Below are 72,089 nucleotides of genomic sequence, written 5' to 3' on the forward strand. Positions count from 1 at the left end.
TTCAAAGTCTTTGGTTTCTCAAATTCCAAGGAAAGAAGACAAATTGTAAGGCTCTCCAAGAAAATGAAGACTCAATTGAAAGCGATTGGGAAAATCAAAGTGAAGACTCAAATGATGAAGAAATGTCCTTTATCTAAAAAAAAATCCAGCGTATGTGGAACAACAAATAGAAAATCCTTCCCAAAAGAGATTTCAGATAGTTCCATAATAGAAGAGAAATAATTGAAAACTAGACAAAAAGAAGCTCGTCTGTTATGAATACAAGGAACAGGTGTAACACCTTTTATTTTGATTAATTAATTTAAAACTCTTAGTTTTGTTTATTCTGTTTGATTAATTTAGTGTGACGATAATAAGATAATTATTTCTTGGATGTTTAATTATTTGATGAAGTATTTTGATATTAATTAATTAATTGTTGGGATTTTTATTATTAACTAATTAAAACTCGTAAGAATATTTGTCTTAGAGTGAACAATGACCAAGTCAACTTTGACTAAGTCAAAATTAAATCACCCACACTACTACTCTTGATAACTATATTATATTTTTAATAGCATTTAGTTTATAGAACCGTGCGTTTTCTCCCCCTTCGTCCATTCAAATGTGTAACTAGCAAGAATAAGTACATGAGTGTCAATTAACTCCTAATAGTTGGTCATTGAATGATATCATTCCAATTGAATTCTTTATTCATGCATGCAATTAACCTTAATGAAGAGAATTATTCATTCTCTCTGATAAGCTCCACGCATCATTTATTAGTCGCATACACATGTCCTTCGTAGAACATGATTAAACTTGCAATAGAGCAAAAAGAAGTCCTAATCACCCACACGCCATTACCAACATTATATTTGGTTTATCTCAAATATTTTCTAAGCAACTCGTAAAACCATCCCCACATTCCCTCGCATTTTGGTCGAAGTTCTAAACTTTCGTTCCTTCATCTTGGTGAGATTTTTTAGGGCTATATAGTGTCACCTGGAAGGAAATCACCCAAGGCAAGAGCTTTTCCCCATGCAGAGTTAGGCTAGATATTAAATTAGCGGTTCGTAAAATATTGATATGATGTCTGGATGTATTAAAAGAAAAAGTTTAATTTTATTTTTGTTGTAAATAATTCAACTATAATGTTTTGATTGTTTCTTTTGAGTAATACATCTATCTTGATGAACTTAATTATAGAGTTCTATTTTTATTACTATACCTTGATAAATATGCTTGTAGTGAAAATGTTTAACGTATTACGTGTTTTAGAGTACTTAATTATAAATTTATAATTTTTATGTTCATTGATGTAACAATGTCAAATTAAAAATTGAGGTACCCCATTTTATGATAAACTTAATTTGAATTATAATTGCCCATTTTAAAAATTCCTATTAAAAGCTGAAAGTTTTAACTCAAGATTGATCTTGGTTATAAACAAAAAATGTTCTTGGTTAGTGGAAAAACAACAATATCAATTTATCAATATAAAAACTGAATGTACGACAAATAATAAATAGAGATAAGGATAGAGAGATCACACAAACATATATCCTGGTTCACCCAACAAGGGCTATGTCCAGTCCTCACAAATGTGAGATTTTCCACTATGTGCTTCAAAGCAAGATCGTTCTTGGTTTTCAAACTGTTTCCAAAAACCAGTCTTGATCTATTACAAGGTTATACTTTTCTACCTAGAAAGGATTTCCATATGTTACCTTGCACTATTTCAGAAAGAATTTTACAAATTACCTTTTAATCATAAAAGGATTTCAACTACTCAAGCTATGTTAACAAGTATAGCCTTGAGTTACAAAATAATGATTTTGAGAATGTTAGAATCTGGATATTGCTCAACTCTTGTTTGAGAAATAGATTCTATATGTTAAGACTCAGTAATCATTGATTCTAATATCACACTAATAAATGGAGCGGGAACTTAGAATGATTTGAGAAGCTCGAGTATGATTGAATTAGTGATATTTTACTTAGCACTTTGAGTTCTGATTTGTTCTTCACCGTGAAGCTTTATTTATAGGCTTAAAGAGAGCTTATGACAACTCATTTAACCGTTGTAAGTATGCCAATTGTCACAAGTAAGTGAATGGATAAGATCAACCATAAAGCAGGATTGTTCATGCTGAAACAGGGAATGTTCTTGAGATCCAAGAACGTTCTTCGAATTGGTTTGAGATGAGTTGACTTGTATTTGTGATCCTGTCAGTTGTCTGAAATGATTACTAGCTATTAAGTCACGTGTGCTGGTCTGTTTGAATTTACAACATCAGTGTCCTTTACAGCCTGTTAATTGTATTTGCATTTGTTTAACTTGGAGAATGATCTTGCTTTATGCTTTTTATGAAGCAAGGTGTTGAGTCCTCGAATTCTGGAATGATTCTTGCTTAGATTAATCCTCTTATATTTCTGATGAAGATATGGAATGGATAACACTTTATGGATATGATCTTTTACATAGAAATTTGATCATTCTTGTTTATGGCAGATGTGGAGAACGTTCTTCATTTTCAAGAATTCTGTCAAGAATGTTTTTCGTTTTGCTGATTTTGCTTTCTTGATTTTAATACGATTTGCTTTGTAATGCTTGATACCTATCTTGTTTTAACACACTTAAATATACATGTTAAATACCACAACACTTAGAATCATAATTAGAAGTCTTAGTTAACTTTTTGTTTAATTATCATCAAAACATTAATTTGGGATTTTGTCTTAACAATGATATCATTAGTAATATATTTGTTATAATGTATTTTATTTTAAGCCTTGACTTTTTGAGTATTTTAAATTTAAAATTTGACTTTTATGAACAATACACATGTCTTTTGGAAATTGATGAGAATTTTATATTTTTAATTTTGACAATATGAAAAAATTGATTATTGAAAAGTATTAATGTATAGTTCAATTTTATAATGGAGAAATTTTTATAGTGAAAGGAATACATGAGAAATTGATTATTGAAAAATTGATTATTGAAAAGTATTAATGTATAGTTCAATTTTTGTGATGAGTTTTAATTTTTATCAATAACATGTAGCCAAATCGAATCTTATTGATTATTAAAATGATAGTGGTGATTTTGAGATATTTGTTCACGTGCATATTTAAGGTGTTGAAGTTATTGAGTTCTAACTATGAACATCCATGAGAATATAAATTGATGTCTTATGTGCTTAAAAAAAATTAATCTAAAATATTTGGCTCTTGTGGTTACCTAATTGGCTGATTATTTGTGTTATGACCCTTTTTCTTTGTGATTGTCTAAGTGACTAGTGATTTGTACATTTCAAGCATCATTATCATTGTCATGACATACCATATGCATCTTTGTGGACACCTTAGTGGCTAGTTTAATTTTTTTTATTGATATGAGTGACTTCTTTGTAGATGCCTTAATGGCTAGGGATGACAATTAGACCCAGACCCAATGGGTACCCGCAAAAAAAAAACTCACAATGGATAGGGTAAAAACCCGCATAATGGGTATGGGCATGGGGACGAGTAATTACCCGTAAAATTAAGCGGGTATGGGTGCGGGTATGAGAACTATAATATCCACCCCGCCTCACATCAGCACTTATATAAATATATTATTTATTTAGTTAGTTATTTATTAATTTATTATATTAGTGTTTAGTTTAGTTAATTATTTTCTTGTATGTTTTAACATCTATTAATATCATTTGACCAGTACAATATTTATAATTGAAACATAAACGTTTGCAAATTTTTTAAGAATCTGATTATGATAAATAAGTAAATAATTGTGATTTTATAACTAATAGTTATATCTTATTAATCATGACTTTATAATTATACTGACAACTTTGTATCAATTATCTTAGATAATATTATCGTATGACTTGCAACTTCATAAAAAATTATTATGGATATTTAAATATGTATTGTAACGAGTGTTCATTTGAAATGTTTTGAGTTAAAAAATATTTTGATTTGTAATATTTTATGATTGGAGTTAAGATATTTGAATAATTTTTAAATTTAATCATAACAATATCATTTATTTATCGATTTTTTAGTTAAAGCGTGGGTAATGGGTATGAGTACGAGCACTTAAGTACCCAGAGGGTAAGAGTACGGGTATTAAAGTTGATACCCAAGAGGGTACGAACATGGATATGAGTATTTTTTAAAATCGCGGGTATGGCGACGAGTACTATAGTACCCTACCCAAACCCTACTCATTATCATCCCTATTAATGACTGACTATATCCGGATCATATATGTTTAGGAGCATGCAACATAACTTGTAAATATTTTATTGTTATTTTTATTTCGGTCTAATTATTTGCTCTAATGTGAGTTGCTACTTGATTTACTCGGTACATTTTATAACTTGGGCAAATTATTTAGAAGAAAAAAGAATCATTTTTTCTAAATCTTTTATTACAAAAAGATTTTATATTTACATTTTATGGTTGTTAACTTATTATTTGGTTAAATTTTTACCGTGAGATGAACTGACTCCTTGCACCAACATTTAGGTATTAACGATCTTGAAGAGTTGCATGAACGACGTTTGCTTGGCGCACGCGTGTAGGAAAAAGGGATACTTTAACTTAAAAATAATACTTGTAGTGATAAGACTAATGAGATACATTTTTAGTGTTTATTTACTTTTCATCGTCAATTTTAAATAGAAATGCGGATGTGAGGTCCTTCCGCTAGGAAAAATCTAAATCAGTCAACTTTGTTTTTTTATTTTACTTAAGGATAATTTATTCTATTTTGGGATGTAAGTGACCATTTTCTAACAATTAGCAAATTATCTTTGCAAAATATAATAACAATAATATCCAGCAAATTGTGTTGTGTTATTTTATAAAATGAAATCAAACTATTTTCTAGTGAAATTTTTATTGATTACATGATAAACTACTTCTAAAAAAGAAAGAAAAAAATTATGTCGTTTTTGAAAGAAAACAAATATTTTTAAGCAATGTATTGGATCAAAATCCAGGGCGTTAGACCAGGTCATTTCAAATCGGAATGTCCTAAACTTGAGAAAGAAAATTTTAGAGGAAAGACTTCAAGATTAAGAAGAAAAGTCTTATGGCTACTTGGGATTGATAATTCATCTGATGAAGATGAGAAGCATGCAAACATGACTCTAATAGAAGATACTCACTAAATATCACTCAGACGTATTCTTTAACCTATCTCGTAGTGAACTCACATAGATGTTAAAGATATGTTAAATGATATGTGGTTGTTTATAATATTTAAAAACCCTATTATGAAATATTTTTTAAATTTATTTGATAAAATTATGATATCTTTATGACACTTGTTTAATTTTTAGTTCATATTATTATTTTGTTATTTTCTTAATAATATGTTTATTTTAATTAAAACTAAAATTTTATCTTTTCTTATTAAAAGCATTTTTGCTTAAATTTTTAAAATACTCTTATCATGTACATATTTATTTTTACTATATTTTTCGTAAAAAAATAATATATTATGTTTTAATATAAAAATACAAATGTATTATTCTTTTTTTAGGAAGACAGATATATTCTTCATCAAATAAATTATGTTTATTTTAATGAAAGAACATATGACATATACCACGTAAATTTATTTAATATAATCATATAATTTGAATTTTATATAAACATTTAAAGAAATATAATAAAACATATAACTTTTTCTGGTAGTTGATGTTTATAAAAAAATGATAAATAAAACATATACATGAAAAGTTGTAACTGATCAATATAAATAAATGTTAAATTAAAAGGAATCATAAACATTTTAAATGTAGATGAGAATAATATGACACATGATACATTTAATACATCTCTACTTAAAGATAATGCCAACAAAATTTCTTACTTATATTTTGACCAAAAAGTTTGCTGTTTTTTTAGAAAATATTATTTAATAAATGTATATCTTTCTTGATTTTGAATAGTATTTGATATTGTAATAATGTGAATGAAATAAATTTGATATATTACATTATAGTTTACAAATAAATAACAATTTAGTTTTGATATGGTATTAAATTTTTTAAAATAACTATTTTTTAGAATAAACCAGCTTTTAGAATGTGTATGATATTAAATGTTATTAATACATAATTAGATATTTGTATTTATATAAATATATTAGTTTATAACTTATTATAAATGACGGTGTGTTAAAAAATAGTCAAAAAAAATAAAGAGATAGTTTTTTTTTTTTAAGTTAAAGAATAAAATATTAGTTGAATGATAGGAATTAAAATATTAATTTGAATTTTTGCTAAAATTTAACTATCACTATTATTTTGTCAAAAAAAAAAAAATTATTACTCAATTATAGGCGCTGTTTTTAATAATAACCTTTTTAAGCAATCTCCCTCTACTTATAAATAAGTACAGATTGCATTAACATTCCAATGCAAGTTAATCATTTGTATTATTTTTTTAAAACTTTATAAAAATTATAATGGAAAGTTCTTTGAAGATGGTTTTGAAGTTAGTGATATTGCTCTTTGCTATTGCAAGTACTTTGGTGACAATGGTAGAAAGCAATGAGCATGATCCCGCTGGTAATGGTTATAACCTACATAGTCCATGTTGCAACAAATATATCGGATGGTGCTGCAAACCACCAATATAAATATCTAATATGTTGCTCTTTCTCACAATTTCTAATAATAATATATTCATCTACGGATGAAGGTGAATTCAATAAATGTACTCATTAAATAAGATTGAATGAAAATTTATGTTTAATTTTGCTCTATTATTAGTAGTGTGTTCATTTTTATATTTCTCATTTACTAAGCACACAAATTCTTCTACCTTAATACGGCAACAACTTTAAATTGTTGCTTTGCAATAATATGTTGTAGTACTTCTATCTCTTTTATTTTTTGATTTAAATATATATTTGATCTTTATAATTATAATTATAATTGTTTTTTATTATGGTCTTTGTAATTTTTTTTGTTTGATTTACATCCTGCAAGTATAATTTCATTTTAAAATAGTCATTTCATCCGATTTCCGTTACAAAAATAGTAACACCATTAAATATAATATAATTAAAACATAACTTTTTTTAACCTAAAAATAAATCCTCAATTTTTAACCTAAAATGAACACCACATGTTTCATTCTTCTTTCCTAAAAAACATAAAATTAATCACAAATGTTTCATTATTCTCTCCCAAATATTTCATTCTTCTTCCCTAAAAAACTACAATCCTACGTAAATTAGGGTTAGGGTGCCAAATACAATATTAGTACAAAATTACAAATGTCTGTTTCTTTTTTTGATTGATTTCCTTCAATTTTCTTTGTGTCCAATGATAGAAAACATGAAATTGAAGCTAGCGATTGGAAATTGGTTCAAAACAATGGACTGATTGTTTACATTATCAATGAATTGGATTTTAATTCATCAATTATCAAATCAGATCATTTTTCAATTCCGACTAACATTTCCAATTCGATTTCCAATAGTTCCGGTTCCACCAAGAATCTGATCAACGAATTGAAAAATTAGATCAATCAAGAAAGCTCCAAAGCGGATTTCACCTTGAAACAAATATAATAGAAGGTAAAAACTATAAAAAAAAATGTTGAACCAACAATTTAAAAAGAAACCCACCGATATTATCTTAATATCTTCGCTTTCTTTGATAATATAATACATATTGCTATCTTGCAATTATCCTATCATTGTTGATGTTCTAAACTTGAACCAACAATTTCAAAAGAAACCATTTTGAAGTTGTTAATTTTAGGTTTTTTTAGGGAAGAAGAATCAAATATTTGGAGTTAATTTTAGGTTTAAAAAGGTTATAATTTGATTATATTGGTGGTTGATTTTTAGGTTAAAAAAATTATATTTTAATTATATTAGGTTTAACGGTGTTACCATTTTTGTAACGGAAGTTGGATAGAAAGACTATTTTAAAATGAAACTATATTTGCAGGGATGTGAACCAAACAAAAAAACATACGAGGACCAAAATAAATAAAAATAATCGTAAGGACCAAAGACATATTTAAACCTTATTTTTTTATCTACCGTATCATCAACTTTCCCAATTCTCTTATTATCACTGGGTCTTTTCTTGATCTCTTTTCTTTTTATTTATGTTGTTGTGGCATAGTAAAGGAAATTGTATGACCTTAACAAGAAGCTTCAAATGTTAGGGATTAATCGGGGGAGAGACGAGAGGAGATGTTGGTCAAATATCTCTAATAAACATTGACACCGCATCTTCATCTAACACTTTAATGCAATGGGTATATGGATCACCTCTATTAGATATCCAACATTTTCTCCATTCATAGTCGATGAAGGACTCAACCTTAAACCCTCAACTCTAAATCATCAACCGTTAATCATAAACCTGAAGTAACTAAAATATCACTAGAAGGGGGTTGAATAGAGACATTGTAGCTTTTAAAATTTTCTTTTAACTTTGTATCCTCTACGAGAGGATAAAAGTCAGAGGATAGAAATTTGAAAATTTAAGTGATAGTTAACTAAATAAAGAGGAGATAGTATAGAAAATGACACACTCAAAATTTATACTGATTCACTCAATGTAGGCTACGTCCAGTGGTCCATCCTCAGATCTGGTATGTATGGGGATAAGGCTTTCATTAATTTTGATGTGACTTGTCCTTTCTGGATTTTTCTTTTCACAATACCTATAATGTCGTGCCTCATAAGTCAAAGACAACACTTTTTGTACTTTTACTCTTTTTCCATGGGTGAGGATGGATAGAAAACATAAGTTCATCCTCTCTTCTGCATTGTTTATCCTCTAATGGTAGAGGTTATAATTTCATCCATGAGAAAAAGTATTAAGTGACCATTAGAGACTTGATTAAATGTCCATCGATATTAATCTGATTTACCAAAGTGCCATTCAGCCGTTGTTGTAATACATGAGCTTAGGAGGATGAGTTTGTAGTCCATCCTTGGATATGAGGTTTATTCTTCCTTGAAGTTTGGACATGAGTTGTATTTTTCCCTTTTGCTTTTCCAAGAATCTTAGGGTCCTCCTTTCCAGATTAGGTACAACATTTAGTGTCCTTCTTTTCAGGTTAGGTACAATTTTTTCCTTTTTGCCTATTCCTTATGTAAGAGGATGAATAAGATCAGAATATTATCCATTTATCCTTCAACCTCTGATAGAAGGATAAAACTTCCATAAATTAGGACAAGACTTATACTTTTGACTTTTTATTTTCCAAGAACTGTAGAGTCTTGCTTTTCAACACTTTTTCGTACTATGGTACTTTTGGATATATTTTTTTCATGTGCGAGGATGAATATTTTACATGAGTTCATCATCTGCCGTACCTTCATCCTATTTTCTGTTTTGTTCATCCTATGTCGTACCTTCATCCTCTTTTCTGTTTTGTTCATCGTCTTTTCTGTTTTGATTATCCTCTAACATAGAGGTCATAAAATCATCCTTATACTTTAGCATTTCTTGTCTCCTGACAAAGATTCATCTTCTTTTAATTTATGACGTATATTCATCCTCTGAGTGTCTATCCTCCAGTTCATAGAACATGTTGGATTAAGTCAAATTGTTCTCATTTTTATCAAGATGACGAGGAACCTATTTACAAGGATGTTCGTGGATGATAATCCTTTGATCTGCATTCTTCATCCTCATATCTGGATTCTTCATCCTCGTATCTGAATTCTTCATCCTCTAATATGGATTCTTCATCCTCTAATTTTCATATAAACACATCTTGACCCATAATTTTTCTTGATTTCTTCCAAGAGATTTTAGGTGTGATTGAGATACAACATATTGCAATAATCATCCTCGGCTTGAGGATCATCATATTGATATTTATGAATTAGCCTCCTCAATTATTTCATTGTTGAATTGATACAATGCACTTGTTTATGTGAATGGCTTCAAGCTTGACCACTTCTGTTCTTTTAACAAAAACTCAAATGCGAACATTAGTAGATTACCATTTAGAAAACTTAACATTTATTTCATAAGGTTTGTTGTCATTAAAACACATATCAAAAAGGTTTTTACTTCCACAAAACCTTAAACCTTCATCACACAACCAATGTTAGTTATGAGAAATAAATATTTAGTGAACATCTAGACAATTTTCATATGTTGTTAGTTATGAAAATTATCTTTAAACTCATCGCGAACTCTTTTACTGAAAATGAGTTTTGATTTGTCCATATTAACCAGTTGTAGGGATAATAATGAGTAGAGTTTGGGTATGGTACTATAGTACTCGTCTTCATACCCGCGGTTAAAAAAAATACCCATACCCGTATCCGTACCCTCTTGGGTATCAACTTTAATACTCGTACCCTTATCCTTTGAGTACCTAAGTGTCCATACCCATACCAATTATCCACACTTTAACTAAAATAGATCGATAAATAAATGATATTGTTGTGATTAAATTTAAAAATTATCCAAATATCTTAAATCCAATCATAAATTATAAACTAAAATATTTTATAACTCAAAACATTTCAAATGAACACATGTTACAATACACATTCAAATATCCATCATAATACTTTATGAAGTTGCAAGTGCTACAACGGTATTATTCGAGATCTGTAAAAAAATTGATAGAAAGTTGCAAGTATAATTATAAAGTCACGATTAATAAGACATAACTATTAGTTATAAAGTCACAATTATTTATCTATTCATAAAAATCAAATTATTAAAAAGTTTGTAAACGTTTATCTTTCGATTATGAATATTGTAGTGGTCCAATGATATCAATAGATGCTAAAACATAAAAGACATAATTAAATTAAATACTAATATAATATAATAAATAAATAATATATTTATATTAGTGCGGGCGTGGGTTGGGGTGGGTACTATAGTACCCGCACCCGCACCCATGTCAGTTTAATTTTGCGGGTAATTACATGTCCCCAAACTCATATCTATTATGCGGATTTTTACCCTATTCAATTCGTTATGAGTTTTTTTACGGATACCTACCGAGCCTAAATCTAATTTTCATCCCTAACTAGTTATCTTGAGACTTTTTGATATTTATCAAACATAGTGCTTAGATTTTTTTTATATCTTCTTTTGTTGCCCTACAAACCATTTTAGTGTCATCTGTAAATAAAAGACGAGGGATTTTAGGTGAATTAGGAGAAACTTTAATTCTATGGATAAGTCTATTTTGATTAGCTTTTTAATAAGACCAGACAAAACCTCAACTCATAAAATGAAAAGATAAGGAAAGAAAGGGTCACCTTATTAAAGATCTCTCTAGGATTAAAATTTCGTAAAGGTTTCCCATTTATGAGAATTGAAAAGTTAACTATAGAGACACTCTCATAATTGTGATCATAAGGTTGTTTAGAAATCTCATAGCCCTAAACAATTTTTATTTTACTTTTTTCTTAAAAACTGTTTTGAAATATAAATTTACAAAATAGTTTTCAAACACTAAAACGCAAATCACAGTCAACCAAACCCTTAATCTTTTTATGCTTAATTCAATTTCCGTTTAGATCTTTGTAGCTTTTTTGTTGTTGGCAATTTCGTTCTTTAAGTTACAAATACTTTGTATCATTAGCTTTTAATTTATATTAATTACACATATGGTCCTTTAAGATTGACAATTTTCTCATATTACTATCATGAAATGTTAAGATCTAATCAAAAATCACAGTGAGTTGATTATTTAAACTACTTTGCAAGTGGAGAAAGTTAATGATATTGATTATGTAGATAAATTTTTTTACCAAGTTTTTAAGACTATAGATGAGTATAAATAGTTGTAGAGAAAATAAAGAAATGTAGGTAATTTATAAATTTCATAACTTATTTCTACTTGATTTGATGTTTGCATGCCACTTTCGAGTATTCAGATCTTGTTCAAATTTGATATAGTGATAGAGATAGAATGTGGAATTGAAATTATGACGTGGATGATATTTTTATGCATTTATAATAGTCATCACCATGTATCTAGAATATGGTAATGAATTATACATTCTAATTCAACATTGGCAATCATTTAAAATATCATAAGTACAATCGTTAAAATAAATTGTAACTACAAAATATATAATTTACAATTATCCTCTGATAAACCAAAATTACAAAATATATTAGTTATTAGACAAAGTACAAAAACAGAATTACATCCTCTGATTTTGGATCCAACCTTAACTCCCCCTATTTGCTATAATACATAAGAAATTATGGGGTGAGATGATAATGTCAGTTAGTTATGTAAAAGGGAGGGGCAATCTAACATTCTTTTATTTAGATGCAACATAAAACATGATATGAATAGAATTTCATTCTTAAACAATCTTTAATTTTTACTTTTTCTTTTCTTAAAGTATGAAAAAATATAATAATCCTTTTTTTCCTTCAAGTATGGAAAATATTCATGTCCTCTTTCTTTTTCTTAAAGTACGAAAAAGTCTCATAATTATCTTGATGTGAGTCATCAAGATAATTGAAGTCTTCTTAGTAAAGTTGGTCTGACCATAACTCCAATTGGCGTCTCAATTGTTCTTCCTTTACCTATTGTTTCATGTCTGAAACAATCCTCAATGTCTCACCATAACCTTTATGGACCATGCATGTCATAACATTATGTATACAATGCATATGTGACTTCATGTATGCAATGCATATCTGATTACCACCTCAAATGCAAGTAATTAACTTATTCCTTAACATATCAATATGTAAAAATAGAGGATAAGATTAGCTTCTAATCATTCATTAGAGGTAGCCTTCATTTGAGTGACTATTTAATTAGATGAAATCACTGAATTAGAGACAGTCTAATTAGTGGAAGGATTGGATCATAGGCAGCCCAATCAAAGGATGACTTGGACTAGAGGCAGTCCGATTATAGGAAAGTTTGAACTAGAAACAACCTTATTAGAAGAATACTTGGACCAGAGGTAGCCTGGTCATAGGAAGACTTAGACCAAAGGAAACCTGGTCAATGGAAGACTTTGACCATAGGCAGTTCAGTCAGAGGAAGACTTGGATTAGGGGCATCTTGATTAGAAGATAACTTGAACCAAAGGCAACTTGAATAAAGAAAAACTTGGATCAAAGGTAACCTAGTCAAAATTTTATTATACTAGGGATAATATTCGTGCGTGCACAAGTTTGTTTGTATTATATATCAATAATTTAATTAATATTTTGGTTTAATATAAAAAATTATTTAAAAAAAACATGCTTATTATATTTTTCAAACAATTATTATAAAAATTAGTTTTTATAAATTTAGTGAATAATTTTTAATAAAATAATTGTTTTTATTTTGATCTCTTCTTATTATTTATATTATTATTAGTTGTACATGTTTATTTTGGATAATGTGTACACATGCGTAATATACTCTTCATTTACAATAAACTTATTTATCTTTCGACAAAATTTACATTAAATTTATGTTATTTTGCTTCTTTTAATATTTTTATAATTATAAATAATATTTTTTATTTTAATATTAATTTACATTCTTACTTTATATTTATGTACATAATAGCGCACAAATTTTGAAAACACTATTATAACTTTTGCTTAAATTTTATTATAAGTTTTGCTTAAAATTATTTTAGTTGAAACCATCAAAATACTCATATCATGTACGTATTCATTTCTATTCTATTTTTTTTTATCAAAACAATAATATATTATGTTTTTAATATAAAAGTACAAATGTATTTTTTTTAGGAAGACAAATGAATTCTTCATCAAACAAATTATGTTTATTTTAATGAAAAACATATGATATATATCTCATATCACGTAAATTTATTTAATATAATCATATACTCTGAATTTTAAAGAAACATTTAAAAAAATATAATAAAACATATAACTTTTTCTTATAGTTGATATTTATAAAAAATTATAAATTCAATAGATACATGAAAGGTTGGAACTGATCAATATAACTAAATGTTATATTAGAAGGAATCATGATCATTTTAAATGTAGATAAGAATACTATGACACGTGTGATACAGTTAATATCTACATATACGAATATAGATTTTAATGCCTAAAACGTTTCTTACTTACATTTTGAGTAAAAAGTCTGCTGTTTTTTAAGAAAATATTCTTTAATAAATATATATTTTTCTGGATTTTGAATGTGAATAAAAATAAATTTAATATATTACATTATAGTTTACAAATAAATAATAATTAGTTTTGATATGTATTTAAGTTTTTCTAAAATAACTATTTTTTTAGAACAAACCAGTTTTTGGAATGCGTATAATATTAAATTTTAGGTTTAATTGCAATTTTGATCCCCCTATTTTAGCTGAATCACAAAAGTAGTCTATCTATTTTATTTCTCTCCAGTTTTGGTCCCCAAAATAAAATTTTAGTCCAAAACTTGATGAAGTTTCATTTCTTTTGCGTTTATAAGTCACATAATGCCTCAAGATCTCGTGGTACAACAATTGTACCTGAAATCTATGATTATAAATGGTGTGGTGTGACTTGAAAAAAATGAAATTTCATTAAGTTTTAGACTAAAATTATGTTTGGGGACCATAAGTGGAGATAAATAAAATGGGGAGACTACTTTTGCTATTCAGCTAAAATAGGGGGCCAAAACTGCCATTAAGCCTAAATTTTATAAATACATAATAAAATATGTGTATTTATATAGATATATTAATTTAAAACTAGTCAACAAAATAAATAAATAATTTTCTATTTTTTGACTAAAGGATAAAGAAATAGTTGAAATGATAGGAATTAAAAATTATTACTCAATTATAGGATGTTCTCAATAGTAACCCTTTAAGCAATCTCCCCCTACTTATAAATAAGTACATTTTGCATTCACATTTCATTGCAAGTTAATCATTTGTATATTCATAAAAACTTTAGAAAAGTTATAATATAATGGAAAGTTCTTTGAAGATGGTATTGAAGTTAGTGATAGTGGTTTTTGCCATTGCAAGTATTTTGGTGGCAGAAAGCACTGAGCATGGTACAGCCGAAAATGTAGAGAAAGATTCACACTCATATGTTGGTTATAATGGTTTTCATATACTAAATGCGTGCTGCAACAAATTTATCGGATGGTGCTGCAAAACAAGCAATGTAAATCTCTAAATATGTAGCTCTTTCTCGCGATTTCGAATAATAGACGCATTCAATAAATATTGTACTCCTTAAATTAATAAGAATGAACCAAAAAATTGTGTTTCATTTTGCTCTATTAGTAGTAGTGTTTTCATTTTTATATTTCTCATATACTAAACACACACAAATCCTTCTTCTACCTTAATATTTTACGTTGAATATGTTGGCATTGTTTCCTTCAAGCTTCTCTATTCTCATTAACAACAGGCTTGTATTTATTTATTTATTTATTTATTTATTTATTATTATTTTTTTTTATCTCTAAATTCAAAAGCTATTCAACTTTGTCTCTTTTTATCTCTTTATTTTATTTGACATGAATAGTGTTTTTATTCTTAGACTATAATCAATTTATAATTATAGTCTTTTTATTTTTAATTTTACAATTTTAATCTTTTAATTTTTAAAAATTAGAGATTTAATTATAATTATGGTCCCTCTATTATTATTAATTTATAAAATTAGTACCTCTATTTTAAAAGTTGATAGTTTTTGTCCCCTCATTTAGATTTTTGAACTACAAATAATGATTCGACATATTTTTAATTATATAACATATAATTCTATGATATGAAATTATTTAGATACATTATTTATTCGTATGTCATTAATTAAGTTAAAATTATGAAAATTTTCTGAAGATGAAATCTAATTTTAACTGTGTTATATTCCAATTTTATGAGTTTTAATCCTTATACATCTTTGTATTATATGTCATGTTATTTAAAGCATCACACATCATCATTTTTTAGTTAAAAAATCAGAGGGAGAAATCAAAACTGTCGACTTTTAAATAGGAGAATCAATTTCATGAATCAGTAAAAGTTGACTTATTCTGTAGGTAACATTAAAAAAGTCCGTGGATAAAGAAAAAAAAATGCACAACCCACTTAAATATTGCGAGATTTATTCGTGTTATTTTTATTGTACACTACATTTTACAGCGTTGTAAAAGCTATGGGAGAGCGCTTCAATTTACAGCGCTTTTACAAAATAGATAGATAAGTGAATTTCACTAGTTATAGTAAGAGAAACTTGGATTAATTATAAGTCGGATGAGATTTGTGTTGGAGAGTCCAGAAGAGCACGAGAGCAACAACGAGTCAAATGCTCTAAATTTGCAAGACACTTTGACACCACATTCCAACCAAAAACCTTAAGATATTAAGTAATGAATTACATATTTTATATACCTAACATTTCTTCCATTCTTAATCAATGTGAGACTAACTACTCACACTTAAATTCCAACAATCTTCCCTTCAAGTGTGAGTAACCAAAGTCACTAGACTTGATCCACTACATTTTCATCCAAAATTTTAAGCAAATGATTATATGAGTCATTAAATAAATGTACTCCTTAAATTAATAAGAATGAACCAAAAAATTGTGTTTCATTTTGCTCTATTAGTAGTAGTGTCTTCATTTTTATATTTCTCATATACTAAACACACACAAATCCTTCTTCTACCTTAATATTTTATGTTGAATATGTTTGCGTTGTTTCCTTCAAGCTTCTCTATTCTCGTTAACAACAGGCTTGTATTTTTTATTTTTTTTTTTATCTCTAAATTCCAAAGCTATTCAACTTTGTCTCTTTTTATCTCTTTATTTTATTTTGACATGAATAGTGTTTTTATTCTTAGACTATTATCAATTTATAATTATAGTCTTTTAATTTTTAATTTTACAATTTTAATCTTTTAATTTTTAAAAATTAGAGATTTAATTATAATTATGGTCCCTCTATTATTATTAATTTATAAAATTAGTACCTCTATTTTAAAAGTTGATAGTTTTTGTCCCCTCATTTAGATTTTTGAACTACAAATGATGATTTGACATATTTTTAATTATATAACATATAATTCTATGATATGAAATTATTTAGATACATTAATTATTCGTATGTCATTAATTAAGTTAAAATTATGAAAATTTTCTGAAGTTGAAATCTAATTTTTACGGTGTTATATTCCAATTTTATGAGTTTTAATCCTTCTACATCTTTGTATTATATGTCATGTTATTTAAAGCATCACACATCATCATTTTTTAGTTAAAAAATCAGAGGGAGAAATCAAAATTGTCGACTTTGAAATAGGAGAATCAATTTCATGAATCAGTAAAAGTTGACTTATTCCGTAGGTAACATTAAAAAAGTCCGTGGATAAAGAAAAAAATGCACAACCCACTTAAATTTTGCAAGATTTATTCGTGTTATTTTTACTGTACACTACATTTTACAGCGCTTGTGTTTAAAGCGATGTAAAAGCTATGAGAGAGCGCTTCAATTTACAGCGCTTTTACAAAAAGCGTTGTAAAAGGGTTGCGTAGATAATTTCTTTTTTTTTAGAAAGTTTTTGTGTTGAGTTTTATAAAAAATGTTTTATGTGAAAACCCAAAATTTGTTCATTCTCAACACCAAAAAGAACTCATTCATTCAAAATTACAACCTAAACAACCCTAAACCCTTCTTTTTCTTCTTCCAACCTCCTCTAGATTGCAACTCTCTTCGTCGACTATGGATGTCGCCTTGTCGATCTCTCTCTCTCAAGGGTAAGTTATCTTTCTTTTTTGATCGTTCTCAAACTTCATTTGGTCCCGGGTCTCTTCCAGTGCTCAAAGAAGTCGTTCGGTTCAGTGAGTTTGCCTGGTCTCGTTCAGTGAGTATCACAGTCGCCCTTATTGAAGGAAAAGACTGACCCATTTGGTGGCTTTAGCGGTCGCCCTCACTGAAGGAAAAGACTGACCCATTCAGTGGCTTTCGCGGTCGCCCTCACTGAACTGAGTTGAATCTGAACTACGATTTATATCAAGTCTTACCGAAATCTGAACAAACCACCACCGCTCAGAGCTCTTTGGCCGCCACTTCAACGTCTCACTCACAGGTTCTCTCGTTCTGTAGTTTGCTATCTCTTTCTCTCTTGTTCGTCCTCTATCATTTGATCTCTATTTCACTCTCGTTCGTTGTTGTTGTCTCGTTTGCTCTCTCTAATTTGTTCTATTTTCATGATTATTTGTTGTGTAACTGAATGTTTATTAATTGATTTGCAAACCCTAACTCATTCTCTCATTTTATTTTTTCACAGCCCATTGAAATCCCTAATATCTCATTTCACATGTAAGAGCTTGAAAATCCCTAACTCTGTTAGTTTAATCTATTAATGGTAATTAATGAATTGTAATGAATTTGTGTTTGGTTTGCAACTCTGCTGATTACTTGGGGAAATACAGATGTTAGTGAAGCTGAAAGCAACGAGGCTGGGAGTTTTGAGGAACTATTTGAAGATTTTTTTGGGAATTTGCCTTTTGATGTTGATAGTGAGAAATTGGCCTTGCTTTTTGAACAGGTTGGGACTGTAGAAGTTGCTGAGGTAAAATCTTATCTTTTGGTTTTCAATTTCAAATATTATGTAATTGCGTTAATGCTATATAGTATCTTATACTTATGGTAGAAAGTGTTTAAATGTGGGTCTTGTGTTGTGATTTCAGGTAATTTATAATAGGGATACTGATCGGAGTCGCGGATTCAAATTTGTAACCATGAGTATAATGGAAGAAGTTGAGAAGGTTGTGAACAAGTACAATAGGTTTGTAAGTTTTCCTTTTATCTTTTCTAATGTGTGACTGATTCAGCACTGAGAAGGGTTGTGAATTGTGATGTTATCAAATATGTTGAAGCGGGAAACATCTCTCAGAAAATGGAGAAAAAAAGAGAGGATGCTACCTGCAATGTGTGTTACAAAACATGAGAATTATGAATCGATGCACACTATGAAAAGGAAGCTAAACATATCAATCATATAGTTGTAACGTTTTCTTCCATTTAGAGTTGTAGACTATATTAGTTAATCAGCTTGTGTAAATATCCTTGCGAACCTTGTCAATGTTTACTTTTCAATGTGTTTGAACCTTCAAAACTTTTTTTTTTAATCTCATTTATCCTTTTAAGAAGCATGCCATTTACATTTATATTGTAGTATTGCACAGCTTGTAGTTGCATCCAAATTGACATTCTGAGGTTGGTCTCTATACATTGTCGTATTTGTTCTAACAATGCTTTGCCCTCATCATAGTACAATGTTGCAAGATTTTAATGGTGGCCAGGAGTCGGTAAAAATGCTTATGGTGGTTTTTGCTTCGTGACGTTTGATGATTTGAATACCTGTTAGCTACCATGTATACTTATTTTTGTAACCATATCTACATATGTCTTAAATTGCAACCTCCATACAATTTTTTTTTCAGATTTCGAAGGAGAGAGCACTGGTAGTGACGCATAATACCTGAACGGCAAGGAAACTACTAGAGGGGGCAAATCTTCTATGAATCTCAAATCAGCAGCATCTTCATTTAGGTAATCTTTAGCTTTTAATTTGTACATTAATCTCATGAATATGGCTGCAACACTCTGTTCTCTATCTTTTTTCTTCTTCTATAAGGTGGTATGAAACTAAAAAGAACCCAAAAGAAAGGTAGCAAGGGAAACAAAAGGTAAGTAACACCAACAGAGATCGATAAAATTGTGATTTGCTGAGGTTCGTGTATTTATTTTACTTGATGAGAGTCTACGTTGGTAACTTGCCATGGGATGTCGACAGTTATTGTTGGAACAAATTTTCAATGAACATGGTAAGGTTGAGAGTGTTTGGGTAGTCTATGACAAAGAGACTGGTCGATCACTATGGTTTTGGCTTTGTTACAATGTCCAGTGAGAATGATATGAATGAAGTCATCAGTGCTTTTGACGGTCAGGTGAGACAGAAGTTATTTCTTACTTAATCGTTTGTAACATAACATGTATCGGTAAATAAATGTGCTTAACGAAAGCAACAAGGTTTCTTGAGGCTTAATGTTATTGAGACAATGTTGTGAAGAGGCTTATGATAAGTTTGGAATCATTACGAGGATTACATGTGTGATTAATTTTTTTTTATTTTTCATATTGCAGAGCTTGAACGGGAGGGCACTTAGAGTGCATGTTACTGAGGAAAGGCCCAGACGCAACTCTTTCTGAGTCCAACAAATTTTCACTTTTAAAGTGAGTGTTGGCTGATTTATTTTTTTTCTTCTTAATGGTTGAGGTTACAATTTCATTTTATTTATTTATTTTCAGATGTTCCTTTTTGGTAAATGGTTTCATATTAGATTTGTATATTTTCATGTTATTAATTTATGTCCACATGAAAATTATTAAGCTATGATTCCAATTTTAAAGGTAATCTCTCCAAATATCGTGTTAGTTGAGTAATGTTACTTGTGAATTTTCCGTGGGTAAGTATGTGTTTTTACCCACGGAAACTCTATGAGTAACGTTACCCACGGAGAATCGGTAAGTCATACTATCTACAGACATTCCTTAAGTAATTGTATCCAAATGCTTGTCCGTGGATAAATATATTCCTACGAGCGAAATAGCTACGAACCCGTGTCCGTGGGTAATCTGTGAGTAATTTGACGTTACCTACGGACTTGTCGTGGATAAAGATAAAATTTGTTGTAGGTAACAAGAGTTTTTCTTGTAGTGACATTTTCAATTTTGATCAAAATTTGATGATCTAGGGTTCTTTTTGTTCAGCTTGAGATTTTATTTTAATTATGTGAATTTTTTTTCATTTATTTTTATATTTCAGTAATTAAAGGATATGTTTTATTATTTAAAAGTTAAAAATGGTAACATGTGCTCCATATACACATCTTATTCATGTCCATATCATATAAAAATTACTACGTCACCAAATTTTGGTCAAAATTAAAACTTTGGTCAAAATGTATTAAGTAATATTAAAACTATTCCTAAAAGAAAATGGATAAGATAATAATGGAAAATAAACTAAAATACTCTTCTGATATGTATAAGGTATTAATGAGATATTTTATATTAATATTCTAATACACACACCAAGCTAAAGCTTTCTAATTCATTGAAATCTTCCTTGGATCATTTTCTAACATAACAACAAAATAAACTTAAGAACCCGAACTTGGAAACAAACAAATGCTAAAATAGATAAAAGCTTAACCATTAAGTAGAAACAATTAAGACACTGCATGGTTGGTTTTTATTTATTTATATAAAATTAAATTATATTTATTTTAAAATTATTATATAAACTAAGATTTATAACTAAATTTATTTTTTATTTTAAATTTATTATAAAACTGATTGTATAATCGGTTATGGTTAAATAATTAATTTTTGATTATGCAACTGATTTCGACAAATTCAGTTTAGAATCGATTCTTTTCTTAAAATCATTAACTTTCGATTATTTTTTAATTGATTTGTATTCTTTTAATTGATTGAAAAACTTGACATTATATATAAAAAATTTAATATAACTTATTAATTTCAATAATTAGATGAATTATAAAACTATGATGATAAATTGTAACTACAAAATATATAATTTACAATTATCCTCTGATAAACCAAAATTACAAAATATATTAGTTCTTAGACAAAGTACAAAAACAGAATTACATCATCTGATTTTGGATCCAACCTTAACTCCCCCTATTTGCTATAATACATAAGAAATTATGGGGTGAGATGATAATGTCAGTTAGTTATGTAAAAGGGAGGGGCGATCTAACATTCTTTTATTTAGATGCAACATAAAACATGATATGAATAGAATTTCATTCTTAAACAATCTTTAATTTTTACTTTTTCTTTTCTTAAAGTATGAAAAAATATAATAATCCTTTTTTTCCTTCAAGTATGGAAAATATTCATGTCCTCTTTCTTTTTCTTAAAGTACGAAAAAGTCTCATAATTATCTTGATGTGAGTCATCAAGATAATTGAAGTCTTCTTAGTAAAGTTGGTCTGGCCATAACTCCAATTGGCGTCTCAATTGTTCTTCCTTTACCTATTGTTTCATGTCTGAAACAATCCTCAATGTCTCACCATAACCTTTATGGACCATGCATGTCATGACATTATGTATACAATGCATATGTGACTTCATGTATGCAATGCATATCTGATTACCACCTCAAATGCAAGTAATTAACTTATTCCTTAACATATCAATATGTAAAAATAGAGGATAAGATTAGCTTCTAATCATTCATTAGAGGTAGCCTTCATTTGAGTGACTATTTAATTAGATGAAATCACTGAATTAGAGACAGTCTAATTAGTGGAAGGATTGGATCATAGGCAGCCCAATCAAAGGATGACTTGGACTAGAGGCAGTCCGATTATAGGAAAGTTTGAACTAGAAACAACCTTATTAGAAGAATACTTGGACCAGAGGTAGCCTGGTCATAGGAAGACTTAGACCAAAGGAAACCTGGTCAATGGAAGACTTTGACCATAGGCAGTTCAGTCAGAGGAAGACTTGGATTAGGGGCATCTTGATTAGAAGATAACTTGAACCAAAGGCAACTTGAATAAAGAAAAACTTGGATCAAAGGTAACCTAGTCAAAATTTTATTATACTAGGGATAATATTCGTGCGTGCACAAGTTTGTTTGTATTATATATCAATAATTTAATTAATATTTTGGTTTAATATAAAAAATTATTTAAAAAAAACATGCTTATTATATTTTTCAAACAATTATTATAAAAATTAGTTTTTATAAATTTAGTGAATAATTTTTAATAAAATAATTGTTTTTATTTTGATCTCTTCTTATTATTTATATTATTATTAGTTGTACATGTTTATTTTGGATAATGTGTACACATGCGTAATATACTCTTCATTTACAATAAACTTATATATCTTTCGACAAAATTTACATTAAATTTATGTTATTTCGCTTCTTTTAATATTTTTATAATTATAAATAATATTTTTTATTTTAATATTAATTTACATTCTTACTTTATATTTATGTACATAATAGCGCACAAATTTTGAAAACACTATTATAACTTTTGCTTAAATTTTATTATAAGTTTTGCTTAAAATTATTTTAGTTGAAACCATCAAAATACTCATATCATGTACGTATTCATTTCTATTCTATTTTTTTTTATCAAAACAATAATATATTATGTTTTTAATATAAAAGTACAAATGTATTTTTTTTAGGAAGACAAATGAATTCTTCATCAAACAAATTATGTTTATTTTAATGAAAAACATATGATATATATCTCATATCACGTAAATTTATTTAATATAATCATATACTCTGAATTTTAAAGAAACATTTAAAAAAATATAATAAAACATATAACTTTTTCTTATAGTTGATATTTATAGAAAATTATAAATTCAATAGATACATGAAAGGATGGAACTGATCAATATAAATAAATGTTATATTAGAAGGAATCATGATCATTTTAAATGTAGATAAGAATACTATGACACGTGTGATACAGTTAATATCTACATATACGAATATAGATTTTAATGCCTAAAACGTTTCTTACTTACATTTTGAGTAAAAAGTCTGCTGTTTTTTAAGAAAATATTCTTTAATAAATATATATTTTTCTGGATTTTGAATGTGAATAAAAATTAATTTAATATATTACATTATAGTTTACAAATAAATAATAATTAGTTTTGATATGTATTTAAATTTTTCTAAAATAACTATTTTTTTAGAACAAACCAGTTTTTGGAATGCGTATAATATTAAATTTTAGGTTTAATTGCAATTTTGATCCCCCTATTTTAGCTGAATCACAAAAGTAGTCCCTCTATTTTATTTCTCTCCAGTTTTTGTCTCCAAAATAAAATTTTAGTCCAAAACTTGATGAAGTTTCATTTCTTTTGCGTTTACTTAAGTCACATAATGCTTCAAGATCTCGTGGTACAACAATTATACCTGAAATCTATGATTATAAATGGTATGGTGTGACTTGAAAAAAATGAAATTTCATTAAGTTTTAGACTAAAATTCTGTTTGGGGACCATAACTGAAGATAAATAAAATGGGGAGACTACTTTTGCTATTCAGCTAAAATAGGGGGGCCAAAACTGCCATTAAGCCTAAATTTTATAAATACATAATAAAATATGTGTATTTATATAGATATATTAATTTAAAACTAGTCAACAAAATAAATAAATAATTTTCTATTTTTTGACTAAAGGATAAAGAAATAGTTGAAATGATAGGAATTAAAAATTATTACTCAATTATAGGATGTTCTCAATAGTAACCCTTTAAGCAATCTCCCCCTACTTATAAATAAGTACATTTTGCATTCACATTTCATTGCAAGTTAATCATTTGTATATTCATAAAAACTTTAGAAAAGTTATAATATAATGGAAAGTTCTTTGAAGATGGTATTGAAGTTAGTGATAGTGGTTTTTGCCATTGCAAGTATTTTGGTGGCAGAAAGCACTGAGCATGGTACAGCCGAAAATGTAGAGAAAGATTCACACTCATATGTTGGTTATAATGGTTTTCATATACTAAATGCGTGCTGCAACAAATTTATCGGATGGGGCTGCAAAACAAGCAATGTAAATCTCTAAATATGTAGCTCTTTCTCGCGATTTCGAATAATAGACGCATTCAATAAATATTGTACTCCTTAAATTAATAAGAATGAACCAAAAAATTGTGTTTCATTTTGCTCTATTAGTAGTAGTGTTTTCATTTTTATATTTCTCATATACTAAACACACACAAATCCTTCTTCTACCTTAATATTTTACGTTGGATATGTTGGCGTTGTTTCTTTCAAGCTTCTCTATTCTCATTAACAAGAGGCTTGTATTTTTTTTTTTTTTTATCTCTAAATTCCATAGCTATTTAACTTTGTGTCTTTTTATCTCTTTATTTTATTTTGAAATGAATAGTGTTTTTATTCCTATACTATAATCAATTTATAATTATAGTCTTTTTATTTTTAATTTTAGAATTTTAATCTTTTAATTTTTAAAAATTAGATATTTAATTATAATTTTGGTCTATCTATTATTATTAATTTATAAAATTAGTACCTCTATTTTAAAAGTTGATAGTTTTAGTCCCCTCATTTAGATTTTTGAACTACAAATGACGATTCAACATATTTTTAAAGATATAACATACAATTCTATGATATGAAATTATTTAGATGTATTAATTATTCGTATGTCATTAATTAAGTTAAAATTATGAAAAATTTATGAAGTTGAAATCTAATATTTACGGTGTTATATTCCAATTTTATGAGTTTTAATCCTTCTACATCTTTGTATTATATGTCATGTTGTTTAAAACATCACACGTCATCATTTTTTAGTTAAAAAATCAGAGGGAGAAATCAAAACTGTCGACTTTAAAATAGGAGAATCAATTTCATGAATCAGTAAAAATAGTTGATTTAAAACTACAATTAAATCAAAACTAATTTCTTTTACCACATTTGTATGGTTAGCTTTTGATTTATATTAATTACACATATGGTCCTTTAGGATTGACAATTTTCTCATATTACTATCGTGAAATGTTAAGATCTAATAAAAAATCATAGTGGATTGATTATTTAAACCACTTTGCAAGTGGAGAATTTTAATGATATTGATTATGTAGATAAACTTTTTTTACCAAGTTTTTAACACTATAGATGAGTATAAATAGTTGTAGAAAAAATCAAGAAATGTAGGCAATTTATAAATTTCATAACTTATTTCTACTTGATTTGATGTTTGCATGTCACTTTCAAGTATTCAGATCTTGTTCAAATTTGATATAGTGATAGAGATATAATGTGGAATGGAAATTATGACAGGGATGATATTTTTATTCATTTATAATAGTCATCACTATGTATCTAGAATATGATAATAAATTAAACATTCTAATTCAACACAGGCAATCATTTAAAATATCATAAGTACAATCGTTAAAGTTAATTGTAACTACAAAATATATAGTTTACAATTATCCTTTGATAAACCAAGTTTATGAAATATATTAGTTCTTAAACAAAGTACAAAAACAGAATTACATTCTCGGATTTTGGATCCAATCTTAGCTCCCCCTATTTGCTATAATACATAAGAAATAAAGGGGTGAGATAATAATGTCAGTTAGTTATGTAAAAGGGAGGGACATTCTCGGATTTTGGATCCAATCTAACATTCTTTTATTTAGATGCAATATAAACCATGATATGAACATGAATTTCATTCTTAAACAATCTTTAATTTTTACTCTTTTTTCTTAAAGTGTGGAAAAATATAATAATCCTTTTTTTTTTTCTTCAAGAATGGAAAATATTCATGTCTTCTTTCTTTTTCTTAAAGTACGAAAAAAGTCTCCTAGTTATCTTGATGTGGGTCATCAAGATAATTGAAGACTTCTTGGTAAAGTTGGTCTAGCCATAACCCCAATTGGCGTCTCAATTGTTCTTCCTTTACCTATTGTTTCATGTCTGAAACAATCCTCAATGTCCGACTGTAACACCCCAAATTTTATAATAAACTATTTTATTAATTAAATAGGATTTTAAATAATTAATTTGAAGTTAAAATTATTTTATAATATATGTTTATAAATTTTGGGATAATTTTCGTCAAATGAGTGCTTTCTACTATGTGTTAGTTTTATAAATAATATATTAAATGAGCGATATAAATAATAAATATTATAATTTATTATTTGATATATTTTTAAACAATAATAGTATTTTATTGTAATATTTTAAAGAAAAAGATTTTATGCGATTTTACCTTTATATACGCGTACCAAATTAATGTAATATTTTTTTGTGTGCTTGACTGATGTTAAGTATGCCCGTAGTTATATTTTAATTATTTATAATTATTTTCTATTTTTAGTTATTTATTTTATAAATAATTATCTTGAAATAGTAGTAATATTATTTTAAATCTTGATTTTTATATACTTGTTATGGCATTATGATTTTATATTTATTTATTTTGAATTAATAATTAATATAAAGTGCTGATTTTATATTTCCTTATTTTATAATTTCAAATATTTTCTCACGTAGTAATTTAATTTAAGTATTTGGAAAAATAAGTATAATTATAGTAATTAATTTGAATATGAGAGTTTTGGTTATTAATTTATTTTAAAAGATTAATTATTTTATTTTATAAATTATTAGTTTTCAAATATTAATAATGTTTTACTAATGAAATTGTGTTTTAAAAATAAATAAATAAAAATAGTAATAGTAAAACCTAAAAGGAGGCTAATGGGCTTGACCCATGTGTGTTAAGGATTTAAATTGTTAATAAAATAAAATAAAATAAAAAACGAACAAGAAAGGAAGCTTTCGGCAATCACTAGTCAAACCAATAGAAACCAACAACAAGTCTATCGTTTGGCACTGGTGATCAATAACTATCCAATAAAACTTTCTCTATTTTCTTCCAAATTTGAGTATGTTGTTTCTTATATTTAGATAGTTAATTAAACTAAATTTTTCAGATTTTTAACAACCTTAATTTCTTTCTGAAATACCCGACTTCTATGTTTGTAGAATTCGTTATTTTGAATCGTTCTTCTTCACCGTAAGTCCGATTTGAGTGAAACCAACGTCAAAATGACCGTGTGAAAAGTGACTATATTATCCACTGATTGATTTTCTGACTTATGGTAATTTTTCTTGACCGATTTTTGAATTTAGTTTTTTTAGAATATCTTCTCATAATTTATTTTGACGTTTACCCATAAACTGTCGAGTTAGATCGATTGAAGGACAAAGAGTCAAAGAACAAAGATTGTTTGATCGTGGAATTGTATTGATAGGTGAAAGCATCGAAATAAGGTAAGGGTGAGAAAGCGTTTGAATTCATGAGTATATTATATTGTGAGATGAAAGGGAAAATCGTATTTCCCAACGATTCATCTGAGGCTTGCTACGTACGGCGGTATCCCTTTGAGTGATAAATTAATTAATATGCAAAATGGAAATTGTGAGATTAAAATAAGGAATACAAATACTTATAAGGTGTTGATTGATTCGTTAAATGTGTGGTATTTAATATTATTGTGATATTTGATTTAATTTCGTTAAATGTTGGGCATTTGATATTTGATCTAATTTCATTAAATGTGTGACATTTGATGTTATTGTGATTTTGATTTATTATCATTAAATGGGTGATATTTGATATTATTGTGATATCGGATGTCGAATTAATTTTATGTATATGTTTGATTAGACATGTTTAGGTGATGTCATAATAAAAGGTGGATGCATTTTGATACGTTTTATGTGATTATGATGATATATAATTAATAATAATGATGTTATAAGTTTGTGATAAGTCTATGTGATGATGTATGATTGATGAGATTGATTTTATAAAATTGTGACGAGCATATGTGATGATGTGTGATTAATGATAGTGATGTTATAAATTGTGATGAGAATATTGTAATTCCAATTTGTGTTTGAGATGAAAGTCTTAATGGAGTACCATAGGCAAACGAGGGGAGAAAATAAATATTGGGAAGATTGTTAGACCAATTGTATGAGCCTGATCGTCGCGGTCTGCTGTCGAGCCTTAAGGCAAGATTGTTAGACCTTGGAGGTATTCGGGTGGGGAATTCCTTGGTGACTTGGAGGTCGCACTCCAAATGTCGGGAGCTACCATGCAACACACGTTTACCTCGACTATCGCGTATATGTGTCTCGGGTTGAGTTGAGGGGATCTATGAGGACAGAGTCAATTGGAATTGTCCGTCCATCGAGATGGTGACATAGTATCAAGCCTCCTAACCAAGTACTTCAGAGTTAAAATGGTACCACATTGTGAAGTAGAGTCTAAGCTCATGCATAGCATTGCATTTTATTGTGATTGTTTTGTTGTGATTAATATGTATTGTGGGTGGTGATAATCTCTCTTAGACGATTTGATGTTATAGTAAAATTTATTGATTTTCCTTGAGTGATTTTGACTTTTTAATGTGATATTTTGTTGATGGAATGCTTGTGTAATGATGCGGTTCTATTATGATTGTTTGTGTGTTCTTCTTACTTGTATTATACTGTCATCATGATTTCGAAACTCACCTATTTCGTTGTTTGTGTTTGACTGGCTTGGCCCTGCGTTTACAAAATCGCAGTTATTACAGGTTAATGAATCTTGAAGTGCAAGTTTGGGAGGAACCACACTCTGATAGGTGATACCGAGAATAAGGGCTTAAATTGTATTTTACTTGTTTAATTTGAAACAAATTTTTGTATGAAAATCTTAGAAGTACTAGTAAGTTTTTAAATTAAATCAAGTAATAATACTTAAATCAAGCTTATTGAGATTATACTATTTTAATGGAGAAAATAAGTTTAAAGTGTTCCTTTTGATTTTTTAGAAATGTGATATCCTAAGTTAAAATAAAAAGTTTTTATTTTCTTGGAAACATTTTCTTTATTTATCTGCTTCAAATTTTATAGAAATATAATATAAATTATTATATATATATATATATATATATATATATTATTTTGGGGTTAGGGTGTCACATTAGTGGTATCAGAACAGGTCTTTTCAATCAAATCGAGTGGGTTATGTGTAAGTTGTCTTAGTCAATTATCAATCTTGAGCCAATTATGTTTACTTGTTTTCACTATTAAATGCTGAGAAGCCTAGTTAATTGTCAACCTTTAGCCAATAGTGTTTACCTATGTTACCTGTTAAGTATTTGGACACTTATATGTTATTCTTGTGTTAAGTACAGTGTATTTTTCCATTACAATTCATATTTTTCCATTACAATACATGGTTCTTGAAAGATGATTGTTAATTGTTAAATACTTGCTTATTCTGGTTATGTTATGGATTCTCTTATTTTTGAAGATAATTGTTAACTTTATTACTTGCTCGTTCTGGTTGTTTTATGTATTTGTGGAGATTTGAGTTAATTTGAATTGAAGACATGATTAAGTTAATTACCTTTTGATTGGATTTGTGGTGGGTGGTTCTAACTTTGATTTGTGGCTCTTTTGTTATAGTGGATAGTTAGAGATATTTTTTTTTATTGACTAACTATATGTTTGAAACTATTAATTTAATTGAGGTAATACTAATTATTGATTGATAGACTTTGTCTTTAATGTTGTAACATGATTATTAAAATTTTGATCTAATTAATGAAGTCAAATTCATATTAATAATAATAATAATAATAATAATAATAATAATAATAATAATAATAATAATAATAATAATAATAATAATAATAATAATAATAATAATTCTTGAATATTAGAGCACAGTAGAACTTAGAATTTTTTTTTATAAAAAAAATGACATTTTGAAAGTGTTAAAGTTGACTTTATTTTGTAAAATGAAAATAAATTTTGTTTAAATTACTCTTCATTATTTTTAAGAAATAAATTGAGTTGAATTTTTGTTGATTTATAAAATAACAACAATTCTATCCCATTGATTTTATTTAATTCCTAAAATAACTGAAAATTTACACTATAGTTTACTATGTGTTGTTTTTAAGAAGAAGAAAAAAAGTTGTTGTTACGTTGATTTAGAGGGGGCTGATGTGAATATTGAATCGTGTGGGTGTTGAGATATTTGTTTGAAATGATTGATTTAATGATTTTTGATATTATGAACTCATTAGAGTTTAACTTGATGTTAGAGCTTTATATTTTAAAAACTCAGTAGTGATTTATAATAGTACTAAAAGAAAGGAAAATGTCAAATGTTAAAATGTCTACTAACTGAAAAAGAGGAAAAAGTTAAAAAAATAAAATAAAGAATTTTGATTTTAAAGCGTGAAATTTAATTTTAAACCAGTTGATGGTTGTATCTTAAAGATTAATGTTTATATATTGCTTTTGAAATCAATTTAGGACATTCTTCATGGTTTTGAAATAGTATAAAATTCATATTATTAACGATAGTAATTCTTGAATATTCAAGGTTGGTTGAAATTTTATAGTTAGACATTTAGAAACAAATAATTGTGAAGGGATTAAATTTGATTCATTTTATAAAAGGAAATATTTTATGTGTGAATTATTGTTGACTTATTTTAGAGAATTAGATTGTGTTGGAGTTGTGTTGATTCTTAAAATAATAAAAAAATATATATATTTATGATTATTTTATTTAAAATTTAGATTAGTCACACAAGAGAAAAATAATGTACGCCAAGTTTTACTATATACTGTTTTTTTTAAAAAAAAAAATCTAAAAGATTTGTTGTAAAACTAGTTTTTTAGAAACCAGGAAAAAAAAAGAATATAACTATTTTGAAAGTCTTGGTGAATTAGAAAATTTTATATCTAATTCTATATACATGATTTGATTTGAATTCAAAATATAGGTTGAAAAAAAAATGATTTTAAGAGTGCTTAAATATCTTGAGAGTTATTTTGGTGGTTAAGATATTGGTGAAATTTTAGTAATCTTATTGATTTTAAAAGTAGTTAAAAAAATCGTAATATTTATTAAGAAGTAATCCAAGGAAAAGTTTGAAATTATGAAGCAATATTATTTTATAGTATTAAAAGATTAGTGATACTTTAAAAATAATTTAAGTGTTTGAAATCAAATGTTAGAGTATTGATCAACCGCTAAAATGATTTATGTACTACGAGATTTATTTTAGTTTTATGATTGTTATATTAACTTTGAGTAAAAATAGTTGTTTACTTTAACTGCTAATTGAAAAATCTTTGTTTCAATCTTTGTTAAATGATAAAGATATATTAAAAGAAAGTTAATTAATAATTTAATTGTGATAAATTTGTAGTTGTTGGATTGTTATGAAAATATTTTACATCATGATGTCAATGATTGAATAAGTTATATGCATGTATATGTGATTAGGTGAATGTGAAAGTGTTTATGTTTCAAGCGTTCTAAGTGTTAAGAAGTTATGAATAATGTTTAGAGTAGTTGAGAGTGTTTATAAGTGAAATAATTCTATATCTCTTTATTTTAATTGATGATTCATATTGATGCAAGTGTCCTTACTTTTGTTGTTATAACTAGTTGTAAATTACAAATAAATTACTAGGAAGGTTTAATTAAATGAGTTTTTAACTTTAAGTAAGGAGTAGGAGTTGTGGCGCTGTCTTCGCACTCCTGAACCATGTTAAAGATACTTTTAATTACCCATGTTTGAATTTGAATTACTACAATTATGGTTACCTTAAGTAGTTGACTACATGAGTAGGAGGGACTAGCTACCCCGATGACTCATCGTCAATAAAAGAGACAACGATAACTTATTATTTTGTTAGAAGTACATTTTAATTTTATTTTTTTAATTGTTAAAAAACATGTTCATTGCTTATATCAATTGAATGAATTTAATTATTAAATATATGTTATTGGAAAGTAGTATCTCTATCATTAGTTTTTTTTTCCTTTCTCCTTGATTATATACAAATTATGTTTTTATAGAGTAATTGATGGTAAATCTATTATAATATTATTAAGTTTTAGATGTGATTAATATTTTAAAAATTATTCTCTTTGTCAGATCTAAGTTAAGTTTGTTGAATGTTTGGTGATAGGATTTTTAGACTTTATTTTAATGAGTAAAACTAGTAATATTTGGTTTGAAAGAACTAGTTGAACTGTGTTTCATTTAACCAAACTAAATGAACTACGTCATTATTGACAAAATCTATATATTATGTTTTATATGTAAATTGCAGTGAGTAATTCTATCGTATTTGATTTCATAATTGAATGATAAATGTGATAGGCATTTTATTTCATAATTGAATGATAAATGTTATGGGTTTAATTGATTTATTTTGTCATGTTAGTCTATCATGCTATGTTAGTTAATTTTTTACATGTTATGCTTAATTGGAGATTGAATGTCTTAAATATGTTTATAGACTAAGTTTGAATCTTGAGAGTGATAAGTTAGATATTAGTTCACTCACCACCAATTTCGATGACGAAATTCTTTAACAAGGGGAGAGTTGTAACACCCCAAATTTTATAATAAACTATTTTATTAATTAAATAGGATTTTAAATAATTAATTTGATGTTAAAATTATTTTAAAATATATGTTGATAAATTTTGGAATAATTTTCGTCATATGGGTGTTTTCTACTATGTGCTTAGTTTTATAAATAATATAGTAAATGAGCGATATAAATAATAAATATTATAATTTATTACTTGATATATTTTTAAACAATAATAGTATTTTAGTGTAATATTTTAAAGAAAAAGATTTTATGCGATTTTACGTTTATATATGCGTACCCAATTAATGTAATATTTTTCTGTGCGCTTAACTGATGTTAAGTATGCACGTACTTATATTTTAATTATTTATAACTATTTTCTATTTTTAGTTATTTATTTTATAAATAATTATCTTGAGATAGTAGTAATATTGTATTAAATCTTGATTTTTATATACTTGTTATGGCATTATGATTTTATATTTATTTATTTTGAATTAGTAATTAATATAAAGTGATAATTTTATATTTACTTATTTTATAATTTCAAATATTTTCGAACGTAGTAATTTAATTTAAGTATTTGAAAAAATAAGTATAATTATAGTGATTAATATGAATATGAGAGTTTTGGTTATTAATTTATTTTAAAATATTAATTATTTTATTTTATAAATTATTAGTTTTGAAATATTAATAATGCTTTACTAATGAAATTGTTTTTTTTAAAAAATTAAATAAAATAAAAATAGTATTAGTAAAACCTAAAAGGAGGCTAATAGGCTTGATCAATGTGTGTAAAGGATTTAAATTGTTAATAAAATAAAAGAAAAGAACAAGAAAGGAAGCTTACGGCCATCACTAGTCAAACCAAGAGAAACCAACAACAAGTCTATGGTTTGGCACCGGTGATCGATAATTGTCCCAGAAAACTTTCTCCATTTTCTTCCAAATTTGAGTATGTTATTTCTTATATTTAGTTAGTCAATTAAACTAAATTTTCTAGATTTTTAACAACCTCAATTTCTTTCTGAAATACCCGACTTCTCCGTTTGTAGAATTCGTTATTTTGCACCGTTCTTCTTCACCGTAAATCCGATTTGAGTGAAACCAACACCAAAACGACCGTGTGAAAAGTGGCTATATTATCCACTGATTGGTTTTCTGACTTATGGTAATTTTCCTTGACCGATTTTTGAATTTAGTTTTTTTAGAATATCTTCTCATAATTTATTTTGACGTTTACCCATAAACTGTCAAGTTAGATCGATTGAAGGACAAAGAGTCAAAAACAAAGACTGTTTGATCGTGGAATCGTATTCATAGGTGAAAGCGTCGAAATAAGGTAAGGGGTGAGAGATCGTTTGAATTCATGAGTATAATATATTGTGAGATGAACGGGAAAACCGTATTTCCCAACGATTCATCTGGAGCTCGCGACGTACGGTAGTAGCTCTTTGAGTGATAAATTAATTAATATGCAAAATGGAAATTGTGAGATTAAAATATGAAATACAAATACTTATAAGGTGTTGATTGATTCGTTAAATGTGTGGTATTTAATATTATTGTGATATTTGATTTAATTTTGTTCAATGTTGGGCATTTGATATTATTGTGATATTTGATCTAATTTCGTTAAAAGTGTGACATTTGATATTATTGTGATGTTTGATTTGTTATCGTTAAATGGGTGATATTTGATATTATTGTGATATTGGATGTCGAATGAATTTTATGTATCTGTTTGATTAGACATGTTTAGATGATGTGATAATAAAATGTGGATGTATTTTGATACGTTTTTTGTGATTATGATGATGTATAATTAATAATAATGATGTTATAAATTTGTGATAAGTCTATGTGATGATGTATGATTGATGAGATTGATTTTATAAAATTGTGACGAGCATATGTGATGATGTGTGATTAATGATTGTGATGTTATAAATTGTGATGAGAATATTGTGATTCCAATTTGTGTTTGAGATGAAAGTCTTAATGGAGTACCATAGGCCAACGAGGGGAGAAAATAAATATTGAGAATTTGTGAAGTGGAGATTATTTTGTCATCATATAGGTAGGGCCTGACAAGCTTAGTGATTCAGGGGAAGTACAACTGAATGAGCCTGATCGTGGCGGCCTGCTGTCGAGCCTTAAGGCAAGATTGTTAGACATTGGAGGTATTCGGGTGGGGAATTCCTAGGTGACTTGGAGGTCGCACTCCAAATGTCATGAGCTACCATGCAACACATGTTTACTTCGATTGTCGCGTATATGTGTCTCGAGTTGAGTTGAGGGGATCTATGAGGACAGAGCCAATTTGAATTATCCGACCACCGATATGGTGGCATAGTATCAAGCCTCCTAACCAAGTACTTTAGAGTTAAAATGGTACCACATTGTGAAGTAGAGTCTAAGCTCATGCATATCATTGCATTTTATTGTGATTGTTTTGTTGTGATTAATATGTATCGTGAATGGCGATAATCTCTCTTAGACGATTTGATGTTATAGTGAAATTTATTGATTTTTCTTGAGTGATTTTGACTTTTTAATGTGATATTTTCTTGATGGAATGTTTGTGTAATGATACAGTTCTATTATGATTGATTTCATTCTTCTTACTTGTATTATATTGTCATCATGATTTCGAAACTCACCTCCTTCGTTGTTTGTGTTTGACTGGTTTGACCATGCATTTGCAAAATCGCAGTTATTACAGGTTAATGAATCTTGAAGTGCAAGTTTGAGAGGAATCACGCTCTGATAGGTGATACCGGGAATAAGGGCTTAAATTGTATTTTACTTATTTAATTTGAAACGAATTTTTGTATGAAAATTTTAGAAGTACTTGTAAGTTTTTAAATTAAATCAAGTTATAATATTTAAATCAAGCTTATTGAGATTACACTATTTTAATGGAGAAAATAAGTTTAAAGTGTTCCTTTTGATTTTTGAGAAACGTAATATCCTAAGTTAAAATAAAAAGTTTTTATTTTCTTGGAAACATATTTTTATTTATCGGCTGCAAATTTTATAGAAATATGATATAAATTATTATATATATTATTTTGGGCTTTAGGGTGTCACACCCACCATAACCTTTATGGATCATGCATGTCATGACATTATGTATATAATGCATATGTGACATCATGTATGCAATGCATATCTGATTATCACCTTAAATGCAAGTAATTAACTTAATCCTTAACATAACAATATGTAAAAATAGAGGATAAGATTAGCTTCTAGTCATTCATTAGAGGAAGCCTTAATTTGAGTGACTATTTAATTAGATGAAATCACTGAATTAGAGACAATCTAATTAGTGGAAGGATTGGATCATAGGCAGCCCAATCAAAGGATGACTTGAACTAGAGGCAGTTTGATTAAAGGAATGTTTGAACTTGAGGCAACCTTGTTAGAAGAATACTTGGACCCGAGGTAGCCTGGTCATAGGAAGACTTATACCAGAGGAAACCTGGTCAATGGAAGACTTTGACTATAGGCATTTCAATGAGAGGAAGACTTGGATTAGGGACAACTCGATTAGAAGATAACTTGAACCAAAGGCAACCTGAATAAAGAAAAACTTGGATCAAAGACAACCTAGTCAAAATTTTATTATACTAGGGATAATATTCGTGCGTGCACAAGGTTGTTTGTATTATATACCAATAATTTAATTAATATTTTGGTTTAATATAAAAAATTATTTAAAAAAAAAACATGCTTATTATATTTTTCAAACACTTATTATAAAAATTAGTTTTTATAAATTTAGTGAATAACTTTTATAAAATAATTGTTTTTATTTTGAACTCTTATTATTTATATTATTATTACAGTTGTACATGTTTATTTTGGATAATGTGTACACAAGCGTAATATACTCTTCATTTACAATAAATTTATTTATCTTTCGACAAAATTTACATTAAATTTATGTTATTTTGCTTCTTTTAATATTTTTATAATTATAAATAATATTTTTTATTTTAATATTAATTTACATTCTTACTTTATATTTATGTACATAATAGCGCACAAATTTTGAAAACACTATTATAAGTTTTGCTTAAATTTTATTTGATAACACTGTGATGATATATTTATGATATTTGTTTAATTTTTATGATAAAAGTTATTTTTTTATTTTATTTTTATTATTAAAATTATTTTAGTTGAAACCATCAAAATACTCATATCATGTACGTATTCATTTCTATTCTATTTTTTATGAAAACAATAATATATTATGTTTTTAATATAAAAACACAAATGTATTTTTTTTAGGAAGACAAATGAATTCTTCATCAAACAAATTATGTTTATTTTAATGAAAAACATATGATATATATCTCACATCACGTAAATTTATTTTATATAATCATATACTCTGAATTTTAAAGAAACATTTAAAAAAATATAATAAAACATATAACTTTTTCCTATAGTTGATATTTATAAAAAATTATAAATTCAATAGATACATGAAAGGTTGGAACTGATCAGTATAAATAAATGTTATATTAGAAGGAATCATGATCATTTTAAATGATAAGAATACTATGACACGTGTGATACAGTTAATATCTACATATACGAATATAGATTTTAATGCCTAAAACGTTTCTTATTTACATTTTGACTAAAATGTCTGCTGTTTTTTAAGAAAATATTCTTTAATAAATATATATTTTTCAGGATTTTGAATGTGAATAAAAATAAATTTAATATATTACATGTTTACAAATAAATAATAACTAGTTTTGATATGGTATTTCAGTTTTTCTTAAATAACTATTTTTTAGACCAAACCAGTTTTTGGAATGCGTATAATATTAAATTTTAGGTTTAATTGCAATTTTGATCCCCTATTTTAGCTAAATCACAAAAGTAGTCCATCCATTTTATTTATCCCCAGTTTTGGTCCCCAAAACAAAATTTTAGTCCAAAATTTGATAAAGTTTCATTTCTTTTGCGTTTATTTAAGTCCATAATGCCTCAAAATCTCGTGGTACAACAATTGTACCTGAAATCTATGATTATAAATGGTGTGGCGTGACTTGAAAAAAATGAAATTTCATTAAGTTTTAGACTAAAATTCTGTTTGGAGACCAAAACTGGAGATAAATAAAATGGAGAGACTACTTTTGCTATTCAGCTAAAATAGGGGGGCCAAAACTGCCATTAAGCCTAAATTTTATAAATACATAATAAAATATGTGTATTTATATAAATATATTAATTTAAAACTAGTCAACAAAACAAATAAATAGTTTTCTATTTTTTGACTAAAGGATAAAGAAATAGTTGAAATGATAGGAATTAAAAATTATTACTCAATTATAGGATGTTCTCAATAGTAACCCTTTAAGCAATCTCCCCCTACTTATAAATAAGTACATTTTGCATTCACATTTCATTGCAAGTTAATCATTTGTATATTCATAAAAACTTTAGAAAAGTTATAATATAATGGAAAGTTCTTTGAAGATGGTATTGAAGTTAGTGATAGTGGTTTTTGCCATTGCAAGTATTTTGGTGGCAGAAAGCACTGAGCATGGTACAGCCGAAAATGTAGAGAAAGATTCACACTCATATGTTGGTTATAATGGTTTTCATATACTAAATGCGTGCTGCAACAAATTTATCGGATGGTGCTGCAAAACAAGCAATGTAAATCTCTAAATATGTAGCTCTTTCTCGCGATTTCGAATAATAGACGCATTCAATAAATATTGTACTCCTTAAATTAATAAGAATGAACCAAAAAATTGTGTTTCATTTTGCTCTATTAGTAGTAGTGTCTTCATTTTTATATTTCTCATATACTAAACACACACAAATCCTTCTTCTACCTTAATATTTTATGTTGAATATGTTTGCGTTGTTTCCTTCAAGCTTCTCTATTCTCGTTAACAACAGGCTTGTATTTTTTATTTTTTTTTTTATCTCTAAATTCCATAGCTATTTAACTTTGTGTCTTTTTATCTCTTTATTTTATTTTGAAATGAATAGTGTTTTTATTCCTATACTATAATCAATTTATAATTATAGTCTTTTTATTTTTAATTTTAGAATTTTAATCTTTTAATTTTTAAAAATTAGATATTTAATTATAATTTTGGTCTATCTATTATTATTAATTTATAAAATTAGTACCTCTATTTTAAAAGTTGATAGTTTTAGTCCCCTCATTTAGATTTTTGAACTACAAATGACGATTCGACATATTTTTACAGATATAACATACAATTCTATGATATGAAATTATTTAGATGTATTAATTATTCGTATGTCATTAATTAAGTTAAAATTATGAAAAATTTATGAAGTTGAAATCTAATTTTTACGGTGTTATATTCCAATTTTATGAGTTTTAATCCTTCTACATCTTTGTATTATATGTCATGTTGTTTAAAACATCACACGTCATCATTTTTTAGTTAAAAAATCAGAGGGAGATATCAAAACTGTCGACTTTAAAATAGGAGAATCAATTTCATGAATCAGTAAAAATAGTTGATTTAAAACTACAATTAAATCAAAACTAATTTCTTTTACCACATTTGTATGGTTAGCTTTTGATTTATATTAATTACACATATGGTCCTTTAGGATTGACAATTTTCTCATATTACTATCATGAAATGTTAAGATCTAATAAAAAATCACAGTGGATTGATTATTTAAACCACTTTGCAAGTGGAGAAATTTAATGATGTTGATTATGTAGATAAACTTTTTTACCAAGTTTTTCAGACTATAGATGAGTATAAATAGTTGTAGAGAAAATCAAGAAATGTAGGCAATTTATAAATTTCATAACTTATTTCTACTTGATTTGATGTTTGCATGTCACTTTCAAGTATTCAGATCTTGTTCAAATTTGATATAGTGATAGAGATAGAATGTGGAATTCAAATTATGACGGAGATGATATTTTTATTCATTTATAATAGTCATCACTATGTATCTAGAATATGATAATAAATTATACATTCTAATTCAACACAGGCATTCATTTAAAATATCATAAGTACAATAGGTAAAATTAATTGTAACTATAAAATATATAGTTTACAATTATCCTATGATAAACCAAGATTATAAAATATATTAGTTCTTAAACAAAGTACAAAAACAGAATTACATTCTCTGATTTTGGATCCAACCATAGAAAGGGTGAGATAATAATGTCAGTTAGTTATGTAAAAGGGAGGGGCAATCTAACATTCTTTTATTTAGATGCAATATAAAACATGATATGCACATGAATTTCATTCTTAAACAATCTTTAATTTTTACTTTTTTTTTCTTAAAGTGTGGAAAAATATAATAATCCTTTTTTTTTCTTCAAGAATGGAAAATATTCATGTCCTCTTTCTTTTTCTTAAAGTACAAAAAAAGTCTCCTAGTTATCTTGATGTGGGTCATCAAGATAGGTGAATTTCACTAGTTATAGTAAGAGAAACTTGGATTAATTATAAGTTGGAAGAGATTTGTGTTGGAGAGTCCAGAAGAGCACGAGAGCAACAACGAGTCAAATGCCTAAATTTGCAAGACACTTTGACACCACATTCCAACCAAAAACCTTAAGACATTAAATAATGAATTACATATTTTATATACCCAACATTTCTTCCATTCTTAATCAATGTGAGACTAACTACTCACACTTAAATTCTAACAATCTTCCCTTCAAGTGTGAGTAACCAAATTCACTAGACTTGATCCACTACATTTTCATCCCAAATTTTAAGCTAATGATTATATGAGTCATTAAATAAATGTACTCCTTAAATTAATAAGAATGAACCAAAAAATTGTGTTTCATTTTGCTCTATTAGTAGTAGTGTCTTCATTTTTATATTTCTCATATACTAAACACACACAAATCCTTCTTCTACCTTAATATTTTACGTTGAATATGTTGGCGTTGTTTTCTTCAAGCTTCTCTATTCTCATTAACAAGAGGCTTGTATTTTTTTTTTATCTCTAAATTCCAAAGCTACTCAACTTTGTCTCTTTTTATCTCATTATTTTATTTTGACATGAATAGTGTTTTTATTTTTATTTTTAATTTTACAATTTTAATCTTTTAATCTTTTAATTTTTAAAAATTAGAGATTTAATTATGATGTTGGTCCATCTATTATTATTAATTTATAAAATTAGTACCTCTATTTTAAAAGCTGATAGTTTTAGTCCCCTCATTTAGATTTTTGAACTACAAATGACGATTCGACATATTTTTAAAGATATAACATACAATTCTATGATATGAAATTATTTAGATGTATTAATTATTCGTATGTCATTAATTAAGTTAAAATTATGAAAAATTTCTGAAGTTGAAATCTAATTTTTACGGTGTTATATTCCAATTTTATGAGTTTTAATCCTTCTACATCTTTGTATTATATGTCGTGTTATTTAAATCATCACACGTCATCCTTTTTTTAGTTAAAAAATCAGATGGAGAAATCAAAATTGTCGACTTTGAAGTAGGAGAATCAATTTCATGAATCAGTAAAAATAGTTGATTTAAAACTACAATTAAATCAAAACTAATTTCTTTTACCACATTTGTATCATTAACTTTTAATTTATATTAATTACATAGATGGTCCTTTAATGTTGACAATTTTCTCATATTAATATCATGAAATGTTAAGATCTAATAAAAAATCAAAGTGGATTGATTATTTAAACTACTTTGCAAGTGGAGAAAGTTAATGATATTGACTATGTAGATAAACTTTTTTACCAAGTTTTTAAGACTCTAGATGAGTATAAATAGTTGTAGAGAAAATCAAGAAATGTAGGCAATTTATAAATTTCATAACTTATTGCTACTTGATTTGATGTTTGCATGTCACTTTCGAGTATTCAGATCTTGTTCAAATTTGATATAGTGATAGAGATAGAATGTGGAATTGAAATTATGATGTGGATGATATTTTTATGCATTTATAATAGTCATAACTATGTATCTAGAATATGGTAATAAATTATACATTCTAATTCAACACAGGCAATTATTTAAAATATTATAAGTGCAATCGTTAAAATAAATTGTAACTACAAAATATATAGTTTACAATTATCCTCTGATAAACCAAGATTACGAAATATATTAGTTCTTAGACAAAGTACAAAAACTAAACTACATCCTCTGATTTTGGATCCAACCTTAGCTCCCCCCCTATTTGCTATAATACATAAGAAATTATAGGGTGAGATAATAATGTCAGTTAGTTATGTAAAAGGGAGGGGGAATCTAACATTCTTTTATTTAGATGCAACATAAAATATGATATGAACATGAATTTCATTCTTAAACAATCTTTAATTTTTACTTTTTTTTCCCTTAAAGTATGGAAAAATATAATAATCCTTTTTGTCCTTCAAGTATGGAAAATATTCATGTCCTCTTTCTTTTTCTTAAAGTACGAAAAAGTTTCCTAGTTATCTTGATGTGGGTCATCAAGATAATTGAAGACTTCTTGGTAAAGTTGGTCTAGTCATAACCCCAACTTGCGTCTCAATTGTTCTTCCTTTACCTATTGTTTTATGTCTGAAACAATCCTCAATGTCCCACCATAACTTTTATGGACCATGCATGTTATGACATTATGTATACAATGCATATGTGACTTCATGTATGCAATGCATATCTGATTACCACCTCAAAGGCAAGTAATTAAATTATTCCTTAACATAACAATATGTAAAAATAGAGGATAAGATTAGCTTCTAGTCATTCATTAGAGGAAGCCTTAATTTGAGTGACTATTTAACTAGATGAAATCACTGAATTAGAGACGATCTAATTAGTGGAATGATTGGATCATAGGCAGCCCAAACAACGGATGACTTGGACTAGAGGAAGTCCGATTAATGGAAAGTTTGAACTAGAGGCAACCTTGTTAGAAGAATACTTGGACCAGAGGTAGCCTGATCATAGGAAGACTTAGACCAGAGGAAAAATGGTCAATGGAAGACTTTGACCATAGGCAGTTCAATCAGAAGAAGACTTGGATTAGAGGCAACTCGATTAGAAGATAACTTGAACCAGAGGCAACCTGGATAAAGAAAAACTTGGATCAAAGGCAACCTAGTCATAAGAAGTCTTGATCAAGACGAATCCATATTGAAGAAGAATCAAAGGCAGCCAAAATAAAGAAGAATCAACGGCAACTAGAGTAAAAAAAAAAAAAAAATCAGGGGCAGCCAGAGTAAAGAAGAATCAGTCGTAACCAGAGCAAAGAAGAATAAAAGGTAGCCAGAATAAAGAAGAATTAGAGGCAGACAGAGTAAAGAGTAATCAAAGGCAGCTAGAGTAAATAAAAACCAGAGGTAGCTAGTATAAAGGCAAAATAGAGAATGAGAGGCATCCAAAGTAAAGAAGAATCAGAGGCATCTAGAGTAAAGAAAAAGCAGAGGTAGCTAGTATAAAGAAGAATGAGAGGCAAAATAGAGAATCAGAGACAACCAAAGTAAAGAAGAATCAAACGAAGCTAGAGTAAGGAAGAATTAGAGGCCGCCAAAGTAAAGAAAAATAAGAGGTAGCCAATATAAAGAAGAATCTGATGCATAATAGAGAATTAGTGGCAGAATAATTTTCAAAGAGGGTTTAGGAAACACATTAACTGTAACACTTTCTTAATGAAATAGGATTTTAGATAATTAATTTGGTGTTAAAACTATTTTAAAATATAAGTGGATAAATCTTGTGAATAACTTTCGTTATATGAGAGCTTTTTATGATATGCTAATTTTGTATATATTTGACTAAATAAGTGATATAAATAACAAATATTATATTTTATTATTTTATATATTTTTCTATAAATAATAGTATTGTAGTGTAGATATTTTAAAGAATAAGACTTTAGGCGACTCTACATTTATATTTGCGTTTGCAGTTAATGTGATAATTTCTTGTATGTTTGACTATGTTAAGTGTACACATAATTATATTTAGTTATTTATAATTATATGTTATTTTAATTATTTATTTTACAAATAATTATCTTGATATATTAGTAATTTTAATATTGATTTTCTTTATTTTTATATAGTTGCACATATTTATTTTTAATTAGTAAGTAATATAAATTGTTGATGTTATATTTATTTATTTTATCATTTCAACTATTCTATAAAGATGATGTATTTTTATATGATTATTTTTAAAGATGTTATAGTAATAATCATAGTTATTATTTTGAATATGAGAGTTTTGGTTAACATTATATTTATCTATGTTAAGGATAGATAATATTATGTTAAAATCAGTATTTTGGAAAAAAAGTTTCTAGAAAAGTAAAATAAACTATTTATTTATTAAGGACATTTAGAAATACAAAAAAAAAAAAAAAGAATTTTGGACCAGACGACTTTTACACCCCTATTTTCTACTTCTGCATATTAATTTGGGCTATTACTAGTTGGACCTTTTCTTTCCTACTTCTGCGAATTACTCATTACACCTCCATTCCTGCATCACACACAGACTAAACTCCACTGTGTTGGGCCTTACAGTCTGTTTTACTCATGCACCTGTAAATCTGCTACCTGCACCCTTCCATCTGCACTAAAAGACTTTCTCTTCTTCAGCAAGAAAAAAACACTCGTATCATCAAAAGAAACCATCTTTTGCCTAAAACTCATCCCCACCAATTCCTTGCCATTTTGAAACAATCTCAACCTCTATCCCACACAAAATTGACCACTTAATCCATTTTTGGCATCAACTTTAACGATCGTGGCTCAGTTTAATCAGAAACAGTTGCGTTTCTTTCCTTGGGCGAGCTGTTTTGACTGATTCTGATCACCGCATTTGTCGTCTAAAAAAATGACAACATTTTTGGATTCCCTTCGTCGAAACCTTCAAGAAGCACTACTCATTTTTATTTTTCAGTGAAGTTGACGTCGGACCATTCCGAGCGCTCCGACAAGTCGGTGAGACTTTTTCTGCAGTTTTTCTCATCGTTTTGACTCCAATTTTGTTCCTAAAATTATTATTAATTATTTAACATTCATTTTTATGTTCCGGATAATTTATCAGTCACGTCTCAATGATTTTGTGAACTCGTCGTTTATCCGAACTTACTCGCTGGAGAAAATTTCCATTGATTTTTGTGCTTGAGAAATCGTCTAAATAAGGTAAGGGGTGAGAGAACGTTTGAATTTATGAGTATAATATAATATGAGATGAACGGGAAAACTGTATTTCCCAACGATTCATTCGGGACTCGCTACGTACGGCAGTAGCCCTTTGAGTTATAAATTGATTAATGTAAAAATATGGAAATTGTGAGATTAAAATATGGAATATAAATATTTATAAGATGTTGATTGATTTAACTTCGTTAAATGTGTGGTATTTGATATTATTGTGATGTTTGATTTATTTTTATTAAACGTGAGATATTTAATATTATTGCAATATTGGCTATTGAATTAATTTTATGCATATGTTTGATTAGATGAGTTTAAATGATGTTATAATAAAAATGGATGTGTTGTGATAATTTTATGTGATTATGATGATGTATAATTAATAACAATGATGTTATAAATTTGTGATATGCCTATGTGATGATGTATGGTTGATGATAGTGATGCTATAAATTTGTGTTTAGTTTATGTGATGAGATATGATTAATGATAGTGATGTTGTGAATTTGTGATAAGAATATTGAAGTAATCCCATATTTGGTGAAATAATTGTGATTCCAATTTGTGTTTGAGATGACGGTATTAATGGAGTATCATAGGCCAACGAGGGGAGAAAATAAATATTGAGAATTTGCAAAGTGAAGATTATTTTGTCATCGTATAGGTATGGTCTGACAAGCCTAGTGATTCCGGGGAAGTACAACTGAATGAGCTTGATCGTGGTAGTCTACCGTCGAGCCTTAAGGCAAGATTGTTAGACCTTGGAGATATACGGGTGGGGAATTACTAGGTGACTTGGAGGTAGCACTCCAAATGTTAGGAGCTACCACGGAACACACGTTTACCTCGACTGTCACATATATATGTCTCGGGTTGAGTTGAGGGGATCTATGAGGACAGGGTCAATTTGAATTATCCGTCCACCAGGATGGTGGCATAGTATCAAGCCTCCTAACCAAGTACTTCAGAGTTAGAATAGTACCACATTGTGAAGTAGAGTCTAAGCTCATGCATAACATTGCATTTCCTTGTGATTGTTTTGTAGTGATTGGTGTGTTTCAAAAGCGATAATAATTTTCTTAGATGATTTGATATTATAGTGAAATTTATTGATTTTGCTTGAGTGATTTTGATTTTTTAATGTGATATTTCCTTGATGAAATTTTTGTGTAATGATACGGTTCTAATATGATTGTTTGCGTGTTCCTCTTACTTGTATTATATTGTCATCATGATTTCGAAACTCACCTCTTCGTTGTTTGTGTTTGACTGGCTTGACCATGCGTTTGCGAAATCGCAGTTATTACAGGTTAATGAGTCTTGAAGTTCAAGTTTGGAAGCAACCCCGCTCTGATAGGTGATACCGGGAATAAGGGTTTTAATTTGTATTTTACTTATTTAATTTGAAAAGAATTTTTGTATGAAAATCTTAGAAGTACTAGTAAGTTTTTAAAAATTTAATCAAGTAATTATACTTAAATCAAGCTTATCGAGATTGCACTATTTTAATAGAGAAAATAAGTTTAAAGTGTCATTTTTATTTTTGAGAAACGTGATATTATAATTAAAAATAAAAGTTTTTATTTTCTTGAAAATAGATTTTTATTTATCCGCTGTAAATTTCATAGGAATATGATATAATTTATTATAATATTATTTTGGGGTTTGTGGTGTCACATTAACTCAATAATTAGTCTATTCCATATAATGCTCATCCATCAATTTTTAACACACTACGATCAACCATACAACAAATGTGGAATTGATGATTTTCAAACATTTCCTACATGCTAAACCTTACAGTTTTTCCTCACTCTCAGTTTTTAGAATCCCATCATTTGAAACCCATAAAATAATTTCTAACAGTAATTAAAATTTAAATTGAGACTAGAAAATCCACGAGCAAAAGTGAAATTTGTTATAAGAAAATAACTCACTGTTTGGATGATATTTTTATTCATTTATAATAGTCATCACTATGTATCTAGAATATGATAATAAATTATACATTCTAATTCAACACAGGCATTCATTTAAAATATCATAAGTACAATAGGTAAAATTAATTGTAACTATAAAATATATAGTTTACAATTATCCTATGATAAACCAAGATTATAAAATATATTAGTTCTTAAACAAAGTACAAAAACAGAATTACATTCTCTGATTTTGGATCCAACCATAGAAAGGGTGAGATAATAATGTCAGTTAGTTATGTAAAAGGGAGGGACATTCTCGGATTTTGGATCCAATCTAACATTCTTTTATTTAGATGCAATATAAACCATGATATGAACATGAATTTCATTCTTAAACAATCTTTAATTTTTACTCTTTTTTCTTAAAGTGTGGAAAAATATAATAATCCTTTTTTTTTCTTCAAGAATGGAAAATATTCATGTCCTCTTTCTTTTTCTTAAAGTACAAAAAAAGTCTCCTAGTTATCTTGATGTGGGTCATCAAGATAGGTGAATTTCACTAGTTATAGTAAGAGAAACTTGGATTAATTATAAGTTGGATGAGATTTGTGTTGGAGAGTCCAGAAGAGCACGAGAGCAACAACGAGTCAAATGCTCTAAATTTGCAAGACACTTTGACACCACATTCCAACCAAAAACCTTAAGACATTAAGTAATGAATTACATATTTTATACAGCTAACATTTCTTCCATTCTTAATCAATGTGAGACTAACTACTCACACTTAAATTCCAACAATCTTCCCTTCAAGTTTGAGTAACCAAAGTCACTAGACTTGATCCACTACATTTTCATCCAAAATTTTAAGCTAATGATTATATGAGTCATTAAATAAATGTACTCCTTAAATTAATAAGAATGAACCAAAAAATTGTGTTTCATTTTGCTCTATTAGTAGTAGTGTCTTCATTTTTATATTTCTCATATACTAAACACACACAAATCCTTCTTCTACCTTAATATTTTACGTTGAATATGTTGGCGTTGTTTCCTTCAAGCTTCTCTATTCTCATTAACAACAGGCTTGTATTTTTTATTTTTTTTTTATCTCTAAATTCCAAAGCTATTCAACTTTGTCTCTTTTTATCTCTTTATTTTATTTTGACATGCATAGTGTTTTTATTCTTAGACTATAATCAATTTATAATTATAGTCTTTTTATTTTTAATTTTACAATTTTAATCTTTTAATTTTTAAAAATTAGAGATTTAATTATAATTATGGTCCCTCTATTATTATTAATTTATAAAATTAGTACCTCTATTTTAAAAGTTGATAATTTTTGTCCCCTCATTTAGATTTTTGAACTACAAATGATGATTTGACATATTTTTAATTATATAATATATAATTCTATGATATGAAATTATTTAGATACATTAATTATTCGTATGTCATTAATTAAGTTAAAATTATGAAAATTTTCTGAAGTTGAAATCTAATTTTTACGGTGTTATATTCCAATTTTATGAGTTTTAATCCTTCTACATCTTTGTATTATATGTCATGTTATTTAAATCATCACACATCATCATTTTTTAGTTAAAAAATCAGAGGGAGAAATCAAAACTGTCGACTTTGAAATAGGAGAATCAATTTCATGAATCAGTAAAAGTTGACTTATTCCGTAGGTAACATTAAAAAAGTCTGTGGATAAAGAAAAAAAATGCACAACCCACTTAAATTTTGCAAGATTTATTCGTGTTATTTTTACTGTACACTACATTTTACAGCGCTTGTGTTTAAAGCGATGTAAAAGCTATGAGAGAGCGCTTCAATTTACAGCGCTTTTACAAAAAGCGTTGTAAAAGGGTTGCGTAGATAATTTCTTTTTTTTTAGAAAATTTTTGTGTTGAGTTTTATAAAAGATGGTTTATGTGAAAACCCAAAATTTGTTCATTCTCAACACCAAAAAGAACTCATTCATTCAAAATTACAACCTAAACAACCCTAAACCCTTCTTTCTCTTCTTCCAACCTCCTCCAAATTGCAACTCTCTTCGTCGACTCTGGATGTCGCCTTGTCGATCTCTCTCTCTCAAGAGTGTGTTATCTTTCTTTTTTTATCGTTCTCAAACTTCATTTGGTCCCAGCTCTCTTACAGTGCTCAAAGAAGTCGTTCGGTTCAGTGAGTTTGCCTGGTCTCGTTCAGTGAGTATCGCGGTCGCCCTTACTGAAGGAAAAGACTGACCCATTCGGTGGCTTTAGCGGTCGCCCTCACTGAAGGAAAAGACTGACCCATTCGGTGGCTTTCGCGGTCGCCCTAACTGAACTGACTTGAATCTGAACTACGATTCATATCAAGTCTTACCGAAATCTGAACAAACCACCACCACTCAGAGGTCTTTGGCCGCCACTTCAACGTCTCACTCACAGGTTCTCTCGTTCTCTCTCGATCTGTAGTTCGCTCTCTCTCTCTCATTTTCTCTCTCTCTCTTGTTCGTCCTCTCTCGTTTGCTCTCTATTTCACTCTCGTTCGTTGTCGTTGTCTCGTTTGCTCTCTCTAATTTGTTCTATTTTCATAATTATTTGTTGAGTAACTGAATGTTTATTAATTGATTTGCAAACCCTAACTCATTCTCTCATTTTATTTTTGCACAGCCCGTTGAAATCCCTAACATCTCATTTCACAGGTAAGAGCTTGAAAAACCCTAACTCTGTTAGTTTAATCTATTAGTGGTAATTAATAAATTGTAATGAATTTGTATTTGGTTTGCAACTCTGCTGATTACTTGGGGAAATACATATGTTAGTGAAGCTGAAAGCAACGAGGCTGGGAGTTTTGAGGAACTATTTGAAGATTTTTTTTGGGAATTTGCCTTTTGATGTTGATAGTGAGAAATTGGCCTTGCTTTTTGAACAAGTTGGGACTGTAGAAGTTGTTGAGGTAAATTCTTATCTTTTGGTTTTCAATTTCAAATATTATGTAATTGCGTTAATGCTACATAGTATCTTATACTTATGGTAGAAAGTGTTTAAATGTGGATTTTGTGTTGTGATTTCAGGTAATTTATAATAGGGATACTGATCGGAGTCGTAGATTCGAATTTGTAACCATGAGTACAATGGAAGATGTTGAGAAGGTTGTGAACAAGTATAGTAGGTTTGTAAGTTTTCCTTTTATCTTTTCTAATGTGTGACTGATTCAGCACTGAGAAGGGTTGTGAATTGTGATGTTATCAAAAATGTTGAAGCGGGAAACATCTCTCAGAAAATGGAGAAAAAAAAGAGATGATGCTACCTGCAATGTGTGTTACAAAACATGAGAATTATGAATCGATGCACACTATGAAGAGGAAGCTAAACATATCAATCATATAGTTGTAACGTTTTCTTCCATTTAGAGTTGTAGACTATTTAGTTAATCAGCTTGTGTAAATATCCTTGCGAACCTTGTCAATGTTTACTTTTCAATGTGTTTGAACCTTCAAAACTTATTTTTTTAAAAATCTCATTTATCCTTTTAAGAAGCATGCCATTTACATTTATATTGTAGTATTGCACAACTTGTAGTTGCATCCAAATTGACGTTCTGAGGTTGGTCTCTATACATTGTCGTATTTTTTCTAACAATGTTTTGCCCTCATCATAGTACAATGTTGCAAGATTTTAATGGTGGCCAGGAGTCGGTAAAAATGCTTGTGGTGGTTTTTGCTTCGTGGCGTTTGATGATTTGAATACCTGTTAGCTACCATGTATACTTGTTTTTGTAACCATATCTACTTATGTCTTAAATTGCAACCTCCATACAATATTTTTTTTTCAGATTTCGAAGGAGAGAGCGTTGGTAGTGACGCATAATACCTGAACGGCAAGGAAACTACTAGAGGGGGCAAATCTTCTATGAATCTCAAATCAAGAGCATCTTCATTTAGGTAATCTTTAGCTTTTAATTTGTACATTAATCTCATGAATATGGCTGCAACACTCTGTTCTCTATCTTTTTTCTTCTTCTAAAAGGTGGTATGAAACTAAAAAGAACCCAAAAGAAAGGCAGCAAGGGAAACAAAAGGTAAGTAACTCCAATAGAGATCGATAAAATTGTGATTTGCTGAGGTTCGTGTATTTATTTTACTTGATGAGAGTCTACGTTGGTAACTTGCCATGGGATGTCGACAGTTCTCACTTGGAACAAATTTTCAATGAACATGGTAAGGTTGAGAGTGTTTGGGTAGTCTATGACAAAGAGACCGGTCGATCACTATGGTTTTGGCTTTGTTACAATGTCCAGTGAGAATGATATGAATGAAGGCATCAGTGCTTTTGACGGTCAGGTGAGACATAAGTTATTTCTTACTTAATCGTTTGTAACATAACATGTATCGGTAAATAAATGTGCTTAACGGAAGCAACAAGGTTTATTGAGGCTAATTAATGTTATTGAGACAATGTTGTGAAGAGGCTATTGATAAGAGGCTTGTGAAGAGGCTTATGACAATGTTATTGAGACAATGTTGTGAAGACAATGTTATTGAGACAATTGGAATCATTACGAGGATTACATGTGTGATTAATTATTTTTATTTTTCATATTGCAGAGCTTGAACGGGAGGGCACTTAGAGTGCATGTTACTGAGGAAAGGCCCAGACACAACTCTTTCGGAGTCCAAGAAATTTTCACTTTTAAAGTGAGTGTTGGCTGATTTATTTTTTTCTTCTTAATGGTTGAGGTTACAATTTCATTTTTTTTTTTTCAGATGTTCCTTTTTGGCAAATGGTTTCATATTAGATTTGTATATTTTCATGTTATTAATTTATGTCCACATGAAAATTATTAAGCTATGATTCCAATTTTAAAGGAAATCTCTCCAAATATCGTGTTAGTTGAGTAATATTACTTGTGAATTTTCCGTGGGTAAGTATGTGTTTTTACCCACGGAAACTCTATGAGTAACGTTACCCACGGAGAATCGGTGAGTCATACTATCTACGGACATTCCTTAAGTAACTGTATCCCACTGCTTGTTCGTGGATAAATATATTCCTACGAGCGAAATAGCTACGAACCCGTGTCCGTGGGTAATCTGTGAGTAATTTGACGTTACCTACGGACTTGTCGTGGATAAAGATAAAATTTGTTGTAGGTAACAAGAGTTTTTCTTGTAGTGACATTTTCAATTTTGATCAAAATTTGATGATCTAGGGTTCTTTTTGTTCAGCTTGAGATTTTATTTTAATTATGTGATTTTTTTTCATTTTTTTTATATTTCAGTAATTAAAGGATATGTTTTATTATTTAAAAGTTAAAAATGGTAACATGTGTTCCATATACACATCTTATTCATGTCCATATCATATAAAAATTGCTACGTCACCAAATTTTGGTCAAAATGTATTAAGTAGTATTAAAACTATTCCTAAAAGAAAATGGATAAGATAATAATGGAAAATAAACTAAAATACTCTTCTAATATGTACAAGGTATTAATGAGATGTTTTATACTAATATTCTAATACACACACCAAGCTAAACCTTTCTAATTCATTGAAATCTTCCTTGGATCATTTTCTAACATAACCACAAAATAAACTTAAGAACCCCAACCTGAAAACAAACAAATGCTAAAATAGATAAAAGCTTAACCATTAAGTAGAAACAATCAAGACACTGCATGGTTGGTTTTTATTTATTTATATAAAATTAAATTATATCTATTTTAAAATTATTATATAAACTAAGATTTATAATTAAATTTATTTTTTATTTTAAATTTCTTATAAAACTGATTGTATAATCGGTTATGGTTAAATAATTAATTTTTGATTATGCAACTGATTTCGACAAATTCAGTTTAGAATCGATTCTTTTCTTAAAATCGATTAACTTTTGATTATTTTTTAATTGATTTGTATTCTTTTAATTGATTGAAAAACTTGACATTATATATAAAAAATTTAATATAGCTTATTAATTTCAATAATTAGATGAATTATAAACTATGATGATAAAACTACGAACAAACTTGAGCATGCTCATATCCACCTCGTGTGCTAAGACGGGATGGATATCCATTCGGACTCACACTCACACTCATTCATTCATACATATAAAATAATAAATTTAAAATTCATATCTATTAATTAATATAATAAAATAATTTTAATTTATACAATAATAAAATTAAAAAAATATTAAAATTATATTTTTTCTATATATAAAAAAGATTATAATTTTTAATATTGAAAATAATATTAAATATATTGAACATGTACATGTATATAAAATTTAAAAATGACAATAATATTACTGACAGACGGACTGATGTGCAAAGGCAGGGTGGATATGAACACCTTCAAATCTGTATCGGCCGTCGATTTTAATTTTAGAAAAAATCTACATTGAATCAAAGCAGATTTATCCTATTTAAATGAAAATAGATTCAGGTGAATGTCTGCAAGTGCGGGTTGTGTTGTCATTTCTATAAACAATATTGGGTCCTAAAATTAGAAGGGCTCAAAAGAACTCTAAAGGAAAGGCAGAACCAGAGTCCAGAGATGCAGGATTTTTGACAAGCATGGTTTTCAAGTCTATAATAGCTGGTTGATAGGGATTCGGGAGGGGACAAAAAGGATGACACGTAGGCAGAAGGTAGAGACTGTTACTACATTCTCAAACTTTGCAGATTAGTGACTCAATATTTTTAGGTGGAACTTAGTACTTGAGCCTACACGGAACATATGCAGCAAAATGCCTTTCAGATGAAGAGTTTGTTTAAAGACAGGTAACATTGATGTGTTGAATCATGAAGAGTCTAATAAAATGGAAAAGGATTCAACAAATCATAAGGATGAAACACAAGGTATTTAAACTTCTCTATTTTCTTCTCTTTAACTATTGTCTGCCAATAAAAATTTGACCTTTTATTGCATGATTCTCCTACAGCTGGTCATGGTTTTGGCACTGACTTTTGCTGTGCTTCTTATCATAGTAATAGTAGGGGAAATGTTGCTTTAATTGTGCGTACTAAGAAGTTAGAGAGTAATAGTCATGCTAGTCGCAATAATTTTGAATATTATTATTAAGATGAATTTAGGATGGTTGATTCTAATCGCTCTCTAGTCAAAGAAAAGCAGCTGTAGAAAAGTTTGGAATAAAACCAAGAGTGATGCTACCAGAAAAAGTACTACTCTTAGTACTGTGGTTTTTTTTTCCTGCAATAACCCTCTTTTTGAAATTTCTTTTACTAATATACTCCTATTTCAAAATTACATTACTAAATACCTTTTTTGTTCTTAGTTATAAGTTGCGATTCAGAATGACGACTTTCTTAATGAAGCCAAAGTTCTAAATGGCGACTTTCTAAAGAGCCTTTTCTTTAAAAAAAAATTCAATTTTTTTAAATTTTTAATAAAATAACATAAATATTATATATAATTAATTAATATAATTAATAAAAATAAATAAATAAAAATTTTAAATTACGATAAAATTTTAATATACCCAAGTTCCAAATGAATATTTCTCAAAGGTATTTTTATTAAAAAAAATTATTTCAATTTTTATTGAAATAACAAAAGTAATATATATATATATATATAATTAATATAATTCATAAAAATAGATAAATAGAAATTTTAAATTATGATAAAATTTTAGACAGTCCAGGTTCCAAATGCCGATTTTCCAAATGTTTTTTTTTATAATTATTTCAATTTTTTTTCAATTTTTATTGAAATAAATAAAATAATATGTATAATTAATATAATTAATAAAAATAGATAAATAGAAATTTTAAATTACGATATAATTTTAGGAAGCCCAAGTTCGAAATGCCGATTTCTCAAAGGTTTTTTTTTTAAAAAAAATCGATTTTTAATGAAATAACAAAAATAATATATATATATATATATATATATATATATATATAATTGATAAAAATACATAAATAGAAATTTGAAATTACGATAAAACTTTAAATTACATAATTTATTCATAAAAAAATCACAAATTTGACAAAAATTACGATAATTAATGTCGAAGGTGGCCTCCAGTACCACATTGCCGAGGTTTTCTTACACGTACGAGATTTTGACGACGCATTGGTACATCACGAGTTTGTTGTTGTTGTTGTTGTTCCTCTTCTTCTTCTTCTTGATCTTCGTCTTCTTGCTGTGGAGGATGTCTAGGAGGAAGTGATGCAGAAGAACTACTTCCACCATGAGCCCAATTGGATATCTGATTCAACGGAGTATATGCATTCCCAAAGCTTGGAATTTGAAAGTTTTGTTGACACATATTATTCAGCAACTGGGTAGCGGACTCAGTGTATTATGACGAGTGTTGAACGTGTTATACAACAATTCCTCTTCGCTTGATGCAAATAATAGTCGATGATTGTCTTTTTGATGTAGTTGTTGGCTGTCAAAATTAAATTGTTCCCCTGACGTGAACTTGTAAGATTGATGTGATGTGTGGGTAAAAGTATGAGGATGTGGTGTGTGGGTAAAAGTATGAGGAGACGGTTGAGTGTCAGGAGGTGTTGGTATATAATATTGATTTTGTTGCGTTGTGTTGGACATTGATTCTTGGAAAAAAAAATATTGGTTAGATTGTGGTGGAGGTTGAGGTTAGGGTGGAGGTTGGGGTGGATTGACACGATGATCAACCAATTGGTTTTCTACAGACATAAATCGTTTAGAATTTTTACAATACCAAACCTTGTATTCATAACTTGGTTTGAATTCAACACTTAGAGGTTGACCGTGAATAATATGATTCTCTCGTTCATTTCACTCTTTGTTCTCATTTTTGTAGAATAATGGCCAACTATAATCAACTTGTTTATGCAAATCTACCTTATGATACTTTCTCATGTTCCTCGGAGGATGTGGAATTTCTTGAAGTAGTCCAAATTGTAGTTTCACTATATCAGTTTGATACATTTCTATTATGTAGAAACAAATGAAATATGTAGATGCATTCCATAACCAATTGTCTTCTGGATAATCGTATGTTAGACGTAGATATGGCCTCCATAGAAACTAATATATAACAAGTTTGTTAGTAATATATGCATAAGAAAAATAAAATAATAGAAATAACGTAAAGTTTTAATATATTACATCGTTAACGGTCATGTGATCAATTTTTGATCGATATCCAGCGGTATGATAACGAGGTGTATCGCCAAATTTCACACCTTTTCCATTATATCTACGAAAATAAATATGAATGATAGTGAATTAATTAATAGTTTTATAAAGGGATTGTCACGAAGTCGCCTTTGGGAAAGGCGATTTGTAAGGACATGCATGTCATTCCCGGATTATCACAATGGCAGTCCACAAGTGTTGGCAACATTGCATGTATCATAACTAGTTGTCTATAAATGCATGTATCATAATTGGTTCTCTATAAGTATGATATATTATTTTCATTTCATTTCATCTCAATCTCAATATCTCATTTTCATATCAATGGCCCCAAAAAATATAGTTTTTCTGATTTATTACAATGGTGAAATATGTGAAAGACAAGATATTGGTAAATATTTCAAAAGTGACGGAAAAAAAAAAAAAAGCTATCCGGGTTAATTTTGGATGCAACCTTACTTACTTAAAGAAAAAAATTGAAGCAAAGTTGAGGTTAGAAAATCAAAAGGTGTCTAATATAATTTTTTGACATCGTACCTCATTTGGACAAGGCCTAGTTCATTATGAATTGTTAAATGTTGAAGACGACGAAGATGTTGAACTCATGTTTGATGTTCATAAACAGTGGCCGCAACTCGGATCTATAGAGTTATATGTCACATTTGAGGAGGATAATCCATTATACGATGTTGGTCAACCATCATCCTCAACCACACATCACCCTGAATACTATTTTCAAACACAAAACACTTATTCTTTTCAAAATTATGAATCTTACCAACCCGAACCATACTTTGATTGGGCCGAAACATCTCAACCTGAACCATATATTCCACTAGGTGATATGGCCGATTTTGATCAACAAGAAATAAGTGAAGAGATTGAAGAAGAAACATACTTTGATGATGAAGACGAGGACGAGGACGAGGAAGATGACAATGACAATGACAATGGTGACGATCTAGAGGTAGAACCTCCTATAATTAGAATGACATACGATCCACCATTCCATATGCGTAATCTAAATTTGGATTATGCTTACCAATCCTCCGAATTTGATATGCCATCTAATGAACCACCTATTAGATGCATCTCTTGAGATTGGAATGAAGTTTAATAGCAAACCAGATTGTCAACTTGCAATTAAGCATTATCACATAAAACACTCCCTCAATTACCGTGTAGTGCAATCTGATCAATACAGGCATGTAATTAAATGTGTGAATCCACAATGCTTGTTCAAATGCAAGGATTCGTTAAGTCAAAAAAGTAAGCAATGGGTGATTGGTCGTTTGAAAGGGCCCCACAATTGCGCAAATTCCTCTATGTCACAGAATCATACCAAGCTTGACTCTAACATCATATGCGCAAACATAAAGTCGCTTTTGAAAGTTGATCCATCAATTAAAGTGAATGTTATCATTGCACATATTCGAGAACGATACAACTACACAATCACCTATAAAAAGACATGGATGGCAAAGAATAAAGCTATCGAAACGATTTATGGAAACTGGGAAAAGTCTTACAATGACCTTCTAAGGTGGTTGTTGACTATGCAAAAATTTCTTCCAGGAACAATTGTGGAAATGGAAGTATCACTTGCATATTCTAATAATACTCTATTAGGGGTCAAAAATTTTCAAACAACTATTTGGGGCTTTCCCTCCGTGCATATATGGGTTTAAATTTTGTAAACCATTTGTCTTAGTGGATGGAACTTGGTTGTAGAGAAAGTACATGGGGACTCTTTTGCTTGCTATTGCACAAGATGGAAATAAAAATACAATTCTCATTTCTTATGCACTTGTGGAAGGTGAGACAGGGGGTGCTTAGAGCCTTTTTAAAAAAAATCTAAGAAGGTATGTAACACCTCAAGTCGACGTTTGTTTGATTTCAGATGGACACGAATCCATTAAAAGTGCTTATAATAATCCAAATAAAGGTTGGCATGATCCTCCGTCAACACATGTGTACTGCATCTGACACGTTGCACAAAATTTCATGAGAGAGTTCAAGGACAAGGAACTTCCAAGAATTCTTGTTTGTATGGGTAGTGATCTAATTCTTCTTAGTATATTTTCCACTTATCACCTTATCATATTTGATAATTTTTACATTATTTCTAACAAGATATGCATTAAATGAGTCATCATTCAAATATTACCGCAATGAAATCAAGATGGCAAATCCAGAGGCTTTAAGATGGATCGATAATATCCCCCAGAACAATGGACTATGGCTTGTTCTCAAGGTCGACGATGGGGACACATGACAACAAACATTTCCGAGTCAATCAACGCAATGCACAAGGATACACGTAATCTTCCAATCACTGCTTTGGTACAATCAACATACTATAGATTGGGAGTTTTATATGCAGAAAGGGGACAGCAACATCAGCCATCATTAGCTTTTGTTCGAGTATACATAGACGATTGCATGGTCGAGTATACATAGTCATGCAATTCGACCGAAATCGTTATTCTTTCATGGTGCATGAAACAGTAAACCCAAGAGAGGTGCGACCAATTGGTGTGATTGTGGAAAATTTCAGGATATACATGTTCCTTGTTCACATGTCATAGCTGCATGTTTTTATGCTCGTCAAAACTATTTAGTTTTTCTATCTGACGTGTGCAAGGTTGTTAATGTATTTAGCATCTACAAAGAAGAGTTTCCACCTATACCTAATGAAGGATATTGACCCACTTATGAAGGTGAAACATTGTATCACAATCCTCAAATGCAGAGAATTAAAAAAGGTCGTTCAAATAGTACCCGTATTAGAACTGAAATGAACGTTAAAGAAAAAACACCAAAAATATGTGGATGGTGTCGATTAACTGGCCATACTCGAAAACATTGTCCAAATGTTACAGCCAGCTTTAGTCAATTATCGTAATTTAAATTTTCTATTTATGTATTTTTATGAATTATATTAATTATAATTATATATATGTATATTATTTGTGTTATTTCAATAAAAATTGAAGAAAAAAAATTGAAGTAAATGTTTTTTTAAAAAAATCTTTGGGAAATCGGCATTTCAAACTTGGGCTTCCTAAAATTTTAACGTCATTTAAAATTTCAATTTATCTATTTTTATGAATTATATATATATATATATATATATATATATATATATATTTTTTTTTTTATTTAAATAAAAATAGAAAAAAAAATAAAAACTTGATGGATTAAAATAAAAAATATTTATAATTAAAAGGAGCAAATAAAAAAAAAGTCACATATAAATTTATATAATTTAATTTTATAGAGATAAATTTTACACAAAATCAATTTATCTTTATTAAATCAATAAATAAAGAAATAATATAATAATATACATATTATTTTTGTTATTTCAATAAAAATTGAAAAAAAAATTCAAATCATTTTTTTTTTAAAAAAAAAGAACCTTTTGGAAATCGGAATTTGGAACGTGGACTTCCTAAAATTTTATCGTAATTTAAAATTTTTGTTTATCTATTTTTATAAATTATATATATATATATATATATTACTTTTGTTATTTCAATAAAAATTGAAATAAGTTTTTTTTTAAAATACCTTTGACAAATGCCCATTTAGAACTTGAGTTTATTAAAATTTTATCATAATTTAAAATTTTTATTTATTCATTTTTATGTATTTTTATCAATTAGATTAATTCATATATTTATAATATTTATGTTATTTCATTAAAAATTAAAAAAAATTGAAATTTTTTTTTCGAAGTCGCCATTTGGAATTTGGGCTTCCTTAAGGAAGTCGTGATTCCAAATGGCGACTTATAACTAAGATTAAAAAAATGGACATTTTAGCATATATTTTTGAAAGAATTGATAATATTTTTTGGAAAAAGGGGTTTGAAAAAAAAAAAACCTAGTACTGTAGTCATATAGCTTTTTTAGAAACTCATCTAAGTAGTATATCTACGGAGGACATTTAGAGTTCAATTTAAAATTAATATGGTTTGATATTATCAAATTAAATTATTAATAATGTAAGTACATGTTATCAATGACTAAGTTTGATTATATTTTAAATTTAACACCATTAAATCTTGAAATTTTATATTTTTATTCTATTTTAAAATTAGTAATATTTATTTATTAAATTATATATAAAAAATAATCGAGTTTCTTCTCTCCTTGCTTTCATTATCTCTCTAACGAACAATCTCTCCTTTGTTCTTCACTGACTCTCGTCTTTGTTCTTCACCGACTCTATCCTCTATTATGCATCGTCTATCTCTATCACTAGTTCATTAAGAATCAAATACGAATCTGACGGTGCGACGATGACGGTACATGGTCAACGACATCGACAAGCAAAGACAACTGGAAGTGAGACAAAGGAGGGATCTTCTCGCGGTGGTAGAAAAACGGTGGAGAGATATTCTAACGACGATAGAAGGATGGCAGAGGAGAGAGTTTCTTTGGTGGTAGAACGGTTTCACCAGAGTAATGAAAAAAGTTCTCAATTTATGGATTGATAATATGGAGAAGACCATATTGCCCCGCTTTGACCTCCCACCTCCCACTCATATGGAAAAGACCATATTGCCCCTAGTTTCATATATAAAAACTAAAAAAAAAAAACTCACTTTTCTTTTTTCACCCACTTCATTCGAAACTTTTCAATATTCGAATCTGACCCCACCAAACCTTCAAAATATTGAAACATTTTAAATACAAAAGTAAGTAAAAATTCGAAACTTCCAAATATTTGAAACAGGATTTTACCAGAAATTTGAAAGTTTCTATGACGATGAAACTTTTGAAGTTCAGTTTTCCAAAAAATAATGAAACTTTCGAAACATTCATTGAATACGAAACTTTCGAAATGCAGAAAATTTCAAAACTTTCGAACAATATTAAAGTTTCGAAATGCAAAACTTTCGAACATATTGAAACTTTGGAAAATTCATCTTTCGGAAGTTTGAAATTCAATGAAAGTTTCGAATTTTTAAAAATTAGTAATCCATTTAATTAATAATAAATTTAATTAGTAATAAATTTCAAAATTAGTAATAAATTTCAATTCCAAATTTCAAAATTTAGTAATAAATTTCAAAATTAGTAATAAATTTAATTAATAATAAATTTTAAAAAAATTGAAAAATTTGAAAGTTTCGAAGTTTTTGAAACTTTCGAAACTAACAAAATTCGAATGTTTGAAACTTTCGAAAAATTTGTATTTCGGAAGTTTTAGATTCATCGAAACTTTCAAAATTTTCGGAAATTTGTGTTTCAGAACTTTCAAATTCATCCAAAGTTCCGAAAGTAATAGCTTTGAAAGTTTCACATTCTTTCAAACTTTCGAAGGTTTTTGGAAAAGTTCATTTCGAAACTTTCAGATTCATCGAAAGTTTTGAAATTTGTATTTAATTATATTAATTTACATTCCAAATGTTTTGAATTTAACTAAAGTTTCGAAATATAGAAAAACTCACTTTGAATAATTTCAAAAGATTGAAAATTTCGATTATTCTGAAATTTTTGGAAAGTTTCGAATGTGGGATGAAAAAAGAGACTGGTAAAATTTTTTCCATGATTTTATATAAAGTCAAAAAGGGTAAGATAGTCAATATGGAATATTTTGAATTTAACTAAAGTTTTAAAATATAGAAAAAACTCACTTTGAATAATTTCGAAAGTTTGAAACTTTCGAATATTCTGAAATTTTGAAAAGTTTCGAATGTGGGGATGAAAAAAGAGACTGGTAATTTTTATTTTTATTTTATATAAAGTCAAAAAGGGTAAGATAGTCAATATAAAAAATTGAGGGGGTGGGAGGTAAAAACAGGGGGTGCATGGTACATTTCTCGTGGGGGTTTTGTCTGTCGTATTCTTTATATTTTAGTTACATTGTGTGTCATATTCTATCTCTTCGAGTTATATGGACTTTTGTTACGGATACAAATTTGAGAAATCTACCATGCACCCCTCTACTTTCACTTCTCACCCTCCACCCCAAATGAAAATACCATACTATCCTTTATAAAAATTAACCACTCCATTATTCATCTCATTTTTTGAAACTTCCAAAATTTACATTATCATTTTAAAATTTTTAAACTTTCGAAATATAAAAAGTGAATTTTTTTTACATTTTCGAAACTTTTGATAAACACGAAAGTTTCAAAACGTAATTTTTCAGAATATTTTGACATTTTCAAAGCTTTTGATAAATCTAAAACTTTCGAAAAGAATTTTTCCAGAACTGATAAAAAAATTCGAAACTTTTGAAATAGAAAATTTTAGAATTATCGAAACTTCCGAAATAGAAAATTCAAGAATTTTCGAAACATTCGAACAATTCAAAACTTTCGAAATAGGAAAATTTCAAAAAATTTCATATTTGGAAAGTTTCAAAACTTTTCAGACTTGAAAACTTTCGAAATATTCCAAATTTGAAATCTTTCGAAATTTTCTAGATTTGGAAACTTTCGAAATTTTCCACATTTGTAAATATTCGAAATTTTCCAAATTCAAAATGTAATTGTTATTTCGAAAATTTGAAACTTCCGAAGAAATTCAAAAAAATTGGAGTTTTCTATTTCAGAAGTTTTAAATGTTTCGAAAGTTTCGAAAATTTTGTAAATTGTCATTTCGAATTTTTCAAAATGTTCGAATATTTTAAAATTTTGTTTAGTTAAATGGGGAGGGGGGTGGGGGGTGCATAGTACATTTCCTTACAATTTTTTTCCATTGTGTCTCCTCCTCTTTTTAGACTACATTTCCTTACAAATTTTTTCCGTTGTGTCTCCTCCTCTTTTTTGACTGGTCTGTAGAAAATGCATGATTCTACAATTAATTAAAATTTAAATAATCAATTTGGCCTTGTATAGGGTAATAAACTACTAATCGAGCAATATGACTGTACAAAAAATTCGGTTATGAGGCTCAAATTCTTAATCGAATCCAAATTCATTTTAAATACTCGATTAAAATAATATGATTATAATTCAACTCATTTATTAATCGATTGAATATCTTGTTTTACTTTTGGGTTTAGATTTTATCCGGTTATTATTCACTCATATTTTATTTTTGGATTTGAACCTTCAATCCTTTTTTGCAATCCTAATTTATTTCTCTAAGTTGTAATTTACATAATATTTAAATTGAATTAGCAAGATACTCTTTTTCTCTCATTAACGCTGCAAAAACAAATTTGTTACTTCTTCTTTGATTTCGAAGACAACATCAAAGTAGTCATTCTTGAACTCAAACTTCATTCTTCTATTTATTTATTCCTTTTCTACATTTCAATATCTTCCTATATTAACATTATTTCATTTTTTCCCCTCAATTTCTACAGGTATTAAGCTTTGTATCATTCCTCCCGTAGCACGAGTTTTCAGTAGAAATTTCACCATTTTTATTACCTTAACAAACTCTTATTTTTTCACAACAAAAAACATATTTCCTAAAAAGCATATTTGCCTTTTTTTATAAAATAAAGTTCATACCTTCAGTTTTAAAATAATGCATAAAAACATAACTCATTTTTAATTATTTCATTTTGTACAAATTAGTCTTTTTGTTCATCTTAAACTTTTTCTTTTGACATCTTATATAAGTTTAATTATTTTTTATTCTTTCATATTTATAAAAATGTTATATATATTAATATATATATATATATATATATTATTTTGTCAATATTTCACTCGGTTGTAAATCATTTATTGATTTCTCATCTTTTTTTGTCTTTCATTTTATCTGAGGATGAATGTCAAATTTGGAGAATGATGCTGGTTGTGGTGTAATACCGGTATAATTTTGTAATTTACATACATTCATTATTTATTGGATTATAGGGTGAGAATTTGTTTAAGGTAATGAAACGAAAAATATGTTTAAATTTGTTCTAGGTTTGTCATCATAGTTTAATAATGCGTCAAATTCTTGAAATTAACAAGTTATATCAAGTTTTCCGAATATAATATCAAGTTTTTAAATTAATTAAAAGTTCGCAAATCAATTAAAAGTAACCGGATTTTAACTGATTTTGAAATTTGATTTGTCGAAATCAGTTGCATAATTAAAAATTAGTTATTTAACAATAACTAATTTTACAACTGATTTTAAAAAAAAATTAGTTATAAATTTTAATCTATATAATAATTTTAAAATGAATATATTTGGTTTCAAAATAAAAAACCAACAAGTCCTATCGAGCAATACTTTGAATAAGTTTTTGGCGAAGAACTACAAAGGACCAGGAACGTTATAAACTTAGATTATTAGTTTCTATTTGATTATCAGAAGTTTTTAGTGCACCGAAGATTGTAGCGTGAAAATAGAACGCTTAGAACTTAACTCTAGCCATGTCAACATAATTTTGGGGAGAAGGAAGAAATATATCAAACGAGTCTAATTATATATAAATATAATTTAATTTAATTTATTTATTTAGCGATTTTAATTTTTAATTTAAATTTAGCTCATTTGATTTTTGAATCAGTTCAACGAAGTAATTATTGAATCGAATCTCAAGTTATTTTCGAATTGGCTCAATTCATTGTCATTATTATGATTAAGCAATTATATAGGCTTTAATTTTCGTTGGAAAATATTTTACTAAGCACCTCTTGATTTTTGCGGTCTTGAACATTGTTTTAATCTCAAAACTAAATGTGTAGACGAATTGAAGTGGGACACGCTTTCCTTTTGTAAGGGGAAAGACTCAAAATTAGCCAAATCGCCTTGCTTACATAAATATTTATAAAACTCAATTTTTTCTACTTTTCATCGGATTCTATTTTTTCATATCTTAACTTCTTATAGTGTATCTTTTTATGAACATTCACTGTTTAATAATTCTCTCGGGTTTGTCACACCTAGTATAGTATGAATTTGGATATTGTGGACCATGTGATTATAAAACGCATTTAGTTACATCTAAGTTATTTGATTAAAATTGAAGAATTCAAATTTCAATTTAGATGATATGTTTTTTAAATTTAAAACGAGTTAAAAATATAGATCTTGATTAAATGATTTAGATGTGATAGACTTTGTGCAATCATTGAGATGTTACTACATATATTTCAAGTCCCTTTGATAGAATTGGATTAGGTGTTGTCACCTATTCCTATCTCTCTTCTCATAATTTTATAAATAAATAAAAAAAGAATTGGACAAAATAGATCAACAATGGATAATAGGTGAAAAATCAATCCAATGGTGATAAAGTGAGTGACTGCAATTATTATGCAATTATTATGGGTGTTTAAAAAAATCAAAAACTGAATCAAACTGTAGAACTGAACTGCTTTTGAACTGAACTGATTTATAAAAATTGATAACCAAACTATTTTCGTAGTGATTTTTTAAAATTAGAACTAAACTGAACCGGTTTTCAGTTTAAAAAAATCGAACTGAATCGGTTTTCAGTCCGAAAAAATTGAATTGAACCAAATTTTATTTTAAAAAACTTGAATCGAATTTATTTTTTTAGAAGTAATTAGGGGTAATTATGTAAAATTTAGCCTATATAAACAAAAAAACTAAGTTAAACTGGTTCGGTTCGATTCAAAGTAATAAACCAATTCACCAGTTTATATAACAGTTTGATTCGGTTTTTTAAACTGAAAACTAGTTCGGTTCAATTTTCAAACGGTTCTAGTTCAGAACTGAACTTTGTCCACCCCTAACAATGACCTATATAAAGTCATCGGAGAAATTAGACCCTCTTAATTCTGTCATGCTTCTCTATTTTGTTATTTTTGTTTTGTGAAAAAATAGTATAAATAAAATCACCATTCTTAAAATTGAAGAAACTATGATCAAACTTACCCTATATTGTTATCATAAAAAGTAGATAATATAACATCAGATGTTTTAGTTTATTACTACTATTTTTGTTGTTATCTTCATTATTAATCTACAGCATAATTTCTCCTTAAGTTAGTAAAAAGAAAAGAAGCTTGGATAAAGAAAAAGCAAGGCACAAAACAGAAAGTAACACACATAGCATAATATACACGAATGAGAACCATTGATGTAAACGTATTAGAAAGTGTCATGCTTCGATTCCAAGCGACCTATTTTAAATTCTCCCTATTCCATCTAAAATCCTACATTACATATCAATATTTTAAAAAGAAAGAAAAAATTATCATTAATAAATATGACACTAATAGCTATTCTACAACTCAACTTGTCATGCGAGATTGAAATTATGTCACTTAAATTACAATGTCGCATGCTCTTATCCCTAAATTTACATATCGGAAACTTGCTAATTGGTCGATTGATTTGATTCAATAATATTTAATCCTTTTGAATTGATTGACCCGAAGTTGATTAGGTTGAATTGTGGTTTGTTCTACTTTTTTTTTGTTTAATAGCAGTTTGATCCTCCTATTTTAGCTGAATCACAAAAATAATTCATTCATTTTATTTCTCTCTAGTTTTGGTCCCCAAATAGAATTTTGGTCCAAAACTTATAAATGTTATTTTTTGCGCTTATTTAAGCTACATTATACCTTCAGATCTTGTGGTGCAACAATTATACATGATATCTATGATAATAAATGGTGTGGTGTGGCTTAAAAAATGACAATTCATTAAAGTTTTGACCAAAATTATGTTTGAAGAATCAAAACTGAGGAAAAATATAATAATGAGACTATTTTCGTAATTCAGCTAAGATAAGGGGATCAAAACTGCAATTAAGCCATTTTTTTTATTGTTTTAATAATTTTTTAAATAGAATTTTTTTGGCTAATTTATTTGTCACTTGTAAGAAGAGTTGTTAATTAAGTTTCAAATTTTAAAACTCTTCTTAAAAAGTTTTATGTTAAACTCTTTAATATTAAGTCTTTTATTGAAATGATTTTTTAAAGTTCCAACATATTATTTTATTATTTTTTGTGGACTTAAATGAATGAGTTCATAGACTTAATATTTTGTCAATTAAGATTTTTTTTCTTGAATTTTTTTTTAAATTTATTTTTCTCAAAAAAATATTTTACAATTTTTCTTTATAAAAGTTTGTATCACATAAATGATGAGTGATGTAGAATTTTGTAAATTCATCAATAAGTTAATATGTGAATAAACTTAAGAATAATGATATATATATATATATATATATATATATATGTGGACTCTACTTTTTCAAACATTCCTTTAATATTTTATTTTCACTATCTCTTTCTTTTATCTCATTATCATTATATCACATAACACTCTCTATTTCTTTATCTCTCAAAATATCTAACGATTGTATGGATGTCTATCAACGATTTTTCTAAACTTAAATCCGATTTTAAGACGGTACATTTAAAATTTAACATGTGTTATACTATGAAAATTAAATTAACAATAGTTGAATGATATGTCATCTATATACCGAAACTCTTAATTTAGTCAATTTTAATAATATATATGTAGACAAATTATGTGAGAAAAAAAATTGATAAAAAATTTATAAGACTGTTGCACTTTAGTTTTTTACTATACCAAATTCATGATATTGATATCTTATTGCCTTTTAAGTGAGTCACTTGTTCAAAAACAAAAGCCACATTCATAATTTCACACACACACACAAAAAACAATGTCAGAAATCATGCAAATACATCATGAAGATCCACCCCAACAACACCATTCACAACGCAATTTCCCTAACAAACCAACCCAACAACATCAACAACAAGATCCTCATCAATATCGCATGCACCAAAAAGGTACATTTCCTCGTTACAAAGCACCAAATGCTCCAAAACGTGAACATTGCATATGCATCACAATCTTCTTCCTCATACTTGGCATCATAATCTTAATCTTATGGCTTGCTTACCATCCCTCAAAACCTCACATCACAATAACAAGTGCTTCAATCTATGGCCTCAATGCAACTTCACCACCATTCATATCAATCACAATGCAATTCACAATCTTCATAAAAAACCAAAACAAACATGTCTCTATTTACTTCGACCGTCTTTCAACATACGTGTCGTATAGAAACCAACCCATTACGCCGCGTGTTATGCTTCCGTCGCTTTACTTGGAGAAGCGGGGAACCGTGTCGTTGTCACCGGAGATAGGAGGCGTGCCGGTGGCGGTTTCGATTGATGTGTTGAATGGTTTTGGTGTGGATGAGAATTATGGAGTTGTGGGTGTGAAATTGATATTGGAAGGGAGGTTGAGGTGGAAAAGTGGTGAGATAAAATCAGCACATTATGGATTGTATAGTAAGTGTGATTTATTGTTGGGTTTGAAGAAAGGTGTTATAGGTCAGATTCCTCTGCTTGGGACTCCGGTATGTGTTGTGGATACATGAAATTGCGGTTAAAGTTACACTACAAATTCAATTATAGTTGCAATGGCGTTATAATTGTTGTTGGGAAATGCAATTTAAAATCATGATTACTTTTTTGTGTATGTTTTATATATTAATGTGTGCATCTTAGTCTTTTTATTTTTGATGATTTATTTTTTTTCTTTCTCAATTCTCCTATCTTAAATTTAATAAAAATGGTTAAATATATCAACTTTCTTTTAATTCATTGTTATTTATACTTGAGTCTTTTGTTTTATGATGTTTATGACTTGTTTTTACATTTTAGTACTCATTGGTAAGTTTAGCACAAGGTTACTAATTTGAGCTACATTGTGCAATGTCGTTTGTTTGGATACACGTATATAGGAAAACTAGAATCATTACGTATATGTTGATTTGGATCTTGGATTCAAGTACATTTTTCAACTAAATTTGCGTGAGTTGATTAGTTTTACTCTTATATGCTTTACTTGCACAACTTACCAACGATGGCGTATAAGGTAATCAAATTAAGTTCGTATAAATGTGGCTTCATGTAGCAATAAAAAAATATATATACACTTGCTAGCTAGTTTTCTCTATGTATCATAATAGTAAGTGTTTTGCTTTAGTAAAGACAAGGGAACCATACTACTTGTCATTTTAGCTTCTGTCTTTGCTTCGGGAAAAGGAAAACGATTAAACTTGTTTACAAAGAAAGGAAGAAACGTTTACACTTTTTGTTTACAAGATTTTAACACATTTTAATTTCATAATGTTGAGTTTCCTTTCATTTTTAATAAAGATGAATCATCATATTAGACACGATCTTGATTACTCTCTTCGAATGGAAATTATATAAGCAAAAAAGAAGACATTTTAATTTACTTAAATATAAGTAAATTTTAAATTTTAAGTAACTTCATCATATTTAATTACTATCCTTCTAAACATATTCTTCAATTAATATTTTCATAAGACAAGTTTCAATATCAAAATTAAATGAAGAGAAACAGTAGTTTCGTGAATAGAATTATCTTTTTATCACATCCAAAAATTAAATGAAGTTAACTAACATTCTTGATTGTGTGGAATAGGTTTTTTTTTTAGTCAGGATGGAGCATATCCATATATGACCCCATTTATTTTTTAATCTATAGTCAAATAAAAATTTGTTAAAAAAGTTAAAAACAAAAATGATAGAAATTTATTTTAGGACTTATCCATGTTTAATGTCTTAGGTGTCTTGAATAAGATTATCTTTAGAAGAGAAAATATATTAAATAAAAAATTATTCTAGGATTTTATTTCTTTACATATTTGGATCATCTCAATTTAAATATCCCTCAATCTCTCTCAAACTTCCCAATTTCTTTTTATTTTATTTTGCAAATTTTTTCAGACACAAAATTTCAATCAAACTAAAAAAATTTGAAAAAATAATAAAATTAAAAGAAACAAATATAATGAAAAGAGAGTAAGAAAAATTTAGATTAAAATGACGCAAATTAATTTCTCCACCGAGTCATTTCCCAATGTAAGATATGGATACAATTGATTTTGAATTGAGATTTAACAACCTCAGTTCGCTTCTATTAAGGATAGGAATAAGTTAAGCCTTCTGTCAAGAACTTATGATTTGTCCTACTTATGATATGATATGTTTAATAAACGACTAGGCTCAATCTTTTTCTAAAGTCTATTAACATTGTTATTTTTTTTATTAATATTAGTATTTGTTATTTTAAAATTTCTAATTATGGGTTTATTTTGTTTCTTTGTTTTTTTAGAAGGTTGTTGCACACTTGCTAATAATAATTTTATTAGTTTACCTAATTTTTATGATTTTATTAGTTTTTTTATATATAAAGATCTAGTTTAGCCTATTTTAAAAAATATATAATATATTATTTAAATATTTTAATGTGAAATAGATTTTCAGGTCAGATCAGATAAAAAAAGTCTATGATAGACTGTAGGTCAGTTCAAACCTAAAAAATTAATCGTAGGTCAGAATCAAGCATTTCAAAAACTGATATGATTAGACCTTTTCCCAGCTCTAGCTACTATTCATAGATTTCTAATATGACATATACCAAGGATGAAAAGAATGGAGTTTTGAGTTAAAAAAATCTAGATAAAAAAATAATGTAAACTGATTGATAAAGAGATTTGGTTTTTAATTTTTTTTAAGTAATCAAATGATATATTAATAAAAAATAAAAAATAAAAAGAGAGAAAATTTCCAACAGACAAATGCGAGCACCGTTTTGTCCGATGATAATAAGGAGCAACAAATTATTTGACTACATCTTCTGATAACTTTTAACAATCAGAGTTATGTACCATTTTTACAAGAGAGGTAATTTAGGTTTGGGTGTTTGCTTCTAATTAATTAGGATTTAATTACAAGATTTTTAATTAGTGTAAGCACTTAGTGCTTGCTATGTAGATTCCATGTGTTTGCTTTTAAATGCACATGATTAATGAATTGAATTGGGTAGATCTAAGAAATGTTGCATGGAGATTTAGCTTGAAAAGAGAGTATATCTATGCCAACCAGGAAAAAGTGACGATTTCCTATGTTTTAATTGGTTGCATCTCCATTATTTATTAAAAGTTCATTTCTATTAATTTCATTTTTATACATGGAAGACTAAGTGCTAAGGAAAGATAATAGAAGAAATGTTTTCATCAATAAACTTTAGTATAAAAATAGTGCTAAGGAAAACATTTCATTGAACGAACATTTTTTTTTTATCTTTTCTATTAATTTCATTTTTTTTTCTAATAATTTACATATCATATTATTCGGTTCTTAATTTAAAATATATTTTTAGAGAAAAGAAGAGATGAAATATGATAAGGAATAAAAATGATCAAATATATTTTTAAGTTGATATTATGATACACAACAAATATCTTTTTGAGATATAAATAACTTATATGGGCAAACACTAAATAAAAGGTAAAATTTTGATGAATTAATTATATTCTTTAAATATATGATTTTATTTCTAAATTTTATTTTTCTTTTCTTATTATGGAATAAATTTAGTTATTAGTATGTGTACATAAGACATGTAGACAGACTTTTTATATATATATATATATATATATATATAAGATATTTATTATTAGAGATTTTAAATGTTTAATGTATGTAGCAACATATGTTTTTATTGTATACTTTTCTTAAAATTAGAATAGAATCTTACATAAATAAAGAAAATAACAGTCCATTATGATTTGTAGATTTGTTGTTATAAATCATACACTTACCATTAAAAAAACTAGATCTTCTAAATAAAAAGAAGATCTAAATTTTGACTTACTTTTAAAGTTTTTAACGTGACCTAGGTTTTAAATATAAATAAACTATTTTGACATTCCACAGTTTTTGTATTTATTTTTTTATAGAGTAATAATAATGGCTTCTATTTTTGTATCTAACAACATAATATCACATTCAGATGAAATTATAAATCATACACACAAAA

At 27.8% G+C, this 72,089-nt stretch overlaps 2 protein-coding genes, 1 long non-coding RNA gene and 1 pseudogene across 5 annotated transcripts; all 4 read left to right on the top strand.

Moving 5' to 3' along the window:
• Positions 1-17,952: 17,952 nt before the first annotated feature.
• On the top strand, positions 17,953-51,406 carry LOC105853086 (uncharacterized). Of its 3 annotated transcripts, XR_003470555.2 has the most exons (7): positions 49,126-49,581; positions 49,807-49,838; positions 49,959-50,092; positions 50,211-50,308; positions 50,972-51,080; positions 51,166-51,217; positions 51,325-51,406. It is a non-coding gene; the product is annotated as an uncharacterized lncRNA (long non-coding RNA). The 3 variants fall into 3 exon arrangements; XR_012163967.1 differs by lacking the exon at positions 49,126-49,581 and adding an exon at positions 17,953-18,061 and having other exon boundaries at positions 50,972-51,217; XR_012163966.1 differs by having other exon boundaries at positions 50,972-51,217.
• Positions 18,348-20,495, top strand: LOC101491015 (31 kDa ribonucleoprotein, chloroplastic-like; annotated as a pseudogene).
• Positions 51,407-57,623: 6,217 nt separating the features above from the next.
• Positions 57,624-58,134, top strand: LOC140918863 (uncharacterized). Its single transcript, XM_073363665.1, has 2 exons — positions 57,624-57,893; positions 58,030-58,134. Exons 1-2 carry the CDS (start codon positions 57,624-57,626, stop codon positions 58,132-58,134), a joined length of 375 nt encoding a protein of 124 aa, XP_073219766.1.
• A 9,666-nt stretch (positions 58,135-67,800) lies between these two features.
• On the top strand, positions 67,801-68,866 carry LOC101514442 (NDR1/HIN1-like protein 12). Its single transcript, XM_004514863.4, has one exon. The coding sequence runs from the start codon at positions 67,882-67,884 to the stop codon at positions 68,608-68,610; it is 729 nt and encodes a 242-aa protein (XP_004514920.1). The 5' UTR covers positions 67,801-67,881; the 3' UTR covers positions 68,611-68,866.
• The last annotated feature ends 3,223 nt before the right edge of the window (positions 68,867-72,089 follow it).

Source organism: Cicer arietinum, chromosome 7 (genome assembly GCF_000331145.2).
Source record: "Cicer arietinum cultivar CDC Frontier isolate Library 1 chromosome 7, Cicar.CDCFrontier_v2.0, whole genome shotgun sequence".
Classification (NCBI taxonomy): domain Eukaryota; kingdom Viridiplantae; phylum Streptophyta; class Magnoliopsida; order Fabales; family Fabaceae; genus Cicer; species Cicer arietinum.

Bases quoted from the DNA above. Each gene is read 5' to 3' on its own strand.
- LOC140918863 (XM_073363665.1), top strand. From the start codon at position 57,624: ATGTCACAGAATCATACCAAGCTTGACTCTAACATCATATGCGCAAAC. The intron at 57,894-58,029 runs GTATCACTTGCA...ACTTGGTTGTAG, and splicing joins GAACAATTGTGGAAATGGAA to AGAAAGTACATGGGGACTCT.
- LOC101514442 (XM_004514863.4), top strand. From the start codon at position 67,882: ATGTCAGAAATCATGCAAATACATCATGAAGATCCACCCCAACAACAC.